General features: G+C 33.2%; 2 protein-coding genes across 2 annotated transcripts; both read right to left on the bottom strand.

Annotated features, from left to right (window-relative positions):
• Window positions 1-18,931: 18,931 nt before the first annotated feature.
• On the bottom strand, window positions 18,932-20,447 carry LOC114311439 (uncharacterized). The gene is made up of 4 exons (XM_082871909.1): window positions 20,385-20,447; window positions 20,030-20,249; window positions 19,470-19,686; window positions 18,932-19,310 (listed from the first exon to the last, which is right to left on the bottom strand). The coding sequence occupies exons 1-4, from the start codon at window positions 20,445-20,447 to the stop codon at window positions 18,932-18,934; spliced, it is 879 nt and encodes a 292-aa protein (XP_082728035.1).
• A 5,989-nt stretch (window positions 20,448-26,436) lies between these two features.
• Window positions 26,437-41,059, bottom strand: LOC114311310 (methylenetetrahydrofolate reductase (NADH) 2). The gene is made up of 11 exons (XM_028257440.2): window positions 40,076-41,059; window positions 35,273-35,333; window positions 35,070-35,152; window positions 34,820-34,993; window positions 33,931-34,104; window positions 33,708-33,808; window positions 33,473-33,584; window positions 28,092-28,172; window positions 27,821-27,998; window positions 26,962-27,296; window positions 26,437-26,797 (listed from the first exon to the last, which is right to left on the bottom strand). The coding sequence occupies exons 1-11, from the start codon at window positions 40,475-40,477 to the stop codon at window positions 26,714-26,716; spliced, it is 1,785 nt and encodes a 594-aa protein (XP_028113241.2). The 5' UTR covers window positions 40,478-41,059; the 3' UTR covers window positions 26,437-26,713.
• Window positions 41,060-72,089: the final 31,030 nt, after the last annotated feature.

Raw genomic sequence — 72,089 nt, 5'->3', positions numbered from 1 at the left:
TAATAATAAATATTTTTATATATTATATTATATAATATTAAATAGTTTTTATATATTATTATTATTATTATTATTATTATTATTATTATTATTATTATTATTATATTTGATTTGTTAGATTCAGCTTAAGTTTGAGTTAGATAGTTGTTTGTTATAATAATTTCCAAACCCCACGTCTTTTATTCAGTATTATAATTATTTAGTGTTGTAATAATTCCTCACCTCCATTTCTTCTATCCCTTTTATTTAATCACTTTTCATATCTATAAATAGCATCATATTTCATGTTTGCATCTACATTTCATATATTTAGATTCGGCTCATTTGCATCTATAGATTTAATCAATTCTTATGTGATTATATGCGCTACCTCATGTTTTGAGATGATTCACATATCATGTTTTAGTAGCCGAATCTCTACTTGCATTCTATCTATGTATTGCATTAGGATTTTATATATAAGATCATGTATATTTTGCTAACTTTGTTTTGCAGTTTTCCACAAGACGTCAGTAAATATGTGAGTGTTTATACTTTAGCATTCCGTTTGTGTTTTTTTTTTTTTTTTTTTTTTCTTTTCTTACTATGTCTAGCATCCTACCATGTGGATGGAGGTTGTGTCTCATAATTTGGAATAATATTAATTCTCATGTTTGTAAACTCAATTTTTGTTGAGTTGTACATTATTCAAAACTCTTTCGAAAATATATGAAAACAAATTGTTTCAAAATGAATGGCATAGTCTATACTTATTTGCTTCACAAAGTAAATTTTAGGATTTATTAAATAAATCGGAATATGAACATATAAAGTAAATAAATTCATATCATGGTTTAGTAGATGCCGATCTTTGATTGGGTGAGCGAGGGTGCTCAATTAAGGATATTTCCCTCTCATACCTAAGGTTCACCGGTTACGACGAACAATGGCCTTAGCACGAGTCACGGGTTTCTTAATTTTTCTAAAATATTAGGTGGAAACTCTGAGATCTGGTGATGTAGCCCATTTCTAGCAACGATTTTTGTAATAAAATAGATTTTCTATAAAAGTTGACGGATCTAGACTCTCATCTATGTTTCTCATTGCACTTGTGAGACTAGATCAAAGAAATTGAGGGTCCGAAATGTTTAGCGTGCTCGGGTACTCCTTGGGCGATGTGACAGTTTCTAGCGACTCTGCTGAGGATATTAAGAAACCTTGACTTAAACTCCATGATATGAATTTTATTTTCATTTATATGTTCATCGCATTTTATGCATTGTTGCCCAGTTTGTGATGCGAACACAACCAATCTTTTTGTGACACTATACCTATCTATGCATTACTTATGAGGCCTTGTGTTAATACCTCTTAAGATATGTTAAAAAGGTAGCTCCGCTATCTAAGGTTATCAGACTCAGAAGAGAGGCTATATTGACTCTTCCGACTTCTTGGAATCTTACTTGGTTATTAACCAAATGACTCTTTAGTGACATCATCTTGACTTAAACCCTTAAAGTAGAGCTGACCTTGTACATATAGTGAATTATAGCACCTTCCCAACTTAGGAGAGGATGCTCTCCCATTTTTATGATGTGATGATTCCACTTGTTTGAATAGTGAAGCTCTAGATCATTTCAAAGTTAGAATAGGGTAACCCAATCTGCCATAGGGGTGTTTGTTCTCTTTCTTGCTATGTGATATGCATGGGATATGTACAGAGGTTCTCAAATTTAGGTAAGTGGTTTAGGCATATCAGTTTAGGTCAACTCGTGGGGTTGAGTTCAATTCTTCGGTGGGGCATCCAATGATTATTTGTGCGAATTGAGCCGAAGTGCTGCCAAAATTCTAATTTAAGGCATTATTTTTGGTTTTCTTTTTGCTAAGTCATTGTAGCACCATAGCTTCAGAAAAGTCTAATATCCCACAAGACTACTAACGTGAATCCCTAAAACTTGCGGAATATCAAACCGTTTCTATGATCGGGGAATGACCACATGTTGATTGCACGAGCTTTATTTTGAACGTCATAGATGGCCCGTACTTTTAACTAATAATTCGAGAAATGTGTCATTTTGAGTTTTGAGTCGAATGTTGAGTCCAAGTCTGATTCCACTGAGTCTGTAGAGTCGGAATTAGGCTTAAGTCAATCTGGCCAGTCAGAGTTTGTTGATTTCGGGATTGTTGACCTAAACACCTCTGTCCTCTCTAAGTCTTCTTTGTTGTTTTCTTTTGAGTTTGTTATAATCGTTGAGTCAGAGTTTTTTCTGAATAAAAATGCCGTAGATTCCACCTATTTTCTATGCCTTTAGTTCATTGCATTGACTAAAATTTTCAAAATTTTGATGAAAATAAAGAGGAAAAAATTCCTCAGGCTTTAAAAATTTTGATCGACTGAGAGAAAGAGAGACGTGTTAAGCCCTTGATGAATGAGATTGTTTCAATTAATATGGATACCAAAAAGGATCCTTGTTTCATCCAGATTGATTCCATGTTGTCTTTAGAGAAATGTGAACGATTAGTCGCTTTATTAAAAGATTTCAAAAATGTTTTTGTGTAGTCCTACGAAGATATACTTGGAATTGATCTTGAGATTGTACAATACAGGATCCCGCTTAACCTTGAGGCCCAACCTATTAGTTTTCAAACTTTGATTCAGAGTGTCCAAAAATCAAGAAGAATATGAGGTTTGCATAGCCGGATTGGAAGCAACTCTAGAACTAGGGGCAATGAGGTTGGATGTGATCAGAGATTCAAACTAGGTCGTTTCTCAAGCCAATGGAGACCGGAAAGAAAGTCAAAACCCGAAATCTGAGAGAAGAATATGTAGTGCTGAAGGACAATCGAGTTCCTATCCACAACCCTAGGGACAAGTGGAGAGTCATTCTCATGGATTTAGATGGCTTAGAATTCTCATAACTAATCAACATGGCCAAGCTGAAAAAGTACTATCCTTGAGAGGCTCATTGGGCCAAAAACTCGAAAGGGCGACCTAGGAAAAAGTTAGAGTATGAAAAAACAAATTTTAAACAAAAATAAAAATGCAAAAAAATTGCAAAGCTAAAAACTCGGGAGGGCAGCTTTTGAAAAAGTTAGAGCGCAAAATGAGAGTTTTAATACCCAAGTGAACCTTAACCTGGAACTACGTAAGGCCTAATTCCTATCTTTGGGATACGTAGGAAGCTTCATCCTAAAGTTAGGCCCCAACCATTTTCAACTCACTTGTCTCATCCATGTTTGATTGATATACCTTTATCCGACTCGGCTATTATGTCCATGTTCAATTGGTTTGTCTTCATTTGGTTCGATTGTCCTATCTTTTCTTTACGGTAGATTCAGTTGTAAGAAAAATCAAGTTTGGGTTATCTGATTTGAGGTAGTGCATCTCAAGGGTTGATTTCATGTTAGTCAGGTAGTGGTCATTTGCGAAAACAGGTTTTGATGATTTTTAATGAGTGACTGATTTTCTTGAAAATTATTCCATTTTTACAAGACCCAAACCATTCATTGGACCCAAAAAAAGAAATTTTTGAGTACTCACAGCTTGGCTAAAATGATTTCAAAACAAAAGGTAGAACAAGCATGCTAATCTAACTCTCATGTTGATCAAAACTTTTTTACCAGAAAAAGCAAAGGAAAAGTCAAAGTAATGAACTAGGGGCATAGTCAAGTCAGGTCTTCTGTCTTTTCACCGCACTCTCAAGTCCTCGTTACCAAGGTCACATTTTACCCCGACCGTACAATTCTTCAATCGGCTAGTTGATATAGTCATTTCTAGGTGTGTTGCCTTATCTTTCAACTGGCCACCCAACAGCTCAGTCGGCAGACCAAGTTTTTAGCTGGTTAGCTAATCATTTGAGTTGTCTAGAACAAAAAAAAAAAAAAAAAAAAAAAATTGCAAAATTTGTATAGGCTTAATGGTTTGTCCTTTTGAGTATTGTTTTGAATTCCTTTTATTTTAGCAAGTGTAAATAGGTAGTTTGGAGTCGTTTTTTTTTTTTATTTCTAGTCAATTGAAGGCTCAACATCCAATTCAAAACTCGTTCAATTTTAACTGTTCTCAAATTCAAATTCAAAATAAAATATTTTCATGCTCAAGTGATGTGCCATTCACGCCATGATTTGCAAAACACAACTCTTTTTTCAGGGATCAAATCTCGATCAAAATTTTACAACCCAAAAAAATAAAAAATAAAAACAAAAATAAAAATTGTGCATATTTGTGTTTGGGTTCTCACACTTCAATTTCAATATCAGAAAGAAAAAGAAGAAAAGGAAAAAAAATCGAAGTTGGGAACATGGCATTTTCCCCATGAGTTGCTTATCTAGAACACTGTTTCCCTAGATATTTTCTAAAAAACATTGCTTCCTAGAATGAAATGGATCCATACATTGAGTTCCAAAATCTTTTTCAAAATTTGGTGTTTGAATTAACATCACCTTTTTCGAAACAAAGTTGCTCTAGCGCCATTTTCAAACCACAATCGTGCATTTATTGCACGATCTAACCGTTCTCGTGCATCCATCGCACGATCACACCGTTTACGTGCATCTATCGCACGATCGTACCATTCATGCACATCTATTGGACGATCTCATTGTTCATATGCTTCTATCGCACAACCACATCGTCCTCATTGCATCTCTCTCATAATCGCATCACTCACGTGTATGTATCCCATTATCGCACCGTTCTTGTGGATCTGTTGCATTACATTCTTCTTGCATTCACCCTTTTCACGTGAAACGTGTTTGGGCTAGTCATCACATGGTTATCACAGTTCTTCCTCTCACAATTTCAGTCTGGTTGGAGTATGTTCATCCTCTCACGATTTCAATATGGTGGAGTTTGTTCCTCCTCTCACGATTACAGCGTGGTTGGAGTCTGTTCCTCCTCTCATGATTTCAGCATAGTTGGAGTTTGATGCTCCTCTCAAAATTTCAAAATAGTTGGAGTATGTTCCCCCTCTCATGATTTCAATGTGGTTGGATTTTGTTCCTCCTTTCATGATTACAGCATGGTTGGAGTCTGTTCCTCCACTCATGATTTCATCATGGTTGGAGTTTGTTCCTCCACTAATGATTACAGTGTGGTTGGAGTATGTTCCTTCTCTCATGATTTAAGCATGGTTGGAGTTTGTTCCTCCTCTCACAATTTCAGTGTGCTTAGAGTATGTTCATCTTCTCACGATTTCAACGTAATTCGAGTTTGTTTCTTCTCTTACAATTACAACGCGGTTAGAGTCTGTTCTTCCTCTCATGATCTTAGCATGGTTGGAAATTGTTCCTCCTCTCACAATTTCAGTGTGGTTAGAATATGTTCCTCCTTTCACAATTTCAGCGTAGTTACAGCTTGTTCCTCCTCTGACGATTATAGCGTGGTTAAAGTCTATTCCTCCTCTTACAATTTCAGCGTGGTTAGAGCCTGTTCCTCCTCTCTTGATTTCAGCATGGTTGGAGTTTGTTCCTCTTCTCACAATTTCAATGTGTTTGGAGTATTTTCCTCCTCTCATAATTTAAGGGTGGTTGAAGTCTGTTCCTCCTCTCATGATTTCAGCATAGTTAGAGTTTGTTTCTCCTCTCGTGTTAGACGAGTTTGGATCTCAAGTTCACATTTCCTCATCTCGTATAAGACATGTTTGGATCTCAAGTTCATTTGGTTATACCATCTCCCTTTCCGTATGAGACACGGTTAGGCATGCTTGTTGGTTAGACTTTCTTTCACTCATGTGAAACACGTTTGTTTGCATTCCACTTTAGTATGTTTCATATCATTTGCATGAGGCTTGCCTCTCATATTATCGTCTTCAATTTTCAAAAGAACCGACTTCGCGAGACTTGTAAGTCCAACTTTCAATTGCATTTCGAACATATCACTTGCATTCTGCCCTGAACTACACTAGTTTAATTCTTTGCAAAGGGATACATAGGCAACCTTCAGGTTTAACCAACTGCATCTACATCTTGTTTTTGTTTGCCCAAGTCTTACGGCCTTGTCAAAAGGGTCGTCTTCGGGTTTTGACATTCACTCACGTATCAAGCTCTGTCAAAGAGGAAAAACTGTAGACACTCCATTCTGATCGACCTTAACACTTAGGCGCTTTCTTCTGAACACCCGATGATGAAAATTGGAATGTGATTTTTACGAATTTCTCAGCAAAAAATTCAAGTTTAAGCTTTAATTCCAACCTTGCACCCGTTTTCGCTAAATTATTTTAGACATATTCAAAACTATTTTTATGAATTTTTTTGTGTCCGAAAAATGTAGCATTTTTTAAAGGGTAAATTACACTGACACCCCCTAAAGTTTATGTTTATTACAGTTTCCTCCGCACCTTTTGGAAATTACATTTCCCTCCCTGAGGTTTAAAGTTTCATTACAGATTCCCCCCTCAGCAATTTAATTTTTTTAAATACCAATTTTACCCTCACTGGGTAAATTACATTGACATCCCTCACATTTTAGAAATTACAATCCCCTTTTTAAGGTTTAAAGTAGCATTACCAATTGTCCCCTAGGTTAATATTAGTTGGAAAAAAATTTCATTGAAAAAAAAATTAATTCAAAAAAAGTTTTGTTAGTAAAATTTTTAAATTTTTGTTTAAAAACCAACGTAAACTCATTTTTTGAATTTATATTTTTTCCTTAAATTTATAAACTGAGACAACCATTTATAAATCAAAAAAAATTATCAAACAAGTTTTTATAATAGTTTTTAAAATTTTTGTAAATATAAATTAAAATCTGAAAACGAAATAGTGTTACCAAACAGGTTTCAAATGGTAAAAATGTCGTAAAATTAACAAATAATTAAATAAGTTACCAACGTAAGAAATGACTTATCAAAAAATTCTTAGGCTATGTATGGTTTGATTTTTAGAATTTTTTAAAAAAAATTAAAAATTAATTTGGTTAAGAAATAAAAAATAAAAAACAATTATCATTTGTATATAATTTTTATCTTTCGAGTGGTTAAAAATAATTTTTTACAAATTAAATAGAAACAGCCATACGTATGTATATAACCTGCCCAAAAGTTAAAATGATAATTATTTTTTACCCTTAAATGATAATTATTTTTTATTTTTTATTTCTTAACCAAATTAATTTTTAATTTTAAAAAAAAATCTAAAAATCAAACCATACATAGCCTAAAAATCTTTTGATAAACCATTTCTTACATTGCTAACTTATTTAATTATTTATTAATTTTACGACAATTTTACCATCTGAGGCCTGTTTGGTAACCATTTCGTTTTCAGTTTTCAATTTATATTTACAAGAATTTTAAAAATTGTCATAAAAAATTGTTTGATAATTTTTTTGGTTTATAAATTGTTGTCTTAGTTTGTAAATTTGAGGAAAAAACGTAAATTTAAAAAATGAGTTTACGTTGGTTTTTATATAGAAATTTAAAAATTTTACTAACAAAATTTTTTTCCAATTACTTTTTTTTTCAATGAATTTTTTTTCCAACTAATACTAACCGATGGGGCAATTGGTAATGCTACTATAAACCTTAGGGAGGGGATTGTAATTTTTAAAATGTGAGAGGTGTCAATGTGATTTACCCAGTGATGGCAAAATTGATATTTAAAAAAATTAAATTGCTGATGAGGGAATCTGTAATGAAACTTTAAACCTCAGGAAGGGAGACGTAATTTCTAAAAGGTGAGGGAGGGAACTGTGATAAACATAAACTTCAAGGAGTGTCAGTGTAATTTGCCCTTTTTTAAAAAATCGGCTCTCATACCACATGGCAAGTCACATGATTTTGAGATACCACATGACTAGCCATGTGTTTTGAGGGTTTGAGAATTCAATAAATACCTCATCATTCTGTTGTTTTGAAGAAAAAAAAATAGAAAATTATGAAAAAGAAAAAAACTTCGTTTCAAAGTGGAGAGAAAATTTTGGATAAAAGAATTTTTGTTTCAACAAATCCTAAGCCTTTCTATCCACTAATATTTACCACCCAAAAATTCTATTAAAGCTTAAACTAGCAATTTCTTGCTAAGATCTCAAAGCATACTCCATAACCGTGAGGATATTATGAAGAAAGTTTGGTAATCAGAAAATTCATCATTTCCTCCAAATGTGAGTTTTCACAACTTTCTCATTTATTTTCTTGCGTTTTCTTTATGGTTTTAAATATGTAGTTTTTTTTATTTTAATAATAACATAATAATAAATATTTGTATATTATTATTATGTTTGTTTATATTATATTATTATATTTACTATATTTAATTTGTTACATTCATCTTAGGTTTGAGTTAGATAGTTATTTGTTATAATAATTTTCAAACCCTATGTCTTTTATTTAGTATTGTAATTATTTAGTGTTGTAATAATTTTTTGCCCCATTTCTTCTATCCCTTTTTTTTACTCACTTTTTATATCTTTAAATAGCATCATATTTCATGTTTGCATCTATATTTCATATATTTAGATTCAGCTCATTTGTAACTATGGATTTAATCAATTCTTATATGATTATATGCGCTACCTCATGCCTTGAGAAGATTCACATGTCATGTTTTAGTATCCGAATCTCTACTTGCATTTTATGTATGTATATATTAGAATTTTGTATATAAGATCATGTATATTTTGCTAACTTTGTTTTGTAACTTTCCACAGGACGTCAGTAAATATGTGAGTGTTTATACTTTACCATTCCATTTGTGTGTGTGTGTGTGTGTGTGTGTGTGTGTGTGTATTTTTCTTTTTTTACTATGTTTAGCATCCTGCTATGTGGCTATTTGCTTACTTGATATAACTCTATGAATGCCAATGAATGGAGATTGTGTTGTTTAATTTGGAATAATATTAATTTTCATATTTGTAAACTCAATTTTTGTTGAGTTGTACATTATTCAAAACTCTTTCGAAAATACATGAAATTAAATTATTCTAAAAATAAATGACATAGTTTATACTTCTTTGTTTCACATAGTAAATGTTAAGATTTATTAAATAAATTGGAATATGAACATATAAAGTAAATAAAACTCATATCATGGTTTAGTAGAGGTTGATCTTTGATCGGGTGAGCGAGAGTACTCAATTAAAGACCTTCCCCTCTTATACACGAACAGTTGCCTTGGTATGAGTCACAAGTTTTTTAATTTTTCCAAAATATTAAGTAGCGACTCTGAAATCTGATTATGTAGTCCATTTCTGGCAACAATTTTGTAATAAAATGGATTTTCTATAAAAGTTGTCGAATTTAGACTCTCATCTATATTTCACATTACACTCGTGAGACTAGATCAAAAAATTCGAGGGTCCGAACTATTTAGCACGCTCGGGTACCCCCCAGGCGATGCAACAAGCGTTTTTCTTCCGAACACCGGATGATAAAAATTGGAATGTGCTATTTTACGAATTTCTCAACAGAAAATTCAGGTTTAAGCTTTAATTCAAACCTTACATCTATTTTGGCCAAATTTTTTTAGACCTATTCAAAAATATTTTTTTGAATTTTTTTTTTTTTTTTTTGGAAATATTTAGCAGTTTTGGAAAAATTGCCTCCCATACCACATGACAAGCCACATGGTTTTGAGATACCAAATAACAAGCCATGTGTTTTGAGTGTTTTGGAATTCTATAAATGCCCCCTCATTTTGTTGTTAGAAAAAGAGAGGAAATTTTGAGAGAGAAAATTTTGTTTCAAAAAGAAAGAAAAAATTTTGAAAAAGAAAATTTTGGTTAAAAAAAAATTTGTTTTACAAAATCTTGAGCCTTTCTATCCAATGATATATACCACCCAAAATTTCATTAAAGCTTATACTTTAAACTTCTTGCTGAAATTTCAAACCATACTCCATAACTGTGAGCGTGTTATGAAAAAAGTTTGGTAATAAGAAAATTCATCATTTCCTACAAAGGTGAATTTTTGCAATTTTCTCATTTATTTATTTCTATTTCTCTTATATTTAAATATGTGATTTAGCTTGTTAGAGATATAAGGTTGAGCCACCCAATGTAGATTCCTTATTTCTTTGAATTTTTCTCTCTTTCTTTTAATTATGTGATTTACCTGATGTAATTTCTTTATTTTCTTGCATTTTTTTTACTGTTTTAAATGTGTAGTTTTTTTTTAATAATGATATAAATAATGTAATAACATATGTTTTCCATGCGGTGATGGATGAAACTACCACGCACACTTCTCTCAAATATATGTATATTATTATTATTATTATTATTATTATTATTATTATTATTATTATTATTATTATTATTATTATTATTATTATTATTATTATTATTTGATTTGTTAAATTCAACTTATGTTTGAGTTAGATAGTTGTTTGTTGTAATAATTCTTAAACCTCACGTCTTTTATTCGGTATTATAATTATTTAGTATTGTAATAATTGCCTGCCCCCACTTCTTTGGATCCATTTTAATTTATGTTTTTCATATCTATAAATAAGCATGATGTTTTATTTTTCACCATATCTATGTTTTGCACTCATATTTCATACATTAAAATTCGGCACATTTGCATCTGTGAGTTTAATCAATTCCTATGTGATTTTGAGCGCTACTCCATGTCTTCAAATGATTCACATGTCATATGTTAGTAGCCAAATCTCTAGTCGCACTTCTATGTATGTATTGCATTAGAATTTTGCATCCAGGATCATGTATATTTTCTAACTTTGTTTTGTAACTTCCCGCGAGACATCAGAAAGTACAAGGCAAGTGTTTATGATTTAGCATCCTGCTTGTGTGTATTTTTCTTATTATGTCTAATATCTTACCACGCGGCTACTTTCTTAATTGATATAATTATGTGATTGCTGATAGATGGAGGTTGTGTTGCTTAATTTGGAACAATATTGATTTCATGCACGTGAGCTCGATTTCTTCTGAGTTACACATTTTCAAAACCCTTTTTCAAAATGCATGAGATCGCAACATTCCAAAATGAATGACGTGGTCTATACTTGATTACTTCACATAGTAATTTTTAGGATATTAATAATCGGAATATGAACATATAAAGTCAATAAAACTCATATCATGGTTTAGTAGAGGCCGATCTTTTGATCGGGTGAGCAGGGGTACTCAATTAATGACCTCCCCCTCCCCCCCCTCATACCTAAGATTCCAAACCGAGACAACTTTGATTATGACGAATAGTGGCCTTGGCATGAGTCACGGGTTTCCTAGTTTTTCCAAAAGATTAGGTGGTGACTTTGAGAATTGGTGATGCAATCCATTTCTAGCAACGAATTTGTAATAAAATGGATTTTCTATAAAATTGTCAAATTTGGACTCTCATCTACATTTCACACTACACTCGTGAGACTAGATCAAAGAGATCAAGGGTCTGAACTATTTAGCACGCTCGGATATCCCGAACATGCAAACAACTGACACAAAAACAAGGAATGAGGTAAAACAAAAGAATTAGATTGTATTTTATTTTTTACATATGATTTCTATAATTATTTTTACTTTGGAATTATAGTTTGACTCAATTGATAAATAAAACATAAATGAATTACTAATTATTGTATTTTCTGTCATTGTCATTGCCCTCTAAAATTTTGTAGCTTCTGCAAAAATGTTGTTATTGGACAAGTTGGAGAAAGAGAAAAAAAGAGAGAAAGAGGGAGGGGGGGAAGGATAAATTATACTTAATATTTTTATATTTTTATATTTTTATTAAAATTTTACGTTAGTTTTTTTACTTTTAATTATAACAGTAAACCCCATATACTTTAAGTCAAGTTGTAATCTCACATTTCCATCCATCTATTGTTAACAAAGTTGATGGAATTTTTTTTTTTTTTTTTTGAAGCATATGTGATATTTTTATTGTCTCATTAGCACCCTTATACTTTTACTAAAATCTTAGTTTAACTGTCACACTTCTACTAAAATTTCACTTTAGTCCCATTATTTTCAATTTTCATTAGCTTTATTAATGATCGGTGGTGCTACATGCACCAATTAGTATACGAACTAGTGTACCAACACTAGTTGTGATATTATTATTGACCCCACTCTTTAATCATATTACAAATACCAAAAACCTCTTAAATTATGCCACATCATCAATTGGTATACTAGTTAGTACACTAATTGGTACATATAGTATTATTCATTAATGATAGATGGACGGAAGTGTGAGATTGAATGTCATGACCCAAACCCGCCCCCACAGGTTTAGCGTCGTAACCGTCTAGTAATCCTAGGATTATCGAAGGCCTCTGAATAGATTAAAGTTTAATAAGAGGGCTAGCGGAAGTAATTATAAACATACAACGTCCATAGAGCTGTGCAAACATACATGGGACAGAAAATTTAAAACTTATATTTACAAACATATATGATGTCATCAGAATGTCAATCTTACATCACCATAGATACAGATAAACCCAAAGAAACTGACCAAACAAACAAAAGAAAATAACTTAAACTTGCATTATGGTCACAAACCTCAATCACAAAACATTTCGGAACCTCCTCAGGAGGCACACCGATTGGCTGACTCAAACAGATCTCCAGGCAAACCTCACTGAGCCTGGTCTCGCCCCTGGTCATCTACATACATAAATAATACGGTGAGCTGGAGCCTAGTGAATAACAACAAAGTAAAGGGTTATGAATGATGTCCAATTCAGATTCAGAAGTCTAGTTCATATCAGAAACAGATTCAGATTCACATACTTATATAGATTTCATAAGCAGTTATATGTGGTATATCCGTTAGCTATTAGATTAGATTAGTCATAAGACCCACATATATAGTCGGTACCGACGACCATAAAGGTCAACATCTTTGTGCAGAAATAGCTATGGTATTGTTACCCCCAGGCAAGGGTCACGTGAACATAGGCCGCAGTATTGCTACCCTCGGGCGAGGGCCACATGAGCATAAGTCACGGTATCGTTACCCCCAGTTGAGGGCTACATGAACTAAGGATACCACAAATACATTTCAGAAAATGGACATTCATTCATGATTCATAAAATAGCATTTTAGAAAATACATCATATCATTTCAGTCAGAAAATACTTATAACTGAAAATAGCTTTACAGAGTTATTACTCACAAATAACTCCAATAGCAGAAAAGTCAAAACAGTCGAACCAACGATCTATGGCGCATGACCTACACAAACACATAACGGATACACATTGAAACACAAGCTCGAAAAACACTGAACTCATTTCTTTTCTATCTTGGTGTGTTTCTAATCCTTATCTTCATTATTGTGTCTTAATTAAAGCTTAGGAATGCCTAAGATACAATGAGGATGCCAAAATATTAGTTGAAACACTTAGTCAAATTTTCAAAAATAGAATAGTCCGCTTGAGCGCAACATCGGTCGCTCGAGCGATCTGCAAAGTCTGCAAAAGTACTGGTTGCATGATTTTTCTGCTCAACGGACGCTTGAGCCAAAGACTGAGTAAACAGGGTCCTCGCTCGAGCGCAACTTTGGTCGCTTAAGCGGTCTGTAAAGTTCTGTAAAACTTCTGGGAGCATGAATTTTACGCTCGAGCCAACTTTTGTTCGCTCGAGCGGAAGTACAAAACAATGAGTGGTCACTCAAGCACAAAATCTATCACTCGGGCGACGATGTAGAATTCTGGAATTTCCAGATTAATGTTTAAGATACACATCCTTTGGGCTTAAAACTTGAGAAAACATGTCTAAACTTATAAAACACCAAGAATTAAGGATCATTTCGCAAAATCAAGGCCCAAAGGTAAGCCAATTGTTCAAAATTCAACTTGAAACTTCCAAAACATAACATGCATGAATTGTCATGAACTTTAACCTTCTAAAACATTATCAAATGATATAAAATGACATGAAACTTGATGAATTTCCAAAACCAAGGTGAAATAATGACATGCATGAGGAAATTCTTTGGAAAACAACTTTAAAATGCCATGACATATGCATGCATGTATGATTGTTCTACTTTTCTACACTCTTAAGCTCAATTCATGTATGATTCAACTTGATTCTCTTGTATTCATGTGATAAGTGTCTTAATTACGAAGCTAAAGGCTTCAATTCTTACCTTAAGTGTTCAGTTGTACTCTAGATGTCCAATTCTTTGAGTTTCCAAGTTGAATTCTCCAATTCTCTACAATTCCAAGCTTGAATACAAATTTCTTCCTACTCTCCCTCTTTCTCTCACGGTTTTGATGTCAAAAGATGATGAAGTGTGTGTGGTATGAGACAACATTAGGCTTATATAGGTCCATTGGTGGCTTTAATTAATTCTTGCTTAGATTAAACAATTATATTCATTTTATTCTAATGATTTGGTTCCAAATCAAATTTCAATTAAACCTACCATGAAATTCTAAAAATTCCGAATGACATATAAACCAAGTCAATTTCATGATCAGATGCCAATAAGGCCTTGAATTCGCATAATGAAACAGAAACACAGACAGATCTTCCTATGCCAAACAAATATAAACACATATAACACAATACACATGCAATTCATATAGAATTTCCTCTTAATTACTTATTAGGCATGCTTAATCATGATTTAACAGTTAATCACAGATCGAGGTTGTTACATTGGAACTTTATTTAAAATGTGAAGGATTACTATTATAATTAAAAATGAAGGTATCAAAGTAAAATTTTGGTCAAAGTGCAAATGCACTAAGTGCAATAATAAAAAAATAAATTAAAAAGTTTTTTTAATTAAAAAAAAAAGGTGAAAAGTGAAAAGGGAAAAGGGAAAGAAGTGTTGGCTTCAAGTTGGTTTTAATTTTTGGAGAAGTTACTAGACAGTCCCATTTTTCAATCTTAATACCCATCAAGTCCTCCTATTTTTGTTTTTCAATTTTACCCTTGGTTATCTCAAGCATGAAACACACCGTTGCTCACAACTTCTCTCTCCCCCAAATGTGCGCATGAAAGACACGCGATGTCTCAATCATCTCTCAAACGGGTTTTGCCAATTTTGAACAATCCACGAGATCTCTGGCATTTTCATTCTGAAGGGATCTCTCACACCTTTGATCCAGATTGCGTAGAAATCAAAATTTCAAAGAGATCTCCATCGTTTTGATCCAAATTTCGAAGAAATCTCCCACATTTTGATTGAGATTCGAACAAACTCATCTCTGCTGGTTTGGTTGATCTCTAATAATCATTCTAATAAAACATGAGTTATACTCATCTCTCATTCTTCTTTCATAACCCTAATTATGTAAATTAAACATGACTTGAATCTATGTGTGTTGATTTTCTATATTAAACTATGAAGAATTTATCAGTCGTATTCATCTTCATCATGATATGTTCATGTTCATTTGCAATTTGCAATCTAAATTTTGCTATATAGTGATAAGTTTGCCTAGTTCAGTGATAAATTCTTCATGTTGATTTTCTGTATTATACAATGATAATTATCAGTCATATTCATCTTCATTATGATATCTTCATGCTCATTTGCAATTTGCAATCTAAATTTTGTTACACAGTTATATATTTCATTAATTTGCCTAATTGAGTGATAAATTCTTCATAGTTTGCCTAGTTCAATGATAAATAAGATTAATCTTCAGTGCATAACCTTTGTTTACCTTTTCAAATGAGTGATATTAGTTTTGGTTATGGTAGGACCCTAATGGGATGGTAGGGGACACTTATTTGATGTGCATTTCTAAAAGACATAAAATGTGAACTGGCTCAAGTTAAAAGCAGATAGAAAATTTTGACAAGAAGTTAGTCAAATTATCACTTAAGATAGATTGTGGCTTTTCGTTCGAATTTTGATGGTTATCTGACACATGTTCTAGTTATCTAATCAAAACTTGTGTATTAGAATTGAGGTTATTTTACTACAGTGAGACCACATTTCAACAAACTTCTTGACTAGCACAAACAAGTTATGATAAATTTTGAATGAAAAATAGAATGAACAAAAAAAATTTCTTGTTGAAGATAAAACCATATTGTGCACCAAAATGTCTATTATTAAGATAATAATATATCTTAGATGCAAATGGTGCTTCAAATAACCTTTGTTTGCTTAACTTAATTTATGTGTAGAACCTTTCTTAATCTCCCATGTTTTAATCGAGATTTGGAAGAAATCGAGATTCTGAAGACATGTCTAGCATTTTCTGACATACTCCTCTCTCCCGATTTAGTTGATCTCCGATAATCATGCCGGTAAAACGTGAGTCATGCTCATCTCCGCTTCTTCTTTTATAATCCTCATTACATAAATTAAAATTTGACTTGAACCTATGTATGTTGATTTTATGTATTATGCAATGATAAATTATCAGTTGTATTCATCTTTATCATGATATCTTCATGTTCATTTGCAATTTGAAATTTAAATTTTGCTATACAATGATAGATTTGTTTAATTTGGCTAATTGAGTGATAAATTTTTCATAGTTCGCCTAGTTCAGTGATAAATTTTTCTTAATATTCAGTGTATAACCTTTATTTGTTTGCTTAACTTAATTGACTGATAAATCTTCATGGCATTTCATTTACAGTAGAAAATTATTTATTTATGAATTTTTGTTTATGTTGTGAAGTTGAGTTGATTGTTGGTATATTGAATGCGGTTAGCATTCTATGGTTTCAAATCAATTTAGTAAGTTTTAATGCAAATCGATTCTAAATTTTGTTTACTTTTGGGAGAATAAGTGATATTAGTTTTAGTTACCTTAAGAGCCTAAGGAGATAGTAGGGGACACTCATTTGATGTGCATTTCTAACATACATAAAATATGAATAGGTTCAAGTTAAAAGCATATTTTCTATGTTGTTTAAATTTATAACATATTTTATAAATTTAAAATTATCAATCGTATTCATCCTCATTATGATATCTTCATATTCATTTGCAATTTGAAATGTAAAATTTGCTATACAGTGATATATTTGCTTAATTTGGTTAATTGAGTGATAAATTCGTCATAGTTTGCCTAATTCGGTGATAAAGATTATTGACAAATACATAAAGAATGAGCAGCCTACTCTCATCACCCCTGATAAATTTTAACAACAGACAGAGAGTGTCATAAATAGCTTACAATAAGGAGACACTTCGTAAGTTTATCAATAACAAAACACTCTTATAAAAAAATGCAATGAAACGAAATGCTAATATTTTGTTCTCAAAATGTTTTTGCAAGCTTGATTGCGGAATCATTGTTTGCTATATCATGAGACAATATGTTTCCAACAACAACATAATGCCTACTTTTTCCGATAAAGAATGTAATCAATTGAGAGTCTATATATTAACTATCTTCTTGATTGACAAACAAATTACTCTACAACAAATAGTTGATGAAAGCATTGATGACTTGCCTCCACAAGAATTAGCAGATGTATAAAACAAAACAAAAGAAAATATTGATGAATTGACTCCACAACAATCAACATATTTGGAAGAGAAGAAAACAGAAGAAAACATTGATTAATTTGGTTGTTACAATGTGAATAGTTCACATATTTTTCTTGTTTGGTTGTTACAGTGTTACCTTTATTTTGGTCATTTTGGTTCTTACTTTACTTCGATGAATATTACAATACTTAGTTGTTACAATGTCAAATTTACTATTCATGTTTGAATGAATATTACTTTACTTCAATTCTCTTGCTCTCTGATTTACTATTCGTGCTTGAATGAAGCATTCAAAATATTGATTATAATATGATTATTTGTGTCAAATTTAAAGGTTAATAACATGTTTGGATTCCCTGATTATTAACAAGACACTTTTTTTTTTTTTTTTACATTGATAAATTTATCATTATTCAAACTAACAAAAACTAGTAACGTCACTGTTCAAACTAACAAAAACTAGTAACGCCCTCTCTCATTCTTTTTTTCCAATTCAAGTAAACAAAGCACTATAAAAAAATAATGAAAAATTTACCTAGATTGAAAATTAAAACACTGTTACAGTTTGTTGATATTTCCAAGTTTAGAAATAAATTTATCACTGGCTTAAGCTATTGCATCTGAACATGACATGGCTAAAGCATTTCCTAGATTGAAGTGTTGAACAATTTAAAGTGAAAATGAATTGCAAACTCGAAATATTTTGCTTCAAGAATCCCACTTAGTTAATGGCATAGTGGCAGTTATGTAGGACAGATTGGGAAACCTAGCCTCAAGCTGCCTACGATTGATTTGTGTTGGGTTTAAGACGGTGATAAATTTATCACTGTACAAAAAAATATTTGATTGGATATAACAGTGATAAATTTATCAGCCACTGACATAAATATAAGAAACCATCAACTCTTCTCATACAGGCAGTGAAATTTATCATTCTTGAAAATAACAAAATTCAGCAACCCCATTAATGCTTGACTGCTTCATTCAGACAATGATAAATTTATCACTCTTAAAAAAAATAATCTACTAACTCATTCTAACCAACCAGTGATAAATTTACCATTGTAGAAAAAACCAAAAACAGCAACTACATTTAACCAAAATCAAATAATATAAATCTGTGAAACTTATTCCTGTAAAAATATGAGCAAAAAATATTATTTCCATTCAAAAATTCCTCAATCATCCAATGCAACTACCGAAATGATATATCTTTCAAAAAAACCCAAGCATTCAATACAACTAACACCTTTCAATTCTCAATAAAGTAATTGAATTAAAATCAATATAACTAAACCAAAGCTTGTTTACATGTCTTCCAATTATGGGTTCCCATCTTTCCACACCTACTGCACCTTAATTCTCTTAATTTTCCCCTTAGAAGGTATTCTCTCTATTCTTGGATGTCTAGCTGATCTCTTATAAAGAGGAGGTAAAATAACGTCATCATCAACAACTACATTTGGCTTTCACATATTAGGAACTGGATAGATAGGATGCAAATACGAATCACAACAACTACAAACATGGTAGTAATTATCAAGAAAATAATTCAGATCCTTCCCACTCCTCTTTATAGCATAAAAACCATGCTTGCAAAGAAAAGAATCAATTTCCCACAATCGCAAGAACAAAAACGTTTCCCAATATCAACCATAACTGAATGATCTAATTGGATTTCATAAATGTCATCGCTACATTTCTTAACTATCCATGCTTTTGTATCATTAAAAGTTTCTTCTAACTTTTTATCTACAAAAGGACAAACAATACGATTCCACTTATTCACAACTTCTCTCCTATTTGAAAATTGCTCCATTAGTTTCACCCGTACAACATCAACAAGACTAGTTGAAAACAAGTGGCACTCATCCCTAATCCATGAATTAAAAGATTCTGCAGCGTTTGTGCACATTTCACCATACCTCTTGCCTTGAAAATAAGCTTTACACCTACACTCATTAGGCAAATCCTCAAGAAACTTCTAAACACTACGACCACAACGACCCTTAAATTCTTCGAATAGCTCATTAAACAACTCAATGGTAAGAGCATATGCACATCTACTAAAAAGAGTAAGCAAAACTTTAGATTCATGACTCTTCACTAACAAATAAGTCGTCAAGTTTGCCTTCAAATGCATGAGATAAAAAGAATGAGAAGAAAACAGAAACACCTCAGCTAAAGCATTTAGCAAACCTTCATTCTGATTGGTCACAAATGCAATATCCCTTCCCAAAGTCAAAATAACCAATAACTTTGACAAGAACCAATGCCAATTATCGTAACTTTCACTATCAACAATAGCAAAACATAACGGATATAAACCTACAAAATTTATATATATATATATACACTTTATCAATAACAAATAAAAAAGATTACAAAATAAAAGCAAAATGCAAAGTATATAGCATATAACACCAACCATAGATAAATTTATCATTGTATAACTATAAAAATTCAACAGCAATATACAGCATATATAATCAATCAATAATAAATTTATTAGTGTATAAATATAAAAATTTAACAAAAGAATATAACATACTCAACCAACCAATGATTAATTTATCACTAATAGATTAACCATACTCAATAATCAACACTCTCCAATAACAAAAATGATATCACTGTTTTAAAAATAATAACAAATAGATACAAAATATACCTTGATTACCATATTTTGCCGTAGCATCCAATAAACAACCTTTGTATCTTCCTTTCAAGAAAGTTCCATCAAGCATCAACACAGGTTGACAATACTTGAAACCATGAATACATGCCTCAAAAGCGAAAAACAACCATTTGAAATGTCTTCCTTTACTCTCAATATCAAATTCCATATCAAAAACACTCCCCGGATTAACATTATTAGCGGCATCAACATACTAACGAAGACCGTCAAATGACGATGAATAGTCACCAAAAACAGCACCCCTTGCTTTTCCAACACCCATCCAAGCTCGCCAGTAAGAAACTTATGTTCCATAGTAATCCTTGAAATCACAAACCACCACACTAACCGATGTCAAAGGCTTATTATGAACCTCACTTGAAATTAGCCCACCAATCATACTCGAAGTCATCCTGGCATATTTAACTATACGAAAAGAAGATCCACACGAATGAACATTGTCAAATTGTTTAAAAACAAAAGCTTTACTAGAATTTTTCAATCTAGCATGCACGCTCCATAAACATCCCAAATCAGCCATTCTCTTTCAATGAACAGTGACGCAATCCTTATCATTCTTAACAAAATTGAAATCTAAACCAGAATGAATAGAATACTTTGACAATGCATCCTGAAATTCAACAACTCCTTGAGCAAACCTTTGTTCCACTCCTCTCGTACAATTAACCCAACCATCGGAGAGCAAAGGTTTCCATTCATTTGAATAAAATGAAGGCAAAAAATCAGTTTCACAAACAACACTACTACTACTACTAGTTTCACCATTACAAATCATATAACCTTCACTAAAAGAACAACACTTAGCAAAAACTTCAATACGATGAATATCACAAGAAAGTGCGAGTCCAACCATAACCTCCCCAAATCCTTTTCACTTTCTAGACCACAACAAGAATGTCCAAGCATTGAATACAAAAGATTCAAAGAACTACCAACTAACTCACTCCACTTTGCACACAATTTATATACTAAATCCTCGAAATTAAATTCGTCATTATACTTGATAACTAATGTCACACCTCTAAAGTTGCACATAAGAAACAAAGAATTATCTATCATTATAAATCCTGTCACAAACAAAAATTATATTTCAGCAAACAACTCAAACAACCTAAAACAAATTCTAATACAGTGATAAAATTATCAACCAACTCAAACACATCCAAAAACCAACAGTGATAAATTTTATCACTATAGAAAATAACAAAATTTACCTACACAATTAAACCACTATGTAACTTTTTCATCTCCTCTTCCTATACTCACTGATAAATTTTATCACAATAGAAAATAACAAACCAACAACTGTGTTCAACCAAAACAATTTTGCAACAAAAAAATTCAATATTCATCACATATATATATATATATATATATCTCAAACCTTTCAATATCATCATCAAAATAAAATTTCAATATCAACAACAACAACATCATAACAATAATATCAAAAACCAAATCAAAATCACAAACTCAAACAAAAAGTATATGACTCTGCATACATAACCAAACAGTTTCCAATATCAACAAATCGAAGAATCGCAGAATCATAGAATTGCATATATATATATAGATATAGATATAGATGCATATATATGTATATCAATCGAACGAACCAAAAACCTAACAAAATCACGAACCTGATCGCAAAAATCAACTACAGTTGCAGCAAAACTCCATGATCATCAGTTGCAATCAACTCCAAATCGATTGTAATTCAACTCCAAATCGCAAACAGATTCCACTCACCAATAATCCCCAAGTAAATCAGTTCCATTCACTCACAAATCAGTTCCATATTCAAATTCTTGCTCCCAAAAGCTCACAAAAATCAAATAGAACCACAAAATTCAAACCAAATGCGCAAAATATAACAACAGAGGCAAAATCGGGATAAAAAAAATATAACCGGACTTGCTGGTGCATGAGATAGAAACTTAAGATCTAATGGGTAATATTCAATTATTGGGATCAGCTGGTATAAAAGTCTTAATTTTTCTAGGTCCCAAAGCAAACTTTTAATATGGGTTTTTTTATCAATTAAAAAAATCCAAAGTGAGCTTTAATATGGACCAATTTTTAAACTACTTTTTTTTTTTTTTTTTTGCAAAATCAAATTCGTTCATAATTAAAATTTTATTTAAAAATTTTAAACTTTCAAAATTTTCAATATAAAACTCAAATTATTAGTTGTATACTAATCAAGGCCGTAACTTTTCGTAATGTTCCCAAACGCTTATAGTTGAAGAATTTCAATAAGAATCCTATTTTTCCATTTCTTGCAAATTAAACCCTAGAAATCAAGAATTCGGGAAACATTTTAAAACCCTGAATTAATAATTTAGAAACCCTAGAATGAAGAATTATAAGAGAAAAACCTTAGTTTTCAGTAATCGCAGTTTTAGCCTGGTATCTCGCCTTTTGTTGCGAATCGGAACCACGTGGCCCGAATTATTTTTCCTATCATTATTTTATTAATTATATAACTTAAACATATGTTTTATTTCAAAATTTTCGATTGTACCCTTTCCTTTCTTAATTATTGCATTTTTGCCCCAAAACCTTAATATTTTATTCAATAAAGATACAACCAATATTTTATTAATTTATACAAAATATCCTCTATATTTTATTAACAAAAAAATCAAATTTTCACATGGGTAAATAGGGTAGCTAGCTATAGGTGGTGAAAAGGACCTAGAAGTGTATTTTTTATACATAGCAAATCTTGTCAAATATGCAACAAATCTTTGACCAACATAGAGGAATGGGCGGCATTTATTGCTATATCTTTTTTGTCTCCCAATTAACTAGTAAATAGGATTACCTTCTCTTAATCAAGATTAATTAACACAAATCTTAATTGGATCCAATTACAAACCAACCAAACCAAACCAAACCAACCCTTCTCTCTCCTCCTTGGCCTATAAATACAAGCCTTGCTAGCTATTTTATTTCACTCCATACACACACAACACACAGCTGAGAGAGGAGGAAAGGGAGAGCAAGTGAGCTTGAGAGAAAAAGAGAAGAAAAGAGAGCAACAAGTAAGAAAAAGATCTAGCAAACCAAGGTAAACCTCATACACCTCTTCTCTCAATGAATCATCATGTTTTTCCCTTCATAATATATGCTAAAAAAATATATTTCACATGATATTAAGAGTTACTACATTGTTAGATGATGTATGGTTTGAAAATGAAATGTTCATCTTCTTCCTTGCAATTTCTAGCAAACTTTTCTTCAAGGTTTTTGATTTTATTTCCATAGCAAACCTTCACCAACTCAAAATCTGTTTTAAAGGGGTATTAATTGACATGTATAGAGTATGTGAAAATTTTGGCTAAGACCATGGATGTGTTTTTATGGCTCCTTTTATTTTTCTAAATATTTGGTGCAAGAACCTGTTTAAAACAGGGAGCTTTAAGAAATTTTAGAAAATTATAGAAAAATGATCTCAGGCTCATTTTTATATCAAAATATTCCTCTGAAGGTTATCTTTCAAAAAAATTATTTCAATGAAAATGAATGAGTATTTTAAGAGAAACGCCAAATTTTGTAACCGTTGTCAAATCTGGGTAGAGTCTGTGTATTTCTTAAATATCTAAAAATCAAAAAGGGCCACCCTACTTCTGTAAAATGATTCTGAAAATAGACTTGATTCTATACACTCTAGAATCCACATTTCTGAAACCCTTAAAAATATTTTTTCTATATTTATTTTTGAACCGGTGCAGTGTTGGAAATCTGAACAGTGTAGTTCTTGTTGTGGCCAATGCTTTTGTGCTATCATGACATATTTGTTATAATACATGTTATACTTGCATGCTTGAGTTTCACCTTGAATGCCCTTGTTTTTCTCTTACTTGTGCTAACCACTAATGTGTATTGAACTTAATGTGAAAAAGGGGAAAACTAAATGGGTTGGTAAAGAAGGTTAACGACCACACTAGTCATACATCATAAATGATGAGAATGTTAAGTTGATATTAGTAGTGGATTAAAATGAGCAAGTCTTGCGCAACTAGTTGTTCGAAACCCTTGAATTGAGTGGTTGTATTCGAACTCTAAGTAGTTCGGTATAAGGAGGGGTTTGGGCTAAGCCCATCATTACCGTCTCTTTTGAGGCCCTCGGTTGGCGCTACGCAGTATATAACCGTTGGTAGGTATCCAAGGTAAGGTCTACAACAAAGCAGCAAAAGAGGGGGCATACCGAATAATCCGCGTCCAATTCTTGGAGTTGGGAGGATGAAATCTCTTTGGGGGATTTCTAGACTACTAACAACTAACCATATAATCAGTGCTATGAACTTAAATGCCATGATCCTTTCCTCTGTCTTTTTGTAAATGTGTTGTGTATTGGACTGGGAAAAGGGATGGGTGTGTGCGTTTACTGGACATTTAAAACTCACAGCGCATCATGCCAAGTGCCAAAGAGGAGCTTATAGCAGGAGACAACGAGCCGGAATCCTTCAAAGACATTTGGCTATCTTAGAACAGTTAGAAATTTCCCTTTTGATGTTTTGTAAGGCTCATATAAAAATTTAAATTTTCTTTTGGGATGTAATGTTAATGGAACGAGCCTTTGTAATCAAGGATATTCGTAATTATTCTGTTATTATGTACTTATATTCTAACACCAATATAACCCCTGACGTCGCTTACGAGACCTTGTGTCAATGCCTCTTAAGATCTGTCAAAAAGGTAGTGCACTACCTAAGAAAGCTGGACTTAGAAGGGAGGCTAATTTGATTCCTCCGGCGATCTGGGATCTTACTTGGTTATTGACTATAAGACTCATTAGTGACTTTCCTTTTTCTACAACCAATAGTGTAGATTTGGAGCGTCACAAAACTTGTATAACTCAACTTATCAATCAAATTTATTCAATCAATTCTTGTGATATAATTGACGAGGTAAAATTTAATCAATTCACTTATAAAAAGTTTATTTCTCCATAAAAAATTATAATCCGTATAGTCAATGACACTCTATACATAATCCAAATCCATATATTTGAGAAACAACTATCTACTAATTTTAAATAATTTACTACATCAATAAAACAAAATAAAAAAATCTTTGGGGGGCTTTTTTTGGGGTAAATTATAGTGAACCCCTTTAATTATGACCCATTTGCACTGTCCTCTTAAAATTCAAAACTCAACAATAAACTCCCTTAAAGTATTAATCTTATTATATTTAAAAATCAAATCATATGTAAAGCACATGACACATTAATTAAATTTTAGTGTAATAATATCCTTACTTGGTGATATCATTTGCACTTTTTTTTTAGTTTGCACTTTGCCACTAAAATAAGAGACAAAGTGCTAATGAAATCACCAGATAAAAGTATTATTATCATAAAACAATCAATAACAAGTATTCGTTTAATTAATCAATCTGAGTTATAATTAATCAATGTTAGTCTCTAATTAATCAAGTTTAAACTTAATCTTGTTTGACTTAATTAATATTGATTAAGGCTCACTAATCTTACTTAATTAACACTAATCCTGATTAGTAAAATGTCACTTAGCATCAAAATGACAAGTACATTAGTTTAAGGCCTTTAAGCTCCCCAATTAATGCATAGGCACATTCTAGCATTCACAAATTTTAAACTTAATATGTCCCTTACCTCTTAATAATTTTCAAGTATTTCTCTTCTTAAGTTTGTTTTATCAAGACATGTCTTTCACTTCTAAGTTTCTTACCAATTGAACTCATCTTCTAAGATTTCATCTTATCAATTCATGTTTCTATCTCTAGAGTATTGTAGAACAATTAAATTAAGCTAAGTATTCGATCATGTCATATAAAAATACTATTGATGTGATACACACTTGCTCACTATGTTCAAGAGGTGACTAATTCCTATGTCTTAACAATTCATAGTGACATTCACATGTTCAAAATTTTCTAACTACTCATTTGTAAACTTTACCTCAAGTATTTTGTATAATGAGACAGTTAATTTGACTCGGAATATTCAAGATGGATAATCATATAGTTATACTACAAGGCATTCTTTGGGGTGTCATAGTAAAGGAGGCTTTTACTGGAAAGGAAATCAAGGCATTAGGCTCTTTGCCAAGCAGGCAGCAGCAGAGGAACAGGAGAGCAATTAGGACAGAGATGGATGGTGGCTTAGGAGAGTGGGGGCAGGCGATCATACCGATCTAGAATGTAAGGGATGGAATTGGTGGGTGGCAATTGACCTAAATTGACAACTGCAAGAAAGAGAACGCAAACGGCTAAACTGATTATGAAAGTAGTAGTAGTAGTAGGCCTTTCCATGCATAATCCATTGGATACACACACCACTTACTCATCTTGAAGAGTATATATATTGTTACCAACAAGATATCAGAAACTGAAACACAAAAAGCAGGGCATAAATCTGCTTATAGATGAATTAAAATGGCTACCCCACTCCTCCATACGCAATTTGCATTATGAAGACAGGAAGGTATCAAAAATTCCAGAAGGAATTAATTGTTATTACATATAAGCAATTTAGGAGTAGAAAATATAATCCAATCCAATCTATCACAAACAATAACAATAACCGTAGTCTACCTTATTTCAATTACAATTAATAATTGCTTCGGCAGCATTTAATATAGTGAGAAAATCCATCTGTCTCTCATCTCAGAAATCTTTGAAAACAGCAAACAAATCACCACTAATGTAATCATTATCCACCAAGCTGACCAAGAAGTAACTGCTCTGCACCTGTTAACATAAAAATAATGACAACATTACATTAATCTAATCTAATCGACTGGGAAATTTCCAAATTCATGGTTAAAAGGAAACACAATAAAATCAGTAGATGATCAAGAAGATGATGAGTATATATGAGGAAGAAGAAGAAGAAGAAGAAGAAGAAAACAGACCTCCTCGAGCAGATTTCTGGATGGGTCAGCCTCTGGGTATAACTGAGCCCATCCTCTTGACCAGATCTCAAATGCCTCATCCTTCCACACCATAAAGCTGGAAGGATCCACCACAGTTGGTTGGATGATCTCCTTGCCTGGGAATACTCCCCATGTCACCGCATTCACATCAGTTTGGCCGACTTTAGATATCCAGATTCCGTCTTTGTTCACAGCCATGTACGTCACATATGGGAAAGCGCTGCATTTCTCAACAAGAGCATTCAACTTGTCCCTGGAGCAGAAAAACTCTACGTAGGCCTTCTGGTACACATATCCACCTGCTCCACCCCATCCTGAAAAACACACACCACAGTATTAAGTCAACAATAAATTAATCCAAGGGAACTCAAATGCACACTCTACACCGTGATAGTCCTTCATTAACTTTTATTTTCTCTTGGGTTGACCGCAAAATTGGAATCAAAAAAATTGGAGGGAAAGCCATTTTCTAAATTGGATTATGACAGCCACAGTAGGCCTGAAAATCTTAAGTACATTTGCACATAAAAGGTGAATCGAGTTTCACTCGTGTGCCAAATTAACTAGATGCTTTTCACCTGGTTACAATAATTTTGAATTATTTTAAAAAAACAAGGAGAGATGCATGAGAGAGAGAGTTGGAAGATGGGTATAGCTTGGACGTAGAGAAATCTGGAACAAATAGAAGACTCACAAATTTGTCCATGAGTTTTAAAAATCCAGTAAATGGGCATTAATGCATGCATGTATAATGTTTAACAGTGAGATTTACTTTCTATATATTGGAAGTTTTGAGAGGATATGTTACAGGATACACTCATGCAGGCATTGCACTTACCAACAGACGGGGAATCAGAATTTGCTCCATTAACAGCTGGTTGACTATTTATCGTGAGAAAACCCTTTGAGTTCATGTTCACCAACTGTTCATTGATGATCTTTGTCTCTGGCTGAAGGCCATCCAACTCCGACCAAGGGCTACTTCTCAGTTTCCCAAGGCAGTACTTCATAAATTTCTGATATGTACCAATTCCAGAAGGGCCACATTTAAATGGGAAATTATTTTTCATTGGCATTCAGAGATGGGATAAATTAGTTGAAAACCATACCTCATGAATATCTTCAACATTCTTCAAAGGGACAGCCCATTCATCATGAAGTTTCTTGTCACGTGCACGAGGTCGCATGAACTGTTGGGAACATCACAAAATAGCCACATGAGAAAGAGATTGATGAAAGAGGAGATGTTCTCAGTAAAGCAATTGTTCCGGGTCTAAGCCCTTATTTACTAATTACAAAACAAAAACAAAAGCAAAAGCAAAAAAGGCTCAAAGATTTGAAGAAAAAACAAAAAAGAAAAGAGGAGAAAATAATCTCATGAACATTATGTTGCATATAGAAAAATTTAAAAGAATGTGAATTCTGTAATCCTTCTCATGTTGTTGTGTCGGAGTGTCCTAATCTTGTGGAACACTTATGTGTCCATATATGTGCTGCTTAGTTTCTAATAGTGATGCTGAAGGTAAAATATCAAATGTTAGGCACTAATCCCTAACTCGGGACCGGCTAAATGAATCTCTCTCCATGAGTTGTGTCTATGCAAAGTTATATCCTTGGTAAAATCCAAGGCAGTTGCAACGTCTCATGTCACCTCAATCAATGTCCTTTTTTGGCCTTCCCCCTTGTCCTTTTGACACCTTTAACTTTAATCAAATTGCTCATTCATACCAGCATGTTAGTCCACATTCAAATGCTCAGCCAAATCATCTCAAACAACTTTTGACAAGTATGGAAAGAAGAAAAATTGCAAGTCCAAAATTTCACATAGAGCATACATAGGGCTTTACAATCAAGTTTATGGTTAATTTCAGTTTTATTTTTTATATTTTACAGGTTAGAATGCTACTAGACAAATTTGTTGGCTTTTATTAGGTTTTAGTAGTTATGGTGTACTTTTGCAAATTACTAGACATAAGGCTGCAAGGATCGGCCATGAATCAATTTATTGGTTAAATTAGGTTTTTAGGTCTCATATATGGCTATTATTAGGTCCAAATATGTCCTTTGTCAAAGTTTCTTACTTTCCTAATTTAGAAGTTGTAAAATAAAAAATTTATCAAAACCCCAGTAGCTTATTATTTGAACTATTAGTGTGATTCCTTTTTCCTATAAATTTGAGTTTTAGAGAATTAGATTGAAACCTATGTGATTTTGCATAATCTTTTGTCCAACTTTGCCTTTGGGGGGTTATTTTTGAGAAATTTAGTGGGATTCCTAGAGCCTTCTTCTTCCTCACTTTTTCCTGTCCTTCCATGAATACCATTCTTGAGTTATTTTTCCTAGGTAAGCAACAATGTCAAAACCCAAATCATAAGCAACAATGTCCAAATCCCAAGAACCATAAAATTATTCAAAGACATAATATAATCTCTCTTGACATTAAAAAAATAGACCTAGGAACCCCATACAAAGTATAATAAGTGAAATCTAGTAAGGAATTTGTTGTTATTTTGTTGATCAAAGGGTTTTTAATAGGATCCAATCAAATGTAGTCACCTTCTTAGAAGTGTTCGTGCTTCTTAGAGGAGAACTAATTTGATACACGTGGAGGGTGGTAAAAGACATAGAGGCCATATGCACATAACCCCTTTAGTAATAACTACTTAACCCCTTGTGGTTTGGGAGCTAAAACAAACCACTAACTTCTATTAATGATACTTGTAAATTGACCAAAAAAACCCTTATCTTCTTCTCTTATGAACTAAATCATTCACTTTACCGCTTGTGGTATAGGTTATTTACACATAGCCTCTTGTCATTTAGAATTTAGGAGCACGTAATGCACTTTTCGTTAATTTGAATGGAAACTATGGTGATGCCTTTGTCTACAACTTATAGGGATTAAAAGTGATTCTCCAAATGACAGGGAGTTATGAGCACATGGCCTATAGGGGGAGAAAGTGAAATTTGTCAAAGAAAAAAGGAAGCTTAATACCTTCTTTCTTTCTTTTTTTTAAAGATAGAATACCTTATGTTAATTTGAGAAAACTTCATTCAAAACAGAATTAAAAGGAGTGGCAACATCAAGAGCAATGGTTATGTCAAGCCATGGGCCATGTTACATGGACTTAAGTAGGAGTGTCATTTATCTCCAATGTACCCGCACAAAAAAAAAACAGGGATGTCAAGTGTGGATATGTGTCCAAGTGTATGATTCATCTACTATCATGTGGCAACATCAAGAGCAATGGTTATGTCAAGCCATGGGCCATGTTACATGGACTTAAGTAGGGGTGTCATTTATCTCCGATGTACCCACACAAAAAAAAACAGGGGTGTCAAGTGTGGATATGTGTCCAAGTGTATGATTCATCTACTATCATGTCTAAGGACACACAAACACAACAAAATATTCAAATTTCTTAATATGCTTATTTTATTTTTTAGGATAGAATAACGTTCACGTGGCGTCATAATCATTTCATGCATAATATGAGTTAGCTTAATGATTAACCCAAATTACTAAATATGCTGGTAGGTTAATTTCCAACTACAAATATCGAACACGCATTCCATACCCTCACCCAAGTGTCAAGTGTTTGACACAAGTACCACATGCATTTAAAAGAGTCTATGTATGTAACATAGGCAATAAGATATCGAATTTTCAAGCTTATGTGGGCAAATACTTTTAAAGGAATTAGGCATTAACACCCACAATCCAATCATCACCATAAGGCTAAATGTAGGTATATTAACAATTATGAATGGAAGTACTTAAAGGACAAATGGACTTGGTTTTTAAATTTTTTATTTACTTTTAATTTATTTATTTATAAGTGGCGTAGTTTGTAAGCGTAGCGGATCATCTCAAAATCTCATAATGAAACTAATAGGGCCCTTCCCACAGCTTGGCTGCTAACAGTCAGCCCAAGCAGAGTATTTGCTATGTCAGGGTTTGAACTTGGTGCAATCTCTTTAATCTCAGCTCAACTAATATGGCCAAGAAAATTATTGCATGGATAAGGTGGTTTTCAACTTTATCTCAACTTGGCTAAAGAATGGATGAATGCTACTTCTCAAATATGCAAACCCTGATTTAAAAACAAAAAGAAGGAAAAAGAAAAAGGATGGAACATCCAAACTCTATGTCAACAAGTTTTAATGATAAAATCTTGCGAAGACAGACCCCAAATCCATTTCTCAACCTATCTCTACCCAGATTTTGGAAGATTCGGAAAAATTTTATACTAAATGAAAGTTATGAGAAGTGATAGAAAAAGATTACAAACAAAAGAAGACAAAAATCTAGAGGAAGAGGTGCACACATGCATAAGAAAATGTTGCTAGAAAAATTATATATATATAAATACAAAAAACTATTCCCTCAGTACCGTTTTGTTTTTCTATAATTCCATTTTGAGATGTTACAAAAAAATTGTCCACTTTGAAAAGTCAAAGCATAGAATGTGCAAGTTTCCAAAACTATCCCTTATAAATAGTTATAAGTTTATTTGAAAGTGGAAAATAAAGAGGCAATTGTTGGAAATAGTGCATTTGAATTCAAATTCAAATGCATTTAATGCACTTCCCGTTAAAATGTTGGAATTTCCAAAATGGACAAATAAAATGGGACTGAGCGAGTAACATCAAACTAAGGAAGTGCTAAATCAATATGCTTACATATATGCAAATAAATCATGGTAGGCGCAACTTGTACACGAACTCCAATCTAAACCTTGGTTGTTACATTGAGATTTATTAAAAATGACTTGAATACCAAGATCAAGCTCAAGCTCAAGCTCAAGTCACTTAACAGTTGGACAAGCCTAAATGAGCTCCTTAGCAAGCCAAGCCCAACCTACTTGTGAAGGTCTTTTTCTTTTTTTCTTTTTTCTTTTTTCTTTTTTTTTTTCTCTTTAAACCCTTATTTCATGAAGTTTTTGGTTACTTTTGGGCATGTATAACCATGCAGAAAACTTCAGAGCTAGTAAAAAGAGATTTAAGTTTGCTTGAAGCATCAAATGAATTAAAAAAAATAAAAATAAAAAAAGAAGAAGAAGAAGCTATGTTAGGGTTGAGTTTTCATTTGCCCTTTTCCTCTATTGTCTTTTCTCTAATTCCAACCTTCCATTCCTGTCAACCACAGCCACTATAAAACCTTTACAATCCTTTTTTTTTATTGGCATCAAAGAGAATTTTATTAGAGGGAAAAAAAAAAAAGACGAGTTGAACTTTACAATTCCTTTTCTTAATGATTTCATGTACAATGCTCTACACTCTACAAGATCTTTAATACTTGAGAAGACTTCTCCAAGGCCCTATGTGTGAAACCTAGTCCTATAATATTTGTCATTTATGTTGCAAGTAGTTACAATATCTTAAAAAAAATGTTACTTCCATGTTTAAGCCATAATATCACCTTGTTTGGTTTAACTCACTTTTTAGAAAATTGAGTTTTTTATTTTCCGTATTCTTTTTTAATATTTTATGGAAATTTTTTATTTTTTAAATAAACCTAATCTAGATACACTTGAAAAGTATAGTATTAGTGAAAGAAAAACTTTAAAAAATTCACCAAATACAAAGAATACAATAAATAAATAAATAAATTATGAAAATTCAGTACATTTTCGTATTTTGTTGTATTCAATAAAGCTTTTAAAGATTTTTGTACAAATTTTTTACTTTTAAAGTACATCAAGATTAAGTGGATCTAAAAAAATTTGCAAAAAAAAAAAAAAAAAAATTGATTAAAGTATTAAAAAAAACAAATCATTAAAAATACAAAAATACAAATTGAAAACTCAGAAAACTGTTTTTAAAAAACTCCAAACCAAACATTAAGCTACAGGGATAAACTACTTAGCTTAGAGTCTACTCTTTTATTGTTTAATAATCTGAAGCCATCTAACCATTAGGAGGCCAAGAAAGCTGACATTAAATAATATTAAGCGAGGAATGACATAAACATTTTGCAATAATCTTCACCCTTCATCTTAATCTTTAAATTTTCATTTTTATACTAATAGGTCCACACTCAATCCTTTCAATCCTTGTTTCCACACATTAAAAGAAAATCCCTTACACCCCACAAGAAATACATAAACCTCAAATCCGAGTATGTGTGTGAGAGAGATAGTTTGTGTCTGACTGTGCATGGAGCCATATATTACACATGTTTTGTCCCAACTTCCTTGAAATTAAAACCAATCAAGACAAACAAAGAAAAAATGTGACAAACCCTTGGTTGTCATTGATAGCACACAAGCTCACATATAAAGATGACATAAAATCATAATTTTCGACTAGCATTAGAAGCAAGCAATAAATGACAAATTAAAAACTGCAGAATAAGCACACTGGATTGTAGTTAGCATGCTGGACTAAATAACAAAGAAAACATAATACTGCTAGGCACATGTAAAAAACAATGACGCAATGAGCAACTACACTAACATCAAAGCTAACAGCCAAAAAGATCTGATACCTGATAGTCAGTTAGTGCACCATATGATGCACTATGAGAATAACCCCATCGCCCATGTGGATATTGTTCCCAACCAATTGTCCTTGATATGTAGCTTTTTGGACGATTAGCCCTACCATCATTGTTCGAAACAGATCAGACATTTCACAAGATTTACCAAAGAATTTATATAATGCAGGATACCATATGTAGTGTTAAAACTATTTTGGACCATTATATTAGTTTTCTTGCCTACCAAAATATTGGCCTAACATCTTCTTTAACGCGGAAAACATTTGCAGGGCGTCTCCATGGTAAGGGCCTTGAAATTTTGGTTTCTTCAATCAGTCCAAGATTCTGTCAAGGTAAGTCTATCCAGTAAGGCACAACTACAGACATAGACATAGTTTATGCAAACAATATTGTTGACTTTTCGAGAGAAGATATTTTTATATTTTTATCGGGGGATAAGAACAAACCATTAATATTGCCAATGCTGATTTTTCCATGTTTAAAGTGTAAATATGCAATGTCTTAATTCCATTAGCCATTATCTTCTTGCACATTTCAGTTCCGAGGTGAATTCCGTAAGCTCTAACAGCTTCTTCATTGTCCTTGATAGGCTCCAAGGCAGCAGTAACCTCAGCTGGTATCTGCCAATACAATTAAATACACTCAAAGAATGAAAGTTTTACATTTATGGGAAGAAAATAACAAGTAGATTTGGGGAGCACATTCAAATGTCGGTTCTCCAGATGAGTCTATAATATTTAAGTATCAGCCTTAAGATTATCTCTGAAATTTGACAGACTAATGTTTCAACATGCTTGCCTACAACAATATGTGATGCATGACCATTTTTTTAATTATGTGATGTATGATCATTAGGAGGTGGTAAAAAGGCTGGTTGATGATACTTGATAATAAAGCTGAAAATTGTAGTCTAGAAGGTGGAGATTGATGCATTGACCATTCACTGATGGAATTGCCAGTAGCAGCTTCTTGTTACCGATGATAAAATAGAGGATCTACGAATTGAGTGAATTCTTTTAACCTTGCCATATATAAAAAAACATAACATGATGCAATTGCAAATAAATGTTCATATAATACTTCCCAAGTGATCGAGTATTTTGCAAATTTGATCTCAATGGTCAATACTTAATTAAAATTTTCCTCTAGCTCACTGGTCCATTAATTTAAGTTCATTATTAACAAACGTCTATCTAGCAGTGAACACAAGGTAGATTAAATTTCAAAATTTGTTAGAAGATTAAGCACAGCAAAATGGGAAGGCCAAAATTAGAAATAAATCAAGAAGGAAGTAATTTATGAATTAATGCCTAAAATATGTTGGAAGTAGCATACCTTAGTTCTGCAAAAACCAGTCATGCGGATGAAGCCCTTGTAGTTATTAATGGGCATAATACCTGGAACGATGGGACAATTTATTCCAATTTGACGGCAATCATTCACAAACTTGAGGAAGATATCAGTATCGTAGAAAAGTTGAGTGATAATAAGATCAGCTCCAGCATCAACCTGTAAAATGAACATAGTACTAATGAGACAAGTCTTAAAAGGAGCTTAAATTTTTTCAAATAATAACAAACAATACCTTTCTCTTAAGGTATTCAAGGTCGTTCTGATATGCCTCCGGTGTGGCCAATCCATCACTTTGGATGACATCAGGATGTCCCTCTAAAAAGAAAATAAGTTATTATCAACGTCTATTTACATTTTTTTTTTTTTTTCAGAATCAAATAATATAAAAAAGAAAGCAGTAGAAAGAAATTTAAATATAAAAAATAAATAAAAAACCTGGATAACCAGCAACCGTTATGCCAAAGTAGTCACCATATTTGGACCGAATATGTTTAACCTGTTAAAAATTAAAGCAAAACTCTATTCATTCAAGGAAAGACTATGGTATATATGCACCTTATAAAATGGCATAACTCTAGTCATAACTAAAAAATAAATAAAAAAATCAAAACCAAACACAAAAAAGTCATAACCAAAAAATTGGTCATAACTAAAAATGCATATGATATGTGTGGGTATGTGGGTGTGTATATAATAGAATTCTCATTCATTCATATATAAAATTCATACTACAAAAAAAAAAAATAATAACACAAGAATGTGTTGTCATTTTTGTAAATATAAGTAATCTTTTACCGTGTTTATGGATCTACAAAATTTTTTATTTGTATATCATTAATCAAAAATAAAATTAAAATTAAAAATAACACACAAACAAAAGCTGAGTAGAGTAGAGTAGAGTAGCATCAAAAATAGAAATGAAATTTAAGCATATACCAACAAGACAGCCAAAGATCAAATAGTTGTAGTGGTACTATGGTAGAGAGAGAGAGAGAGATTGGATCAGATCAAATAAAATAGAATAAAATAATGGGGAAGAATTGGTTGGGGGGGGGGGGGGGGGGTTGGAAGCAGACAGACCAGATTGGGAGCTAAAACATGCCACTAACTTCAATTAACGATACTTGTAAATTGACCTAAAAACCCCTTATCTTCTCTTCTGAACTAAATCACTCACTTTACCACTTGTGGTTTAGGTTATTGGCACATATCCTCTTGTCATTTAGAATATAGGAGCGCGTAATGCACTTTTCGTTAATTTGAATGGAAACTATGGCGGTGCCTTCTAGTCTACAAATTATAGGGATTAAAAGTGATTCTCCAAATGATAGGGGGCTATGAGCACATGGCCTATAGGGGGATAAAGTGAAATTTGCCCTAGAAAAAAGAAAGCTTAATACCTTCTTTTTTTTTTTAAAAGATAGAATACCTTATGTTAATTAGAGAAAACTTCATTCAAAACATAATTAAAAGGAGTGGCAACATCAAGAGCAATGGTTATGTCAAGCCATGGGCTATGTTACATGGGCTTAAGTAGGGGTGCCATTTATTTCCGATGTACCCACACACACACACACACAAAAAAAAAATACTGGGGTGTCAAGTGTGGATATGTGTCCAAGTGTATGATTCATCTACTATCATGTCTAAGGACACACAAACACAACAAAATATTCAAATTTCTTAATATGCTTATTTTATTTTTTAGGATAGAATAACGTTCACATGGCGTCATAATCATTTCATATTAGCTTAATGATTAACCCAAATTACTAAATATGCCAGTAGGTTAATTTCCAACTACAAATATCGAACACGCATTCCATACCCTCACCCAAGTGTCAAGTGTTTGACACAAGTACTACATACATTTAAAAGAGTCTATGTATGTAACATAGGCAATAAGATATAGAATTTTCAAGCTTATGTGGGCAAATACTTTTAAAGGAATTAGGCATTAACACCCGCAATCCAATCATCACCATAAGGCTAAATGTAGGTGTATTAACAATTATGAATGGAAGTACTTAAAGGACAAATGGACTTGGTTTTTAAATTTTTTATTTACTTTTAATTTATTTATTTATAAGTGGCGTAGTTTGTAAGTGTAGAGGATCAGCTCAAAATCTCATAATGAAAGTAATAGGGCCCTTCCCACAACTTGGCTGCTAACAGTCAGCCCAAGCAGAGTATTTGCTATGTCAGGGTTTGAACTTGGTGCAATCTCTTTAATCTCAGCTCAACTAATATGGCCAAGAAAATTATTGTTGCATGGATAAGGTGGTTTTCAACTTTATCTCAACTTGGCTAAAGAATGGATGAATGCTACTTCTCAAATATGCAAACCCTGATTTAAAAACAAAAAAAAGGAAAAAGAAAAAGGATGGAACATCCAAACTCTATGTCAACAAGTTTTAATGATAAAATCTTCCAAAGACAGACCCCAAATCCATTTCTCAACCTATCTCTACCCAGATTTTGGAAGATTCGGAAAAATTTTATACTAAATGGAAGTTATGAGAAGTGATAGAAAAAGATTACAAACAAAAGAAGACAAAAATCTAGAGGAAGAGGAGCACACATGCATAAGAAAATGTTGCAAGAAAAATTATATATATATATATATATAAATACAAAAAACTATTCCCTCAGTACCGTTTTGTTTTTCTATAATTCCATTTTGAGATGTTCCAAAAAGATTGTCCACTTTGAAAAGTCAAAGCATAGAATGTGTAAGTTTCCAAAACTATCCCTTATAAATAGTTATAAGTTTATTTGAAAGTGGAAAATAAAGAGGCAATTGTTGGAAATAGTGCATTTGAATTTGAATTCAAATGCATTTAATGTACTTCCCGTTAAAATGTTGGAATTTCCAAAATGGACAAATAAAATGGGACCGAGTGAGTAACATCAAACTAAGGAAGTGCTAAATCAACATGCTTACATATATGCAAATAAATCATGGTAGGTGCAACTTGTACACGAACTCCAATCTAAACTTCGGTTGGTACATTGAGATTTATTAAAAATGACTTGAATACCAAGATCAAGCTCAAGCTCAAGTCACTTAACAGTTGGACAAGCCTAAATGAACTCCTTAGCAAGCCAAGCCCAACCTACTTGTGAAGGCCTTTTTCTTTTTTTCTTTTTTCTTTTTTCTTTTTTTTCTCTTTAAACCCTTATTTCATGAAGTTTTTGGTTGCTTTTGGGCATGTATAACCATGCAGAAAACTTCAGAGTTAGTAAAAAGAGATTTAAGTTTGTTTGAAGCATCAAATGAATTAAAAAAAAAAAAAAGAAGAAGAAGAAGAAGCAGCTATGTTAGGGCTGAGTTTTCATTTGCCCTTTTCCTATATTGTCATTTCTCTAATTCCAACCTTCCATTCCTGTCAACCATAGCCACTATAAAACCTTTACAACCCTTTTTTTGATTGGCATCAAAGAGAATTTTATTAGAGAAAAACAAAAAAGATGAGTTAAACTTTACAATTCCTTTTCTTAATGATTTCATTTACAATGCTCTACACTCTGTAGAAGATCTTTAATAGCTATTTGAGAAGACTTCTCCAAGGCCCCATGTGTGAAACCCAGTCCTATAATATTTGTCATTTATGTTGCAAGTAGTTACAATATCTTTAAAAAACAAAAAAAAGAAAGTTACTTCTCACCTTGTTTGGTTTAACCCACTTGAGTTTTTTATTTTTCGTATTGTTTTTGTTTTAGTGATTTTTTTTTTTAATATTTTATTCAAATTTTTTATTTTTTAGATGCACTTAATCTAATCTAGATAGACTTAAAAAGAAAAATTGATTAAAAATACGAATTGAAAAGTCGGAAACTATTTTTATAAATTCCAAACCAAACATTATAAACTACTTAAGCTTAGAGTCTACTCTTTTAGGTCAGGTTTGTTATCCAGCATGAGTAGTAGGACTGGAATAAGATCGATGTGGCTCCATTGAAAGCATGTTTGGCTGTGTAATTAACCACCGGATTAATAATCCAATAGGATTCACAATCCCACTGAGCGTTCGTTTAGAGAGTGGGTTGACTTTTTGACTTTCTAGTTATTTTAACTTAGGGGCTAAAAAGTCTCATTTGAGAATGACTTTGGACGTTTTGTGAGAGAAAGAAGGTAATGATTATGGATTGAATGTGATATTTTATCTTATTAGACTAAAAAATTTATTTTATTTTTTTACAACTATTTTAGCCCAAAAAAAATCCAAATCCTAACTTCCCAAACGGAGCCTGAGCAATGGGACTAGCATAGCCGCTAATGACCTGGGATTGAGAAATGAGTCCCACGGGATTGAAAGAAAACCATTTCTTTTCTTTTTTTTTTCAACTGCTGTTATGTCTAAACATTTTTTAGAATTGTTTCAGACTTTTTTTTTTAATATAGAAATATGTTTTTTTTATTTTATATAAAAATAATTTATCAATCCCATTGTTAATTAATTCTCATACTATCATCAAAACAAAAATACTTTTGCTTAATCTCCTCACAATAATTCCCACGTTAACAATCTCTTCTCATCACCAACCATCTGATCCATTCTAATCTACCAAACAAATGTTTGGGAACTTGGATTTGGGATTTTTTTTTTTTTTTTCACTAAAAGACTAACTTTTTACAAAAAAAAAAAAAAATACATCCAAATAAAATATCACATCTCACCCCATAATCATTTCACTTTTTCTTTCACAAACATCATATCCAACCACAAAAAAACCCAATTATTTTTTCAAACACCAAAAAAAATTATCAATAATATCCTACCACTAACAAAAAAATCTACATAAAAACCCACTTCCCAAACACCCACATTCTTTAATAATCTGAAGCAATCTAACCATTAGGAGGCCAAGAAAGCTGACATTAAATTAAACAATTTAGTGGTGTTTGGGAACTGGGTTTGGGAATTTTTATTTTATTTTTTTCCCTAAAAGATAAATTTTTTGCAAAATCAAAAAAAAAACACATGCAAATAAAATATCACATCCAACCCCATAATTATTTTATTTTTTTCTCTCACAAATATCACATTCAATCACAAAAAAACTCAACTATCTTCCTAAATACCAAAACAATTTTATCTAATAATATCCTACAACTAAAAAAACCTACATAAAAAAGCCACTTCACAACCGCCCACAATATTAAGGAGAGATTAAATTAAAAAATTAAATAATAATCTGAATTAGTTTGTAGAAGAGAGAGAGAGAGAGAGAGACCAGATCGAGGGCACAGGCGAAGCCGCCATGGACTTGGACGAACTTGTCCTGGCCGTGAGGAGGGTCACCGCGGAGGGCGAGGACGTTCTGGATGCCGTTGGATCTGATGGAATCGAGGGCGTGGTCGATCTTGTCAACGGGCATGTTGGTACAGGTGAGATGCATCATGGTCTCCACACACACCATGTTCTGCATTCTGTTGGATATCTCGAGAGTGAGATCTGCTGTGGATCCACCAGCTCCCCATGTGATGTCGCAGAATGATGGGTTATGAATCACCATTCTCTCCATCCTCTCGAACAGATTGTCCACTCCATCTTCCGTCTTCGGAGGAAAGAACTCGAACGAGAACACTACTTTATCTCCTCCTTCTGACTCTCTGATCTTCTCTATCACCTTCATTTTCCGATCTACGTACCACTACCACTACCAGACTCAAACAAATGCTCCTCCACCAGACCAGACCAGACCAGGCCAGAAAACTCGATCTCTGAAGAAACAAGAAGATTGATATAATTAATTCCACAAATAATTGTTGTTTGCTTTGCTGGTCTGTTTATATGCGTGGCGTGGCTGGGCTGGGCTGGGCTACGACTTACAATTACAAGGGTGGGTGGGCGAACAAACCACATCACCAACCCCCATTACCAACAATTGGCTGGCTGACTTGCTGTGACTGTTTTAAAAGGGAGAAATACTAGGAATTCATTCATAAATTTATATGAATTTTAAATTTATTTGTATGATTAAAAATGAATTAATTAAATATAAAGTTTTTACAGATGATATAAATTTAAATTGTTAAATTTTTTTAAAATAAATTTAAAGTTGATAAAAATAAATTTGTAACATTACAATTAAAAAATTGAATGATGGAGATGTACGTCGCGGGTCCCTCCCTCTCCTCTCCTCTCCTCTCCTCTCTCTCTCTCTCAACAACCCCCAGTAGAATGTGACACATCTCACGGAGAGTAAAGTCTACCAACACCTAAATCAATTTTTTTTTTATTTTGAGTTATTTTGTTCCTTATGTTTGGTTATCTTTTGTCCTGAACAACCTTTATGATGCCACGTCAATAACACAATACACTTAGGTCATGTTTGTTTGGGTGGACATGAGTTTGGAATTGGACTAATAGTTCAATAAAATTACTAATCTAATGTTTGATTAAACAATTGAAGTACGGACTAATTATTTTAAACTTGACTATTAGTTAAGATAGGATACATAATCCAATGGATTTGTACCCCTAGGACTATTAGTCATGGGAATGCTAATCCAGTCCGCCCAAACAAACATGGCCTTAGGTCATGTTTGTTTGGGTGGACATGAGCTTGGGATTGGACTAATAGTCCAATAAAATTATTAATTTGATGTTTGGTTAAACAATTGAAGTACGGATTAATTATTTTAAACTTGATTATTAGTTAAGATAGGATACATAATCCAACGGATTCGTAATCCTAGGACTATTAGTCATGGGAATGCTAATCCAGTCCGCCCAAACAAACATGGCCTTAGTTCTGTTTGATTCTAGGATATAAATAGTGGGATTAGATATTATATTTTTTGGGATTTATATGTTTCATGTTTGTAATTTTTTTTTAAAGAGCATATAATATCTCATGGGATTATATATCTTCCAAAAGTTGAGGATATACAATACCACCACCCTCTATTATATCATATTCCCTTGGTTGGGATATGATTTAAAAAGTCCAATTTACCTTTTTGTCTATGTAACATAATATAATTTAATATAATTATTGAATTTAATTTAATATTATTGAATTTAATATAATATAATTTAATTTAATATAAATTTTGAATTGAATATAATATAATATTATTGAATTTAATTTAATATAAAATTTTGAATTTAATATAATATAATTTAATACAAATTTTGAATTTAATATAATATAATTATTGAATTTAATTTAATTTAATATTATTGAATTTAATAGAATATAATATTATTTAATTTAATTTAATATAATATAATATTATATTATGAGGGCAATCTTGAAAATTACTTGTTTATATCCCACAATATATTTTGTAAAACAAACATGGATAATATATATCTAATCTTATATATCAAGTTAACAAACATGAATTGGGAGATATATTATTCAATACCTATATCTTATTCATTATATATCCTGACTAAATTCTATATCATGTTATATCTTCTATTTTATATCTGATAAAACAAACAGGGCCTAAAAGGATGAAAGTTTTTTGTGGAAAGAAAATAACAAGTGGATTTGGGGAGCACATTAGCCTCCGTTTGGAAAGTGAGTTGACTTTTTGGCCTTTTTGACTATTTGAGCCTGGGCTCAAAAGCTTGGTTTGAGAATGACTTTTTGACTTTTTTGACTTTTTTTGTGAGAAAAGAGTATAATGATTATGGGTTAGATGTGATGTTTTGTCTGTTGTGGCTCAAATAACTTATTCTATCTTTTGTAACTTAAAGAGGTAAAAGAATCCAAATGAACTCTTCCCAAACGAGACCTGTCGGTTCACCAGATGAGTCTCTAATATTTAAGTATCAGTCTTAAAATTTTCTCTGAAATTTGACAAACTAACCAAGAATAAAGGGTGCGTACTATCACCGCATCATGTTGTGACTCTCACACGGCACCGTTTTAATATATTAAATATATATATATAGACGAAAAAAAAATGTACTTTAGGCCCTGTTAGGCAACAAAATATTTAGGAGAAATTAAATTTTTAAAAAAAAATCTTAGAATTTGACTATGGCAATAAAATAAATCTTAAGTCTTACAATGCGAGTGTTTGGCACAACATCAATGCCAATTTTTGTTAATCTGTTTGGTTAGTTGAATGAGTTTAGTTGGCGGGAGGGAATTTTGAATGGGTTTGATTAGTTAAAAAAAAATTGAAAAATTTAGTCAAAATCTTTCTATTGGACCCTTATTTGGTGAAAAGAACAGCCCAATTTATTTTGCTTCATAAACCCCTTAAGGAGAAGACGCATAATTGAGACAAAGTAAAAAAAAAAAAAAAATCTTGGACAATATTTTCAGAGTAATATGTTAGTGTAAGACAAAATAACATATTATTGTAAGACAGAGTAACATGTTACTGTTTACATCAATTTCGATTATAATATTTTTTTTTTTTTTTAAGAATTTCATAGTTAACACGGATCTTGTTTGATTGATCTTGATGAGAGAATTCTAAAAATATTAATTTTATTAAAAAAACAGACATCTAGATCAAAAGTTATATTATTTTAAAGTTTAATATTTTGATAATAGTGGTATGTGTTGGACTTTTTAAGGAAAAAATTTTATACTTGTCCTTAATGTATTAAAGTTTTATTATGATAGAATTTTGACCAAATCTCCCAAAAAATTAAGGCAAAAAATTATATGAAAATTGAGTTATATAATATTTTTATTTGTTTCAAAATCACTTTGTAAAAGTAAATTTTAAAAGCAAACTAATGTTGAAATAAAAACGCATAGCACTTCAATTATATAACTTGTAACAATTATATAATATAAAAAAATATAATATGTGACTATCAAAAGTATACAAATAAAACAAAGAATTCCAAGCATTCTAAATTTTCAAGTTTTCTTCATTCATGTATAATAAACATTGTATGGGAGCCAAATATCCGACGCTATCCGTACTCCTCATATCCAAGCTACGCTTCCCTCTAACTAACCTGAGAATACAAAGATGGTGAGCTACCCGATGGTGTGCTGCCGGAAACTCTTCCAACGATCAAGTTAGCACACTTAGAGAGAGAGAAAAGAGATGAGACACAGTGGTAGTGAGCTCTAATCACCAGATGTTCCAGACCTATGCATGGAGGCGGAGAAAGAAAGAACTTCTCCATATCATTCTCGTTGATCCGTATTTCCACCAAGTCTTTGATGGCCTTTTCCTTGGCCCTAGTACCCACGTCATCCAGGACATTTTGATCTTCCGGTCCTTCGATCATCTGCAAGAAACCCTAGGAAGTTCGGCTTCTGTTCACGGCCACAAAGCACTGCTTGGCCATGACTTGATCGCCCTAAACTTCCTCTATTTTCCCGGCAGTAGAAGGGAACCTCATGACTTGGTGATAAGTCAATGCCACTGCTTGCATGATATGAAGCCATTATCTGCTTAGGATGAGGTTGTAAATTGAAATGTACGAGTTTTGTGATTAATAAAATGATGTTTTGATGTTACTGAGTATTATTATCAAACTGGGTTACCAATTGGCCAATAAATGATTGAAAGATGTTGAATATTTGAGATGGAACTGGTCAATGATAGGAGGCAGAGATTTCTAAACTGGACTTGTGACAGGATAAGACAAGTTTAAGGGACCAAACTTCTTAAAGGGGGGAAGAGTGTAACAACCCAACTCTCTCATATGCTGCCTAAACTTTAATCCCTTCGTTATCTACGTGATTATATGTGTGATTATATGCGTGCGGTGAAATTCCATGTTTGAATGTGTGAATTATGTGCTTACGAGCTTGTATCTGTTGGTTATAAGAAATTTGTTGAAATTGTGACCATTAGACTAGAAATTGAAAGCCTTAGAGACGCGATAAACCGAAATTGACTTTACAGTTATGATTTTTAGGGCATAATATGAAGTTTTGTAAAAATTTGATTAATAATGAATTAATTATATTTATTTAGTCTAAACTCTGACATAGGCTTGCTTAAGACTCAAATAAGCTAAATAATTAATATATATTATATATACATAGTTGAACTCATCTTTATCCTTTTAAGAGGCAAAATATGTAGAGGAAAAGGGAGAGAGTTCTAGAGAAAGAAGGGAAGAAGAGAAAAGGGAGAGAAGAAGAAGAAATCAAGCTAGAAGCTTGAAAATTTGAGGAATTTAAGAGAATAACCCAAAGATTGGCTTAAGGTAAGTGTAAATCCTTCTTTAATTGGTTGGAATCAAGTTTTGACATGAAGCTTTAGCACTCATGAAAGCTAAGGGTTTTGGCTTATGATCTAAACTTAACAAATCTCATGAAATGAGCATGTAATCTTTGGGTTTATTTAGTCAAAGGGTTGATTCTTGTATTTTGAGCTTGTGTTGGGCTGGATTGTAAGGAATTGTTTCCTACTTTGTCTCTTTGCATGCTTTGAGCTCATGTATATATATATATATGTGTGTGTGTGTGTGAAAGATGAAGAAAATGGAAATTAGAAAGTTGTATGTTAGAGTGATGCTCTAATCTAGCTTGAGTTTCATGTTTATCATGTTTAGATGTCATTTTTTTAGATGGAATTGCTTGAATTGAGCCTTAATCTTAAGGTTTTGTATGAGTTGAACTCATAAAATGATATATGAAGTAAAGATTTATGTGGCCTTGGAAGAAGAAGTTTTGAAAAGTTTGGAAAAGAACTAAACAAAGATTTTGATCTTTGTTGCTTAAAGATTCATTATATTTTTGAGGTTTTGATTTAGAAAATCATTATAATCTCATGTTTTTTGTTGATATTACATGTGTTTTGGAGTGATTTGGAGTGAGTCCTAGGTGGGAAATGGAGAAATTCAACTTGAAACCAACAGATCTTGCTCGGACAGATTTTCTCACCTAGTGTCGCACGTGCGGCAAGGCTTCCCGCACGTGCGGTGGTCCATTTCCAGCACCCAATTTGATTCTACTAAAAAATCACATTATCCAGCACGTGTGGCCCAATTCCCGCACATGCGGCCCTGTTTCCTATAGGTGTGGGGTACCCATGTTTCAGCCCAATTTCAAATAAGCATATCTCTCCCATCCAATCTCCGTTTTAAGTGATTCTTGATCCTAAATTCAAGCCCTGGAAGTCTAGTTTATCATGGTGGTAGTCTCACACCCAAATTCTAAGTACACAACTACAAATGTTCAAATTAGTGAAGGTTGTTCATTTTTTGTCTACTGGTTTCATGTTATTTCTTCTGCTAACCCAGTTTCCTTTCATTTCTTCATATTTTCCTTGATATGAATTATGAGCCATTGAGGACTAATGAGTTTAGAACCAGCATAAATAATTGGATAAGGAAAAGTAAGCGTTCGGTTTATTTGATTAATCAAAGATTAAGAGAAGTAACTTTGATCAAGAGAGTAATTATATGTTCAATATGTTATGCTATGTAATTGTGTTTGTAGGTCAAAACAAGGACATCGTCCAACTGCTACTAGAAGTCCATCAATGTGAGTAATAATATTGTAAAGATATGCTCATTTATATTTATTTTGATACATAACTGTTGTGATGTTTTGGAATTATGTTTTATGCGAATAAATGAGTTACAAGACCTATGATATGGAATATGGATATGAAATATGAATTATTTATAATATGATATGGTTGGCCGAAGGGCGTTCCGTTTATCCGTTCTGTTTATGCTATGACATGATATGAATTGTTCAGTCTTTAAGACTTATTAATTTCTGGTATAAAACTGTCACGACCCCAAACCGCCCCTAGTAGTTCGGTGCCGTGATGGCCAGTAATCCGTGATTACCGAAGGCCATCTTCCCTAAATTCACACACAATCAGAGTATAGATATAGGGGGCTCACAAGTGCGGAAGCAATAATCTAAAATACAAGTGGTCCATAAGAGCAGTGCATAAGTCAAATGAAATGGCATACATCTTTACATAACTTTACAACTTGAATACAATAGGATTAAAGTACAAAAAATACATATTACATCTTGATCAAAAGGCTTCTCAAGCCGACACATACAAAATACGGTGAATACAAGCTAAGAAGCATAATTTTCAAGATTTGTCGACATAAAAATGACACCGCCGACGTGAATACAAAACAAAGCCGACAAAATCATGGATCCAAGACAAGCTTTCAAAAACACATCTAGGCGTCGCCGACGTCCTGCTCATCACCTACATATATATAGAGAGGGTGAGCTTGGATACTCAGTGAATTGTACAAATAATAAAGGTTTAGCATGAACAATAGCCGAAGTCTTTTCAAAACGAAACATTATCAAACATACAAATCAATGGATGAATCGTGTTCCTCTAACAAAGCCTTACAGCTCTAAGGGACGCTCACTAACATCGGCGAGGTACAAAACGATAGCATTCCGAACAAGCAAACCCACGCGGTAAACCGTCAGTGGCAAAACGAGGGAATAACCGATCCGTAATCGATTAGGCAAGGGTGCTGCGAAAGTTTAGAGTCCTCCAGCACGAGAGACTTGTGTTACTTAGGCCCGTAGCCCTTTTTAACACGATGGGACTTGTGTTACTTAGGCCCGTAGCCCGCTTTAACACGATGGAACTTGTGTTACTTAGGCCCGTAGCCCGCTTTAACACGATGGTACTGCACAAGTTTAGAGTCCTCCAGCACAAGAGACTATCCGAGAAGGTCATCCAAGCAAAACTTATACTTAATATACAAAACCAGGATATTGATTCATGCTCAGCAAATACTTTCATCAAAACAAGCGAAACAAGCTTTATCAAAACATTATAACATAGCTTTATTAAAAATACCACTCACCTAGTTCTTCAGGTGTAGGCTCAAAGCAAAGATCAAGGTCCTACAATCACACGACAATCACATTCTCAAAACAAGCTTCACATGCAAGTAAATGATCCGGGCGTTCCCACCAGATCCAAGTCAATAACGAAGCAATACATGCTGGGAGTTTAAGCACTGCTTTCTCTCATGAAAACACACTGGGTACCAACCAGGTCTTTGCTGAGGTCCCACACCTCCTTGCCGAGGTGTGGTCCCGATGGCCACATTCAAAAGCAAGGTTAGGAAAACCTGGGTTTCCCTTTGAAGAACACGAGGAACATGATGAACATGATCATGAAGAAGATGTATGCAAAGATCATAACTTATTACAAAATCTAAGATTTCATGCCATGAGTTTAAAAACATGGACCTGGGTACCCATACAAAAGGTCATGCAAGAACAAACACAAAAACATGGTTCTCGTTCCAAACTTTCGGATCAAAACGAGACTTTCTTCAAGAACATGTGTCTACTATCTTTCTCCTCCAAAACCAACTTCAAATTGATGCATGACATGCAAAACAGATTCGATCATGCAATGCAGCTAGATGATCAATAAGAACAACAAGAGTAGGTTAAGATCCTAACCTCAAAACTCGAACCTAACGGTTCAAACCTCGAAGATCAAGCTTGGAAGATCTATTCTCACTCAAGAATTCCTCCTCATTTCTCTAGAGCTTCTCTCTCTAAAGGCAAAGATTTGAGACAAAATGATTTGTTTCTAGGTCTGCCGGCTGTCTTAACACTCAGCTCGGACACGTGGCGCTACCGGGTTGGTTCAACTCAAAAGGTGATTAATTGATAAGACAAGTCTATGACAAAGCGTATCCAGCAAGCTAGATGGCAAGACACATCGGCAAGCAATGATATCGGCTAAGGGCAGGACCTCGGAAATCAAGGGGAACAAAGACATCGGCTTGGAAGGACGACACTGGACTAAACTGTGCCACACCTCGGCCTAGATGTGCCATACCTCGGTCTAGGTCATACCACTCCAGGACAAGATCACTAGGTGCAAGGGTGACATCTCGGCCTAGATTGTGCACATCTCGGCCAATATGTCAGGGCGAAGGTAGAGGTCAACCAAAGTGGTTCCAAGGTAGCTCTAGGTACAAAGGTTCAAAGGTGAACTAGGTTCAAGATGACCTCGGCTACACACCAAGCAAGGAACAAAAATCATGCAAACAACACTTAAACAAAACAAGGCAAGGCAAAACTTGCAAAACAACATAACAAGACAAGATCATGCATGAATGTATGAAAGTATGACAAGAGTAAGGGGAGGGTTGCTACAAAAACAAAATGCTGTATGGAACTAAGTGCTACAGTGAAAGTCACCTCTAGAGTCCGTACGAGTCACCTCTCCGGTCCATACGTACATGAATTGGGCCCAAGGAAATGTGGAGACATGTTGATGTTCCATCTACTCCATGAAAAGATACAGTGATACGATATGATACATTTAGAGCTAAGGTCATTTTGATACATGATTGGCATAAGGCCGTTTTGTTATACGTGGACCCGAGGTCGTTCAGAAAACATGATATGAGTACGAATGTTTTTACATCGCTATATGACTCATGTTACGAAATGTTATTTTATATGAATGAATGGATGTCCTATTTTAAAATATGACTTTGACCCTTTGTATAAGTGGATGCACCACGTACCACGTAAAATGTTTTGTAATGATTTAAGATATGTTTCAGTCATTAACTTCCTTACTTTATTATTACTCACTGGGAGTTAGCTCACCCTTTTACTTTATATATATGTAGGTGAGCCATCGAAGGATCAACATAAGAGTTTGTACTGAAGTTCGTCTCACTGTCAAGCCACTCAGGAAGTGTCTCCGTGTAGAGATGTAGCATAATTTCCCAAGCTTAGTTTTGTTTAAAGGCTATATAGTGTGTGATATTTGTATATGTAAATATGGAAGTGTAGTTAAATGTTTTAATTACTTTAGTCATCATGTATGCACAAGCTCAATGGACATTTATTATTTTTGTTTTGCTTCCACTTTAGGCCCTGATATAATTTAAATATTTTGAAATTTTGTCTCTAAGACCTGAGTACAGGTTGGTCATGACCTAAACTTTTAGGGGCGGGTTTGGGTTGTGACAATTTCGACCGAACTTCCCTGGTTAATTAAAATTCGTTTGACGTAGTAATCCTTGATGCGCAATGTGACGACTAGTGCATCGTTATGTTGGGTTTTGGATTCGTTCAAGATCTTAACTTGAAAAGCTGAGAACATTCTTTATCTCGATTCTGCCCCTTTTGACCGCAGGTTGGATTGATAAAATTTCGCGCATGTGTTCCGCCTTCTTTATCATTCCCCAGAGCTCACAAACCCACCCCGGCTCAACAATCACATGGATCACACCTCGGGGGGGGCGTCTAAGGCGGCCAAACCGTTTGGTTCGGCTGGAGTTTGGGGCGGTGCCTTGAAGCCTCCGTCAATGTAAGGTCCAAGTGGACACCTGCCACCAACTCCTCCAGGTGTTGTTTTAGAGGCAGACAGTCCTCGGTACGGTACCCTCGCTCATTATAAAAGGTGCAACGATACCACGGATTGAATCCCTTTTGTGTGTCGCCCAACTTAGTCGGAAATCGGACGTAGGCCTCGTCGCGAATTTCGCTAAGGATGTAGTAGATTGAGATCTTGAAAACCATGGTGATGCCTGTTCAGGGCGTTCAATTTTCTCTTTGCATTTTCCGCGGCATCACGGGGGTAGTCAGCTTGGTCGTTGCGATGACCCTTACCTCGATTGTTACAGTTTACACCGCGGTCTGATTCTCTTTCGTAGTTGCTCTGGCGGTTTGCTTCTTGTTCAACTACGTGAACCTTTCCGACCACTCTTTTATTCGTTGCTACTGGATTCGCCTTCGCAGTGACCACGACATCATGATCCTCTACTTGGATGTGCTCGTTGATGCGTTGCATTAGAAGCTCAATGGCCGTCGGTTGGTTCATGGTGAGCGAATCTCTCAGCGTATGTCCGACCGGGAGACCGCGCTTGTATTGGGTGATTGCCAAGTAGGTCGGGCACTCAAGAATTTCGTTGAAGGTTTCCCAATATTTGGCATTGTACCATTTGAGTGAGTCGCCCAGTTCCATCTTGACGCTCATGGTGGTCGACTTCTTTGGGTGTTTTGGTGTTGGTTTTGAATCGAGTGACAAACGCTTTCGCCAACTGCTGCCACCTTTCAATACTTTCCTCCAGCAGCCTCTCGAACCACTTCAACCCCTACTCACCCAAACTTGATGGGAAAATTAGGCACATAAGTGCGTTGTTCTGCTTGTAGCCAGCCATAACTTGCTAGAAGTGGCTCACATGCATGTATGGATCGATTTTTCCGTCATAGAGTGTAAACTTTGACTGGTGAAAGCCCACAGGGAGCGGCGTGGTCTCTATCTCGAGGGAGAAAAGGGTGGCGCTCAGCCTCGCCAAGTCTCTGTCCAAAAGGACTTGTACAGCTGGGCGTGATGACGGCATTACAACTTCTTCGCTGGCACGATCGTCGTAGGACAGCCACTGCAGTGTCGGCACCCTTTGCGTTTCCCACCGGCGCGCTCGTTCTTCCAAGACATCCCTTAAGTCCTCTGAACTGGCAGAGTAAGAATATCTCGATGTTGTCGACGGACGTGAGGGATGGTAGCTACTATCTCATGCGTACGATTTCTCCACCGGCGGGTCAGAGTCACCAACCCCATAGCTCCTGGTGATTGAAAAGAATGGCGTCTTTCACTGGTTCTAGCTGCTTGAGTGACGAGGTTGGGTGCGCTCACTGTGGTTTCCCACTCCAGCAACACCCTTCCCTTTGACTTACCATTTCAACGCCTCCATCTCCGCCTCCATCCTCCGGATGATGGCATCTTGGTCTCTCTGCTTGTGCTCCAGGTGTTGAGTGTGCGACTCTCTTCGCCGCTAGTGTCTGTCTAGACTTTGAGAGTGATCAATGCTCCTAGCGCGCTTATCTCCCATATCTCTAAGGAGCCCTTTAGATAAAGTCTCCAAGCTCGCCATGTTCAGAACGGCGGGGGGTCCGTCTCTCCTCTGGACTGACTCTGGAGTGATACCGTCAATGACGGACAGTGAAGTTTCGTTGTTGTTCGCCATGAAAGATAATCGAACGAGCTTAGAGGACAAGGTTTTGTCTGTCAAAGCTTCCTATAGACGGCGCCAATTGTACGGGAGCCAAATATCTGAAGCTCTTTGTACTCCTCGCATGCAAGCTGCACTTCTCTCCGACTGACCTGAGAACATAAAGATGGTGAGCTACCCGACGGTGTGTTACCAGAAACCCCTCCGACAATCAAGTTAGCACACTTAGAGAGAGAAAAAAAAGAGAAGACAAAGTGGTAGGTGGGCTCTGATCACCAGATGTTCCAGACCTGTGCATGGAGGCGCAGCTCCATTTATATAGTTTCTGCGCGCGCTTCTGCGTCCATTCCCCACTGGACGTGTGGACCTGCTCTCCTCTTACTTTCTCTCATGTGTCAGCGCAAATACAGCTAAGCACCAAATGACAAAACCGTCAAACAGTACCAACAACCACGGATGGTAGGTTCTTCATCCCGCGGTTCCGCCTCGCCGCATCAACCCTACAACCGGGCTATACTCGCTACCTTGGCTTCCCCTTTCTACTAGGGTCGCGCTACCCACCTTGTATCGTTGATCAGACCCGAATATGGACTTAACCGAGTTCCACGGCCACTATCGAGCAACTGCTCGGCCGAATTTGGTCTCATAAGACAAATTCCATCAAACAACTGAACGTACATCTCCACCGGGCTAGTGGCCCAAAGATGTCCCAACTTGACCGGAATAAGTCCTCGGTCGAATGTGTGCCCACTGTCTGATCGAGTAGGGGCCCCAATTCCGGCCCTAACTAGCTCGGCCCATTGCTGGATCATAAATACCCCTCTCAAACATATAAATATGTGGGACAATTATTAAAAAAAAAAAAAAAACCCTAAGGGTTTGAATTTTGTAACAAAATAAATCATGAATTTTTAATTTTGTTAATTTAAATCTTAAGTTTTTAATTTGTTTTCAATCTAAGGAATTTACTTATTTTTGTTAACTAAAATCAACGAAATAAATAGTATTTTAATTATTAAATTCAATTTCATAATAATTAAAGTACCCATATTTTGTCAATTTTACTTAATGAAAATAGACAAATGGTTTAGATTGAAAACAAATAAAAAATTTATAATTTAAATTGACAAAATTAAAAACTTAATATTTATTTTGTTATAATGGTCAAACCCTAAGATTTTTTTTTTTTTGTAATTTATTCTAAATATTTTGTTGCCTCAAATGTGTTTCTGTCTTGTTAAATTTTGTGTAATTTGAGTTTTTTTTTTTTTTTTATTAAAACGGTGTCATGCGGCATTTTATGACAGCTAGGGTTGTGTAAAATATTGCTTAATACGCTAAAACTATACCAATATGCATCAATCCGCACCACTCTATCCGCTAACCGTGGATCAAACTTTAAAATTTATAATCCGCCTTCGAAACCACTCCGCTCTACTATAATTAATATATATATATTTTTTTTAATATCTAATGAAATATCAAAGTAAAAAATGAGTGTGAGAAAAATTTAAGATGTGAAATTTGTTACAAATTAGTAGTTATATATATAAAACAAATTATGTAAAATTAGTTTGTGTTATATATATAAAAAATATTATGCAAATTTGTGTTGTATATTATATAAATACTTGATATGCTTTCAAAACTACCCACGATTTGCGTCAATCCGCCAATCTAGTTGATTTACAATTTTATTCTCAAACCACTCGAATCTTACCACGCACACCTCTAGTGACATCATATACCCCGACCAGCAACCGTTTTGCCCAAGTAGTCACCATATTTGGATCGAATGAGTAACTATTAAAAATAAAAGCAAAACTTTATTCATTCATATATATATATATATATATATAATTCATAAATAATATAAAAAAAAACAAATAGCACAAAGAATGTGTTAGTGCCATTTTCATAAATGTAAGTAACTTTTAAGGTGTTTCCAGATCTGCAAAAAAAAATTATTTGTATATCATTAAAATTAAAAATAAAAAAAATTAACTCAATACATTACTAGCGGATCGAAGTAGAGTAGAGGAACATCACAAATAGAAATGAGACAATAGTGTTACGAGTATCAATTGATATATCAATTAGTATAACAACATATGTTATGATATTACAATTAAAATTATACACTCCACCCATTATACAAAACTAAAAACTTTTAAAATTATGTCAACTACACTAATTGATAATATGTATACCAATTAGTGCGTACAACTTTTATTCGAAATGAAATTAAACATATACCAACAAGGCAACAAAGTTCAAATAGTAGTAGTAAAAAATGTGTGTGACAGAGAGAGAAGGGATCAAAGCAAATTAAAACAAATGAAAGGGGGGGTTTGAGGTGGGGAAATAGAATTTCCCAGACAGATCAGATCGATGGCACAAGCGAAGCTGCCATGGACTTGGACGAACTTGTCCAAGCTGTGAGGGGTAAAATTTGAACAGATATGTATAAATTTAAATAGATAGTCAACAGATAAATTAAGAGGTAAAATTAAAAACAAAATGTCATTCAAAATCAATAAAAAGAATTCTCGCCAAACTATTTTATAAATAGCGGATCTCTCACTAATAAAAAAATATTCACTTGACCTAATATCTTAAACAATTAATACCTTTAATTTTTCACCAATTTTCCCAACTTATTTTAGGTAAATCCAAAATACGTGAATTACAAAGAAATATAACCAAACTAAATCAGAAAGCAAAGGCAAAGAAAACCAAAAACTCTAATGCTCGGTACATTTACGCTATGTTTGGTTAGAAGATTTGAAGAAGAATTTGGAAAGGAAAAGAAAAAAATTTGGTGAAATGTGAATAAAATATACCTACATTTCACCTAGTTTCACACACCTTTTTCCTTTCTCTTTTTAAATCCCTGCCCAAATCCCTCAACCAAACACAGCATTACAAATCCAAGGAGTATGGACTCTTTCAAAGTTGACCCAAGAACATTAAAAGCATTTTAAAAAACATTTAATATTTAGGCCTAGTTTGGGAAGACTAAATAAGTGCACTTTTTGACTTTTTATGAAATATAGGTTGGGTTTGGGTTTGGGTTGGGTTTGAAGTGATGTGTTAGAGAGGTGATGTGACTTAAATAAGATGATATGACTTAAATAGGATAGTGACTTTTTGACTTTTTATCTTTTTTTAATCATGTCAAATTTGACCTTAATTTATATAATTTAAAATATATATATTTATATTAAAAAAAATTAAAATGTATTATATTAGATGTCTAGAATAGTTTTGAAAACATGGATTTAAAATGTATTGTATTAGATGTCTAGTCTAGTTTTGAAAACATGTATTAGATGATGGCCTATTCTGATATGCTTGGGAGTAGCTGTGGCAATGACTAGATAGCCACGTTAATATCAAGGCACACGCTAAATTCCTGCGTTATTTTTAATGGGCGCTGATTGAGGGCCCGAGGCTTCGGGGCTCGAATGCCCCGAAATGCCATTTTAGGTAAAAAAAAAAAAAAAAAAAAAGGAAAAAAGAAAGAAAAAAAAAACAGTTTCCAAAAATAGAAATTAGGGGTATTAGGGTCAACTTTTTTAGGGCCACCAATCATTTTCCATTTTTAATTTCTTTTGTACATTTTCTAACTAAAAGTCGTCGGTTAAATAACCCATCAACCCCATGAGATCAAATATGGTAAGTCAAGTTTGACATCTTCTAAAAAAAATTTAAAAAGTTAAAAAGTTTAAAAGTCACTATCTTATTTAAATTATATCATTTTATTTAAGTCACATCACCTCTCTAATACATCACTTTAAACCCAACTCAAATTCAACCCATATTTCATAAAAAGTCAAAAAATATACTTATTTAATCTTCCCAAACTTGACCTTATTGTAAAAAAAAATGATATTTCAACATTTAATAATATTTAAATACATCCCATGAGATCAAATATGATTTATTATAAAAAAAAAATGATTTAATGGTTTGGATTGGCCCAAGGTTTAGATTCACCCCATTTATATTTTGTCCCTTTACTAAGGATTTGTTTGGTAATGTTTTTGTTTTCAGTTTCTTGTTTAAATTTACAAAAATTTGAAAAAAAAATGTCATATAAACTTGTTTGGTAACTTTTTGAATTTATAAATAAATTCCCTCAAATAAAAAATTAAGGCAAAAATCATAAATTCAAAAAAGTTGTTTATATTTGTTTATAAATTGATATAAATGTGGCAAAGGAAGTGGAAGGAATGGATGGGTGCGAGGTCAAGAGTTCAAACCCCAAGAGTTTCATTTTGAAGCAAAAGCGGAAGGAAACAAGCTTTTTGTTTTTTGTTTTTTTTTTTGGTTCAAACCAAATGTGTTTACAGTTTTTGTTTTTCTAAAAATAAACAAAAACTAGTTTACATTTTTTTTATAAATATAAACGAAAAGCGTAAATACCACCTAAGGCTCCGTTTGTTTAGAATGATATGGATGATAGAAAGTGAAATGAAAGAAAAGAAAAAGAAATGAAAATTTATTTTATTGCATGCATTTGAATAGATGAAAAATTTAGCAAAAAAATGATGGGAAAAATGTAATTATCACATAACAAGGAGTTGTAAAGAGAAGTATGGGCAAAGAGGGAAACAAAACAATCATTATCAAGTTTTGTAGGAAAAAATAAGCCTCCATTTGGTAAGGCTCTCAAAATATAGTTCCACTCGTTGATTTGAGTGTGTTGTTTGTTTAGAGTTTTCAAATCATAATTCTACACTCATTTCTCAAAATTAAATTCAAAACATAATCATTACTTTTCAAAACTCATAACTAACACACATAATTCAAAACTCTTTTCAAACCTGAATTCAAATCAATATTTTAATTTTTTTTTAAATTTTTAAATATTTAAATATTTTAATTTTGTTAAGATTTTAAATATTTTAATATTTAAATATGTTACGACTTTTTTAATTTTTTAATTTTTTGAATATTTTTAAATATTTTAATTTCAAAATATTACAAATTTAATTTTTAAAATTTTAAAATATTTTATAAAAATAAATTCAAACTCTATTTTATAAAAATATTTTTAAATATTTTAATTTTTTTGTTATGTATTTGGTTACGATTTGAGTATAGAGTTGTGAAAGTAGTATGTAATTTCGAGTTATGTGCTTGGTTATGAGTTTTAAAATAATTTATTAATTGAGTTTTGTTTTATGTGTTTGGTTACAATTTGAGTGTAGAATTGTTTTTAAATTTAAAATATTAACATTTTAAATTATTTAAATTTTTTGAATATTTAAATTATTTAAATTTTTACGATTTAAACTTTTTGAATGTTTATTTTAATTTTTTACTTATTAAATTTTTAGATTATTTAAATTATTTAAATATTTATGAATTAAATTTTTTGAATATTTATTTTGAAAAAAAATTATTTCCTTTGTAGTATTTTCAATTAAAAAATTAATTAATGTTATTTTCTGTTAATAATAATTTTTTTAATTGAATTTTAAAACGAGTTTGGTTATGAGTGTTGATCAGAATTTTCAATAGTGTGAAAGTAGTGTGTTTTGTTATGAGTTATAATAATTTGAATTAAGTTTTGAAAACACTTTTCAAAACTTATAACCAAATAAATTTTCTTACTTTATATGTCAAATCAAACTTTCAAAACTCAATTCCACACTAAATTCAAAACTCAATTCAGTACTCTATTCAAAAACCATAATCAAACAAATTTTTTACACTCAAATCATAATTCCACAACTCACAAACTCAAAATACAACTCATACTCTCAAATCATATTTACAAAACTCTACCAAACGCAACCTAAATTCCCCTATATATTTTGCAAGAAATCGTAAGCTTAACTAATAAGTTAATTTGAGTTGTACAGAAAAATTTAGTTTCTAATATTTTATATGGCACTTTATCTAAACAAACAAATAAAAAAATTATTGTTTCTTTTTGTTTCACTTTCCTGTATTCTCTATCTATTCTCTATCTAACCAAACTAAACCAACCTTCTAGTTTTTTTTTGGACACAAGAAAATATAGGAAAGTTTTAACTTTGTTATAGTAGTAGTTACTTAATTACAGTTCTTAATTTTCTTACAAAATTTTCATCACAATCAAATTCATACAAGATTTTTTTTTCTTTTTTTTCACTTCACTTTTTATCATTTTCACATTTCATTATTTATTTACTAGCGGTAACCCGTGCGATGCACGGAAAAATAGACTATATATATTTTGTGTGATAAATAAATCATCTTAATCTTAAATTATATCTTAACAGCGACAAGATATAATATTAAGCCATCTAGGTAGATGTTAACAATAATTAACCCACAAAATTTTACAATAAAATTTGATATGCATAAGAAATTATTAATTATAAAAATTGTTGAGAATAATAGTATCACAATCACTTGATAATATCTATACTATATATATAACTTTACATGGACTTTTAAATCAGTGGTGTATATTATCATTGTGGGATCAAATTATGAATAAATATCAACTTTTAATTATAATTTATAAGTAGTTTTTAAAAAAATTTAATCTAAGTTTGTTACCTTTCTTATAAAAAGAACTTCTCAAACAAATCATTAATTGATTATATTAGCAACTCTCTATCTTTGATTTCCTCTATCAATGACACACTCATATCATATCAAAGTATAATTCATTCTCCATAGTTTGAATAATACTTGCATAGTTCCTACGTCATTTTTAAAAAATTAATCAAGATAAGAATGTCATAGTATTATAAAAATTATATAAGAGAATAGTTTTAATCCATTTTATTTATAAAAAAAATGATAAAAAATTATTTGAATTGTATTTGAAAAAATATAACAAATGATAACTTTAATCATTATATACCCAAAAAAAAAAATTATATCGGTTACTCAACGAAAAAATGATCAAATACAAATAGAGTCATGAACATTGAATTGAATCATATGGGCTCTAAATTGATAGTATAATCTAGCAAATCAACTAATAATAACATAGAGATATTGACAAATATGTAGTACTTCCCTTTCATCTTTGTATTATATTCATTAATTTCATATATTATATGAAAGTTTTATTCATCTCGATCCTTCAATAAAATAAGGATCAAGAAAACAAATTTAATAAGAAATTGATTCTAAACTTAATTATTGAAAAAACAAAAATTTCAAAGAGAGAATTTAGAGATGGGATTGAAGAAATACTATAACGAATGACAGCCTTATAAAAAAATTTAAAAAAAAAACATAACAATGATCTAATGCAAATTATTTTTAATAACTAATAGAAAGAATCTCAAATTATTACCTTTTATAAATATAGTGAAGAAAATTAATTTTGTGAGATTTTTGTGCTACCTTCTCCCATGTAGCCTTTATTATTTCATTATTAATACTATTCTCCTTCAGAGCGATAATTTTTTTTTTAATAATCTTTATCATTTGGTAGATAATAACGAATAATAAAAATTATCAAGAGAAGGTTAAGAATTTAATAGGAGATAAGAAGTTATAGATAAGAGCATTTCATAAGATAAAAAATTTAAAATAAAAAAAGATAATATGTGATAGGAGAAAAAAAAATGAGTAAATCAAAATAAAGATTTAGATATATATGTTTTTGATAGATATATAGATTAACAAATCATATCTTTATCTAAATTTTATTATTTTAATTTTTTGAAAATCAATTATTTAATCTTTATCTTTATCTGTAGGCCACGAAATTAATCTTTATAAATTATTTATCAATTTTTATATGTTTATTTATCTATGTCATGAAATTATTATTTTTAAATAATTTTAAAATTTTTTATCTTTATCTATAGGTCATGAAATAAATTTTCATAAATTATTTATGAATTTTATATGTTTATCTATAATGAAATTAATTAAAGTACAAAATGAGGGGGGGAAAGAGAGTAATTTTGTTTTTAAAAAAAAAAAAATCAATTATTTAATCTTTATCTTTATTTGTAGGCCATGAAATTAATTTTTATAAGTTATTTATCAACTTTTATTTGTTTATGTATGGGAAGAAATTTTAAATTATCTATAAGTTATGAAATTAATTTTTTAAAATTAATTGTTTATTTTTTATCTTTATCTGTAGATTATAAAATCAAATTTCAGTTTTTATATGTTTATCTATATGGAGGAGTTTTGAAATTCAAATCTTTTTCAATAAGTAATGAAATTAATTTTAATTTTAATTAATCAAACAAATAAAAAATGAAGAAAAATAGAAAATATGAAAGACAATCAAAGAAAGTTGCCACGTAGGAAAGAGAGTGTTTTAAAATTATAAGAATTTAGGAATAAAAATTTGGAGGTTTTTGATAAAACAACTACATTTGGTTATATATATAGTATAGATAGATTCCTAATCAAACGGAACCCAAGTGTACTTTAAAGAAAATACTAATTAAACTAATATAATACAGCTTATTTACTATTTCCTTTTCAATGGATTACCTACCAATTGTAAAATTACTAATTAAACATTACTTTTGTTCTTCTGTTCTTTTTTTGTTTGGTAGCTGGACTTCATTTTTTTGAGCTCTTCAGCTTTCCATTTGATTTAGGCGTCTAAAAATATTTTGATTTTGGGCTTAGTATAAAGATTAAAATTATTTTGAGGCCCAAATTTTATATGATTTTTGGGAGCCCAATTTATTGTCTTGTGCTCGGAGCCGATCTGATTGTAAGCTTGGAGACAACAATATTCACACTGTTTGCAAAAAAAAAAAAATTTAAGTTTTTAATTTGTATTTTTCTATTTTTAATGATTTTTTAAAATATTCTAATGATATTTTTTTTAGATCCAGTTAATCTAGATATACTTAAAAAAGCATACAATTCGTACAAAAAACTTTTAAAAGTTCATTGAATACAACAAAATATGAAAATATTCTTAATTTTTGTATTTTTCAGATATCTTTTTTATATTTGGTGAAATTTTAAATTTTCTTCACAAATATTATATTTTTTTAAATATATCTAAATTAGGTGTATCTAAAAAATAAAAAATTTACATGAAATATTAATAAATAAATAAATAACTCAATTTTTTGAAAAGTAAATTAAACCAAACAAGTTGAATGGAGGTTTTCTACTCTCTCCACACTTGTATCAAATGGGTTGAAAAGTTTGTTATTTGAAATTAGGACTTCACCTCCTTATATATAATGTCCTATTCATAAGAGTCTTCTTTTTTTTATTTTTTTATTTTTTATTTTTACAAGTGATAGTTTTATCAATTTAATATGTTGGTTATAATGTAGTTAAGGTGTACATTAATCTTAAATCCAATCGTAAGTCGTCATGATAACACTCGTATATATCTCTATTTGAACAAGCAAGAATCAATCTAACATTTTATAAAATGTAAAACACTCAACATATTTACCGTGCAATTATCGATTAGAGTCAATTTACATTAAGAGAAACAATTATCAATTACACTGTTTAAGTAATCGTGTTCAGAATAACATATTGGTACCTGCATAGTTTCCTAATGTACGGAGTACATAAACAAGTTAAGCTTGAGTTTAAAATGAAAAATAAATCTATATTAATATGCATATTTTTAAATAAAAATTTATAAACAAAATGTAGAAAAAAAGATTAATACTATTAATAAATTTTATGAATCAAATATTTAAATTTGAACCAATGCCAAACATAAATAGAGATAAAATAAATTGATACAAATATATTTGATACATAATTAAAAAATATTAGTTTATATATAATTGTATTCACCAACCTATTTAAGTTGAGCAGAATTTTTTTTGTTTTTGGTTACGAAGGGGGTTTAAAGCTCCAAGAACCACAAAAAAAAAAAAAAAAGGGGGGGGGGAAGGGAGCTAGTCCTCCGAGCATGCTTGGCTAATAGAGGCTGGTATTAGGCGTGTAGAGGGTCAAAAATTAAACTCCAAATTAAGTATGAGCCTAAGTGTTGAGGTCGCCCTTCTGAGGCGACTAGGAATGAAAAAAGGATCATGGGTTAAAGCCTAAGGGAAGTGGGCCGAAGCAGGTCCGACTCGCCAAGGGTCCAAACAGACCCCATGAAAGAAAATGCCACTACAAAAAAAAGTGGGCTTATGAGACGGAACTTTTTGCGGCGGTACATTTGCCGTCGCAAAAAATGACTTTTTGCGACGGTACAACTTACCGTCTCAAAAAATGTAACTTTTTGAGACGACACAACTTGCCGTCGCAAAAAATGTGACTTTTGAAGACGACACAACTTCCCGTCTCAAAAAATGTGACTTTTTGAGACGGCACAACTTGCCGTCGCAAAAAAATGTGACTTTTTGAGACAACACAACTTGCCGTCGCAAAAAATGTGACTTTTGGAGACGGCACAACTTCTCATCTCAAAAAATGTGACTTTTTGAGATGGCACAACTTGCCGTCGCCAAAAAATGTGACTTTTTGAGACGGCACAACTTACCATCGCAAAAAATAGAGCATTTGCGACGGTACCAGCTGCAGTCGCAAAAAAAAAAAAAAAGTAAGAGTTTTTTGCGATTGTAATGCGTACTGTTGCAAAAAAAAAAAAAAATATATATATATATATATTGTGGCTTTGAGACGACTTCATATATATATAGTCATAAAATGGTTTAAATAAATGCGACGGTATTTTTCTGTTACAAAAAAAAATAAAAAAATAAAAACGACGTCGTCTTGCTCTTTTGAACATTTCTCTTTTCACCCATTTTTTCATCTTTCTATCTCTCTGTCTCTGTCTCTTTTCTCTTTCTCTCTCTCTCACTCATAACTCTTCTCTGTCTGTTTGTCTCTCTCTTTTTCTATGTGTCTCTATCTCGGTCTCTCTTATCTCTCTCTCACTCACTCATTACTCTTCTTTGTCTGTTTGTCTATTTTTTTCTCTCTATGTCTCTGTCTCTCTTCTCTTTCTTTCTCTCACTCATCACTTATCACTCTTCTCTGTCTGTCTGTCTCTCTTGTCCATCTTTCTTCTCTTTATCTCTCTCACTCTCTTGCTCATCTCTCTCTCGTTTATCTCTTTTCGCTCTTTCTCTCTCTCTCTCTCTGTCTCTGTCTATATCTTTTCATCCATTTTTTCATCTTCATTTCTCTCTTTTCTTTCTCTCTCTCACTCATCACTCTTCTCTCTCTGTCTGTCTGTCTATCTGTCTTTCTCTCTCTGTGTCTCTCATTCATCTATCTCTTCTCTCATCTCTTTTTTCATTTCTTTTCTCTCTCTGTCTCTTTAGCTCATCTCTCTTCTCTTTATCTCTCTCGCTCATCTCTCTTCTCTCTATTTCTCTCATCTCTCATCTTTCTCTATCTCTCTCGCTCATCTCTCTTCTCTCTATCTTTCTCTCTGTCTCTTTCGTTAATTTCTCTTCTCTTTATGTCTCTCTCGTCCATCTCTCTATGTTTATTTTCTGTCTCTCACTCTTTATCTCTTTCTCTCTCTCTCTCTCTCCTATTATGTTTGCGTTGCTCACTTTTTCACTCCCGTTTTCTTTATTTACTGAGCTCCCTCTCGATTTATCGATCCACTATAAGAAAATGCACTTTTAGTGACTACTTTATCTCTCTCTCACTCATCACTCCGTCTCTCTCCTCTCTCTCCTCTATCTGTCTCTCACTCATTTCTCTCTCTCACCACCCATCTCTTCTATCACCTTTACCACTACTGCAAACACCATTCGACCACCACCACTACTTCCACTGTCGCCACTTCACCTCTACGACTACCATCGCCACTACTCCACTACCACCACTACCATTACTGCCACTACTACTGCAACTACCTCTCCTTCACTCCTGCCACTCCATTTACACTACCATTACCACAACTTCATCACTAATCTCTTTCGCCATCACCATCACCACCAGCATCATCTCTTATCCACCATCTTCACCACTATTGCCGCTCCATTTCCTCTACCACAAAAAATTAGATTGTGATTTTTAGTAACCAAAAAAAATAGGCCGTAGAAAAATATTTTTCATTGACTACAGAAAATTAACTTTTATTTTAGTGGAAAATATTTTTCATTAAAATATTACCCATACTTCTACCAAATAAAAAATAATAATATTTTTTTTCATTAAAATAAAAATGAAACAAATAAATTTTCAATCTTAGTAACTAATTTTTTTTTTTCAAAATTCATTAACTACAAAAATATATATATTTTAACAAAAAATAAATTTTTTTGATGACGGCAACCCCTGTCACAAAAAAAAAAAAAAAAATTAAACGGTATTATTTTGTTTTTTAAATTTCATTTGTGACTAAAAAAAAAATATTTTCTTATTTTTTATTTCCGCCCCTTTTTTTGGCCATCCCCCCCCAAAAATCTCCAGTCTTAAACCCCAAACCCAAAAATCCCTACCCCGCCCCCCCCAAATCCCCAATATCAAACCCAAAAATCCCTTACCCCCCCCCCAAAAATCCCCAATGTCAAACCCACAAACCCACAAATCCCCAATCTCAAACCCAAAAATCCCTACCCCCCCTCTCAAATCCCCAATCTCAAACCCAAAAATCCCTAATCTCTTCTTACCTCCCTCTCTCTCTCTCGATCGATCGATCGATCGACGGCGAGCGGTGGAGGAGCAGCGTCGGAGGAGGAGGAGCAGCGTCGGAGGAGGAGGAGCAGCGTCGGCCTCCTCTTCCTCAAGCCTCATTGTCTGAATTCAGCAGCGCCCGATAGTTTCTTCCTTTGATTTATCTGTTCGACCTGATTACAGTATGCTCTAGATAATATTTTGGTTGATTGATTTCATGTTTTAGAGAGGATCTATTCAATGAAGTTTGATTTTAGTTTTTTTTTTTTCAAAAAAAAATTAAAATGTTTGCTTCGATGTTCTTAAAAAAAATTAGGCCTTTGTTTTGAATTTCCTCAGTTGATTAGCTTGTGATTTTGATTTCGTGTTTTCTTTGTTTGATAATAGCATCACACATTGATTTTCAAGTTGGGAAAATAAACCTTTTTCTCTTTTTGCGTTGCAACTGTATAATGAAATGTTTTCTCTTTTTCCTTTTTTTCATCCTTGCTTTGGTAGAAAAAAATCCAAAACGGGTTATGTTAATATTCGTTTATAGGAGCAGCCTTAGATTCACTAGAGTTGAGTGTATAGTTTAAACAAAACAATGCCATGTGGGGGCCAAAGAGAGTGCCTGAAAATGCAAAACTTGTTGAGATAATATCTGGTTGTCAATGCAAGTATTAGTTGAATGTGCTGTTGGTGATATGATTCCACCAAATTGAATGAACATATCAGCTTTGCCAAGGAAAGGAAACTTGAAGTTAATGTTTGTGAACCAAAGGAATTGATTGAAATATGTTAGCCTGATTTTTTTTATCCTTTTTTCTTTTTTGTTGAAATATATGCTTGTAAGTTTTATTTACCATCTACAAAGTTGTGGACCACAAAGAGCTTTCTTTGTGTTGTATAAACTAAGCAATATTTCTTTCCCATGTATTAGGGGTAAAAAAATAAATAATATAAAATAAAAAAAAAAACTACAGCAATATAATGAATAATATTAGTAATTTATATGTTGGTTGACTCTAATTTTTTTTCTTGCTTGATCCTTGACCTTGGTTTTTAGACAAAAATGTTTGAGAGTTCTAAAATAAGGGCTCTAAAGGAACTCTGAGGTAAGACTCACCAATTGATGCGATGTCTCTATGGTTTTAAAGTCGTCACCATATATCATAAATATCCATTCAATGAGTAGGAAAAGTAGTTAAGCCTTTCCGTCAGGTATGCCATGAATCCATATCATCTCTCAAATGGTTACTCTGCATTGTTTTTTTCTTAATTGCTATATCTTTTGGTTTTACACATAGTACATTGTTTTCTTCTCCCATAATAGTGACTGTAGTTCCTTTAATGAAATATAAGGCATTACTCGGGCTTGTACCTGTTAGAATTTTCTTTCTTCTTCTTCTAAGAGGTTTTAATTTTAGTTTTTAAAATCTTTTTACCCTTGATGGTTTCTAACAGCTCTCTTGTTGTAGAGATTTTTGATGGTGAAGCCTTGTCCAAAGGAGAAGAATTGTGATGTAGAGGTGTGGATCAAGTTTGTTTTGTGGTTCAGCTTTGTACTATTTTTCCTGTCGCTTTTATCATTATAAATGCTATTGTCATTGCAGCTATTGTTGTTACTATATTGTGTCATGCACTGATGCATTATGCAAATTTGAAATTTATTTTTAGTAGAGGGATGAAGCTAAGGAGATTTGATATTTTAAAATTTATTAATTTTGATATTTTCACTTCCATCTATCATAAATTTCACTGCATCCTTTTCACATCTAATTAGTTGGATGTAAATTTGTTGTTTGTTTTGTAAAGAAAATGTTGCATATGATATTGATTGAGAGCTATTATTTGTTTTGTAGAGTAAATGTTGTTTAAGATATTGATTGAGAACATCTGAGAGTTCTTATTATTAGTGGCATTTATGTGTATGATAATTTGTACATGATGACACCATTGTCATAGATTTGGCATCTAAAGCTCCACTAGCTTCTTCGTATTGATTATTAGTCCCTTACCCGCGATCCTAGAATATTTCAGATCTGGCCATGGACGGTTGAAAAATTATGTTATATTAGCAAGATAGTTCTAGGAGGTCACATTGCATATGCTCATTTGCTTTCTGTACTGTAACATTGTATATTTTTATTCTGGAATCAATTTTACATTTTTATTTATTCCCATTGGTTGAAGGACCAATTGTTTTACTTTCCTTTTCCTCAACATTGTATATCACCCATGAACTCCATGCCTTGTTTGTGGAGACAAATAACATTCCATTATTTTTCACTTGTACTCTATATGCAGTTCATGTATAAGCTAGATCATGTAATTTGAACTTATGCATTGGTGCTTTATTGCAATTTCAAAGTCTTTTTTCCCTGTCTACTCTAATTATTGCTTATGCATTTTTTTTAAATTTTTTTTGGGGGCTCTTTTGGTGTCTTAGAGGGATGTTTAATTTGACATTTCTTTTGTAAGTGCTTATTGAGCCTCTGATTATACATAAATGGATTTCTCATTCAATTTTCTTAATATTAAATACAAAGGCATGGCAGATGCAGAGGGTGGCCATGGGGGACCCCATGGCCCGTGCATCTATTTCAAAAATATTAATTTATATACTATATTTGTTTGTAAATGTCTCCCCCAAGTCCTAACATTTTCCCACACTAAGTTTCAATTTATTTGAAGCCTTTAGCTAAAGTCATGTTATAATACACATTATATATACCATATTTAAGTTTTAGTGTAAATTAATGTTAGTTATAAATAATAAATAGTTACATCTTATTATGATGTTTAATTATGTTTCAAAGTGATGTGCATTATGATTCATTATGGTGGTTTTGATTGCGATCAAAATGATTTTCGGTTATGGATATAATTGATGTTAATCACGACTCAATGTAACAGTGATTAATGTGGAAAAAGTGCTTATATCATATTTTTTATTATATTTTGATCTTTTTTTGTTTTTGTTTTTTGTTTTTGTTTTTGTTTTTGTAAAATATTTTATAAAATCTTTTTTTGATACTTTTTGTCTTGTAAATGTCTATTGATTGAAAATTTTATTTACAAATTATTATTTTGTTTATTATGATCTTGAATTTTTTTTAATGCCTGCATCTGTTTGGTAGTGTAGCAAGTGTCATAAATTTTTTACACAATAATTTTAGTCAAATATTAACACATAATTATATTGTCATTAATTATTTTTATTTTTATTTTTCAGATATTTCTCATGTAGGAGAGTGCTTGTGGAATGCATGCCTGTGAAGAACGTGGCTAACTTTTGTTTTTATTATCTACGAAGAATGATGAGAAAAACATTTAATTTTGGTTTATGTTATTTTGAATTATGAACAAAATCATGTATTTAAACATTATATATGTATTATGGAACATTATGTAGTGTGATAATTTTGTTAATGTGTAATTATGAATGGAAGAATATTTATTATGGAGAAATTGTTATTTTTATACAGAATGTTTTATATTATTATGCAATTATTATGGAGAAATTTTAATATTTTTAATAATTTTATCACAGGATGTTTTTTCTTTTTTTGCGACGGCATTACATCGTCGCAAAAAATAGAAAATTTTAATATTTTTATTGATTTTGTTACAGGTTTTACTTTTTGCGACGGCACTAAACTGTCGCAAAAAATAGAAATTTTATTATTTTTTTAATACTTTTTGCAACAGTAGTACACTGTCGCAAAAAATAGAAATTTTCATATTTTTAATACTTTTTATGACAGTACTACACCGTCGCAAAAACAGCGTTCTTGCCGTTGCAAAAAAAAGACTATTAGTGGCGGTATTTTTTGCCGTCTCAAATAACATTTTTAGCGACGGTAAAATAGTGCCGTCGTTTAAGTCAAGAAATTTCAAACGTCATTAGCGACTGTAAAGTGTCGTCGCAAGTGCCGTCGCAAAAACTCTTTTGCAACGCCCCCAGTTGCGACCCCCCTCTTGCCGTCGCAAAAAGTCATTTACTGTCGCAAAAATTTTTTCGCGACGGCATTAAGAGTATTTAACGTCGCAAAAGCTGAAATTTTAGTAGTGTGCCCAAGTGAAATTGCAGAGGCAACACTTGCAGCGGTTAAGTTACAGAAACAACACATGCAACGGTTAAGTTGCAGAAGCACTTTGCCTTAGCGCCGTCATCCCCCAATATTATCGGTTCCGTCGCCATCTGAAGTTGCTGAAGGAAAGAGAAAGCCGAAGTAACTAAGTTGTAGAGGCACACTTGCGACGGCCAAGTTACGGATGGACTTTGATTCAGCATCGCCATTTCAAGTATTGTCGATATTGCAGCCATCTGGAGTTGCTGAGGGAAGGAGAAAAGCAACTAAGTTGAAGAGGTAGTACTTGTAGCACCCAAGTTGCGGAGGTATTTTATTAGCGCTGCCATCTCTAATATTGTCGGTTCTGCCATTGAAACTTGCCGCGGGAAATGACTGCCGCAGCAACTACAGCCGCTGCAACTAATATTTGGAGGGAACATCCCGCTAAGGTGATAGCAACCTTTGAGAGAAGTTCCCCTTTTACAAGTAGAGGCTAATGCTTGGCGCTGATAGCAGGCCTCAAGACATTACTAGCCTAGGGCTGATAGCAGGACCCAAAGTTCATTAGCTTGGTGCTGATAGCAGACCCAAGACTTATTGGTTGGAGTTGATAGCAAGCCTAGAGATACTAGTTTACCGCGGTGATCCCGCGAAGATGAGAACAGGGTAGCCCTAGTGTAAAGGACTCCCTTTCCATTACCCAGGTCATGGACCTACCTTAGTCACACAGGCAGGACTAAGGAAGCCTCCTTAGGCTTGGTACTAAGGCACAACATACCTGATAGCCGACTTAGTTGTGGCCTTCACCCTGGAAAGCTGGAGAGTTTGTGGTTAGATGGCTAAGGGTGAAGGTTTCGCTAAGGTGAACACGAACATAGCCGATAGCAGGCTAATAGAGTCTTGAGAATGCATGTACTAGCTAAATAGAACTGAGAAGGCAAGTGAAGTAGCAAGGTTTACTGCTGCAAAATGCACTTGCTGAGGTTCGAGCTGAGAAGGCATGTGCAGCGATAAACACTCCGCCCGCAACTGAACTTGCTGAGGCTCAAAAAGAGAGTTGTAGCGCCAAACACTCCCGTCGTAACTACACTTGCTGAGGCTCAAAAAGGTAGTTGCGGAGGCAAACAGATAGTACACAGTACATGTAGAGAGACACGTGGCACCTTTAATTTGGTGGCTCAAGGTAGAATATTCTGTGTGATCCTTAGGGACACCTGTCTTCTCTCTATTTGGCCACTTGGTGTTTTCTTAGTACCAAGGAAAAGCCTATAAATAGAACCCATTTCTTAAGGTCCAAGAGGAGAAATTTTGGGGATTTGGGGGAGATGCTGCCCATTTGTGCATTATCATTATCTTTTCTTGAGCTACTTGCTTCACTTTCACCCAACTGCTCACTCTCTAACTTCCCAAACAGTTGCTACTGCTCATCCTCCAGCCATTCCACCATTATTGGACCATTAGTATAGTTTTGCCTCTCTAATCATCTTCTTAACCTTGAACCCCCCATACATTTCTAGCGACTCCACTGGGGAGGCTGCTTTGTTAATGGTTTATACTCGCAGTGGTTTATACACTTCATTGGAAAAAATGGTAGAGGATGAAGTTCAATAACCCCCACGGCAGCAAGGCTCTTCCAATAGCAGAGCAGCACATGCTAAGGACCATGACCACAGTGTTGTGGTTGAGGCAGTCCAAGCACTTCAAGATACGCAGAGGGAGATCTTGGCAGCTTTACAGACTCTTACCGAGGCTATTATGGCCATTGCTTCCAAACCAGCTCCAGTGCAAGCACCTCTACTTATAACAGCCCCAAACCCAGTTCCTAATCCGTTCCTTGGGAATCAGTCTCCGATTCAGGTGCCTTCGGTGGTACCTCAGGCGAACGGTACGGTTGTTGGTTTCGCTACCCAAGAGTAGACTGGACCATTCCAACCCACTCACTTCGTTACTCTAGCAGATGTACAAGCTATGCTCAAGCAAGAGCGTAGCAAGAAGTAACTACCGTCTTTTCCCGACCCAAATGTGAAGCCCCTATACTTTTAGGAGATATTGGTCATGCCATACCCAACTAGGTATACAGTACCCAAGTTTATCAAGTTTGATGGGAAGCAAGGCAATGCTAGAGAACATGTGGTGAGGTTCATTGAAACTCTTAGTGTCTATGGTAGTGACCACTCTCTATGCCTTCTGGAGTTCTCCAAATCGCTTACTAAAAGAGCCTGCAACTGGTATGTGAACTTGGCCCCCAACTCGATCAGGAGTTGGGAGGAAATGGTGAACAAATTCCACACAAAGTTCTTCCAAGTTCAGGAGAAAGGTACAACCCTCACACTTGGGCGAGATGTCCAAAAAGAAGGTGAAGATATACTGGACTATGTCAAACGGTTCCAAGATAAGGCCATTGACTGTCATGAACTAATGGGTGAAGCTCACTTAGTTAGCATATGTGTGGAGGTGCCATACGTGACTACAAAATCTTCTTCGTGAACCATAATCTGCCTACCTTTTCAACCTTGATTGAGGTGGCCTGGAACCTCAGCACCACTGGTCCTCTACATAGATCTCACGACAATCACCTCTACTCCCATAGTAGTAAAGTTGCCGCAGTAATCTCCGTAGGAGGGAGTTGCTCGCAAGGGAAGGCATTGTCCTCTCAGAAGAGGAAGAGTTATGAGGACAGAAATCCACATCCTTACAGCCTTGAGAACGTCAAAGCCTTGGTTAAAAAATGGGTGGCCAATAGTGAATTTACTTTGCCTCTTGTTGATGTTCCCCCAACCAAGAAAGACAAAGAAAGCCCAAATTATTGTGTCTATCACAGAGCCACCAGACACCCTGCTAGGGACTGTTGGACTTTGAAAAGTATCTTCAAGAAGAAAGTTGTCGCGAATGAGCTGAAGTTCAAAGATGCCGGTAATCGTGATGTAAGGAAGGACCCTTATCCTAACCACAAGGAGAATGGGAAGAATGTACATATGATTGGCTATCTTGGGCCTGTGCGAGATCAAGTGCACATGGCGTTCTACTATGATGAGTTAGAAGATATAACAACTGGCCAACTCTCTGAAATAGTACCTACGGAGGCAAAACTCGCAGAAGATACTCATGCTCAGGCCTTGCAAAACTCTGTCAAGTTTCGTACCTTCTTTGATCAGCTGGGGCTGAGCCAAACGGCCAAGTTGAAAGCAACCAAGGCCCTCATCAACATCGCTGAAGTGCATCATCCTGAAGTTGCTGAGGCTAAGGAGTATGTGCCTTGGCGTATCCAGGAAGATTATGGGGCCATTACCTTTTCAGAGGCAGATAGATCATACCCATTTCTTCATAACTGTCCTCTTTTTGTCACAGCATACATCAATGATGTGGAGTTTAAGTATGCTTTCCTTGATAGCGGAGCATCCATAAACATCATCACTACTGACACCTTTGCGAAGGCTAGTATCCTAGAGTCCAGGACGGTCTGCCAACCCATTCCTATGATAGGTTTTGGTGGTAAGAAAAAAGTTACTAAGGGCCATGTTGTAGTGGACTTAGTAGTTGGCGAGATCCAATCCGCAACTAAGTTTCATGTGATTTAAGCGGACACATATTACCACATGATACTTTGGCAGAGCTTGGATGCATCGATATGGGGTTATCCCGTCAAGTTATTACCAATGCTTAAAGGCAAAGTTGGAGAAGCGAACAGTGACCATAAATGCATCTGAGAAGCCATTTAGAGTATAGGAGGCACACTATTTTGATGCAATT

Source organism: Camellia sinensis, chromosome 5, assembly GCF_055761805.1.
Source record: "Camellia sinensis isolate YWXY chromosome 5, ASM5576180v1, whole genome shotgun sequence".
Lineage (NCBI taxonomy): Eukaryota > Viridiplantae > Streptophyta > Magnoliopsida > Ericales > Theaceae > Camellia > Camellia sinensis.
The sequence above is the reverse complement of the archived record's forward strand: the minus strand, read 5'-3'. Positions and strand labels throughout refer to the sequence as shown.

Coding starts and splice junctions, on each gene's coding strand:
- LOC114311439 (XM_082871909.1), bottom strand. CDS start 20,447: ATGACTTCGAGTATGATTGGTGGGCTAATTTCAAGTGAGGTTCATAAT. Junction 19,687..20,029: donor GGCAAAATATGGTAATCAAG/GTATATTTTGTA, acceptor TAAATTTTGTAG/GTTTATATCCGTTATGTTTT. Junction 19,311..19,469: donor GCAAACTTGACGACTTATTT/GTTAGTGAAGAG, acceptor TAATGAGTGTAG/GTGTAAAGCTTATTTTCAAG.
- LOC114311310 (XM_028257440.2), bottom strand. CDS start 40,477: ATGAAGGTGATAGAGAAGATCAGAGAGTCAGAAGGAGGAGATAAAGTA. Junction 35,334..40,075: donor TCGCCTGTGCCCTCGATCTG/GTCTCTCTCTCT, acceptor AATTTTTAACAG/GTTAAACATATTCGGTCCAA. Junction 28,173..33,472: donor GTGCACTAACTGACTATCAG/GTATCAGATCTT, acceptor TGTTCCCAACAG/TTCATGCGACCTCGTGCACG.